This window comes from Danio rerio, chromosome 22, assembly GCF_049306965.1.
Source record: "Danio rerio strain Tuebingen ecotype United States chromosome 22, GRCz12tu, whole genome shotgun sequence".
Lineage (NCBI taxonomy): Eukaryota > Metazoa > Chordata > Actinopteri > Cypriniformes > Danionidae > Danio > Danio rerio.
The window spans coordinates 30,177,782-30,249,870 of NC_133197.1; the positions used below are offsets into that span (position 1 = coordinate 30,177,782).

Consider the following 72,089-nt stretch of genomic DNA (forward strand, 5'->3'; position numbering starts at 1 on the left):
GAGTTGGCCTGAGCTCAGCTGGACTCCTCTTCACTGCCTACTAAAATAATAACAAACATAATAAATGTTATTTATCCAGTACTTGGCATTTACTTAAATGCTTTTCATTAATGGAAAACCCTTGGAATGGCAAGCAATGAAAATTATTATTTTTTTTTTTAAGAGAACGAAAAATAAGTTCACTCTCAATGTACAGGGATTATCGAAACCCTGCTGCGCTGCTCTCATCATTTTGCAGGAAAAAGGTTTGATGGCCAACGCTGATTGGTGTTTCATGTGCTTTTTACTTCCAAAGAAAATAATTGCGCGTTCAGACGTGTGTATTAATTGGACGCATGACAGCAAAGAATTAAGTATTTAAGTATTAAATGGAAACATTTTCTAGCAGTTTGTGGGCTTTTTTTCCTGAGGACTAAAACAGTTTTGCAAAAAAAAAAAAAAATCACTAAGCCTGTCAGTGGAGTCATTTTGAAACATTTTTAACCTTGAGGAAAATAAATAGATACAAAAATAATAATTACATTTCCAGTGGTGTGAAAAAAATTGCCCTCCGTTTGTCACATTTTATTGTTTCAGATCATCAAACAAATTTAAATGTTATTCAAAGATGATATTCATTTGATGATATTCATTCATGATGTTTATTCATTTTCTTTTCGGCTTAGTCCCTTTTAGTCCCTTTTTTATTTTTTATTTTTTTAACATTTTTAAAACATATCTCTAGTTTATCACATTGCAGTTCAGTTTCACTAGCCACACTTAGTCCTGATTACTGTTCACACTTGTGCACATTCAAGAAATAACTTAAATAGTACCTGCCTGACCAAGTGAAATAGACCAAAAGATCCTCAAAATCTAGGCATCATATTTAGAACCAAAGAAATTCAAAAACAGAAGAGAAAGAAAAGAGCAATCTAGCATTCAGAATTCTGAGAATCATAAAATGTTAGAACTCTGAGGGGGGAAAATGCTAAATTCTCAAGATTCATTTATTCATGTGACAGATTAGAAATTGCCACTTGAGTGGCTTTGCTAAGTCCAATATAATACGTTGAAAACACTGACAGAGACATTTTTGAGTATTTGTTTTAAGTACTGTAAAAAAAACTTGCTTACACAAAAATGTTGAAAAGGTTTTGCTATTTTAAAAAGTTATTTTTTTATTTTATGGCAAAGTTGACATTTGCATGGAATAATCTCATAGCAACAAATCTCCCAGTCTGGAAAAGTTTTTAAAGCCATTTCTAAAGATTTGGGACTGCAGAGAACCACAGTGAGAGCCATCATCTACAAATGGCAAAACATGAAACAGTGGCCGGCCGAACAAACATTACCCCCAGAGTGCGAGTGTTCATGAGCACCATAAGAGAACGTTGCATAGAGAACGTTTCCCCTCAGACATTTTTAACTTGTGTGACATTTTTGATTTGTTCCTTATTTTGAGATTTACCCTAAGAATTCTTCTAATTAATATATTAAAAAAGTTGACTTTTTTTCTTCAGAATTGACGTTTGTTTTCCTCAGAATTTTGACATCTTCAGAATTAAGATTTTTCCCTAAATATTTATTTTTCCATCTCATAATTTTGACATTGTTTTTCAGAATTCAGATTTTCCCCATAGAATTTTAACTTTTTCTCAGACTTCAGAATTTTGTTCCTCAGAATGTTGATGCCACATTGCAATTCTGACTTTTTTTCCTTACAATATTCTAATAATTCTGCTTACTTTTTTTTTACAATTTTGCCTTTGTTCCTCAGAATTGTATGTTTATAATTATAATATATAATTTATAATATATTTATAATTCTGACATCGTTTCTCAAAACTCTGAATTATTTACCTCAGATTTTTGACATTTATCTTCAGAATTTAGCAACCCCCCCACCACCCCCCCCCCCCCCCCCCCCCAATTCCAGCTTAACATTTAATATTTCTCAGAATTCTGAATTTACATGGAATTCATCATGGAACAATACTATTAAGTTAACAGGAAATTTATCTCACAATTCACAATATTTTAGTTTCGCAACATAAGTGAAATAAATTCAGCTATTTGGTAATTTTATTACACAATCAACTGTTAACTAATAATATCATCTTTCAACATAAATCCTGTCATCCATTTAGTTAGAGTTGCTTCTGACTTGGACTGGAGTGAGGGTTGTGTGGATTTGTGATGGGAGCAGATGGGTGTTGTTGGGATGAGAACGGGATTTAAAGTGGCCGCTGCTTGATGCCTCTCTTTCTCTCGCTAATTCAAATGCAGTTTACTGAGAGATTATTTCTAAGGATACAGAGGGATTTTGTAAGGAAAATTACGAGATTATTGCTCTACCTGGAACAGGCCTCGACATTTTCTTTTGTGCTCTTGTAAAAGAAAAATGGCACAAGGTTCTTCTTTACATTTTGTTAATAGTAATAATAATAATAATATTAACAGTATTAATAAAATGTATGCTAAATAGATAGCTTTTTGACCACACTCTATCAAGGGTTTGATATTAGAACTTTTTTTCTCAACTTTACTTTTATTTTTTAGTATTTTTTAAACAATGTGTGTGTGTGTGGCTTTAAACTATTATTGTGGGATTTTAGGATAATTGTTGTCCTTTAAGGACTGATGGTAAAAATAGCCTGACTGAGCCAATGTCAGACCCCGCTGCTCCAACTTTACACTATATGGCTCTAGATTAGTTAATCTGGTCTAAACTCTTGAGATTACTGCCCAATTAAAGCCTCTGCAAAGACGGGATGGTCCAAACCCCCCTTAAACACTGTTTCCTTCCCAATAATCAGCTCTGATAAGTAGGATGTTGCTTCCAGGTTCAGTCCTTGAACTGAAAAACAAGGATCTAATAGCCAAACTACTTCAAAATGTATGCATTTGTTTGTTTGTTTATGTCATTTTCATCAAAAGTGTAAATATACAGTATCTATATACAATCAAAAAAGTTATTTATTTATTTATTTTTTTGCTTGTTCAAACTGCTTATTTAATATAAGCTGAATCAACACAATTCTTGAGATTTCATTGGGACAACTTAATTTTTTGTTCAATCCACATAAATTTGTTAAAAGTGTTAAATTAACTTTATTTGTGTTGCGACAACATAAACGAATTGTGTGGAACCCTACATTTTTTAAAGTATACATATATATATATATATATATACACACACACAATATATATATATATATATATATATATATATATATATATATATATATATATATATATATAGCCATGCAGTGGCGCAGTATGTAGTGCTGTTGCCTCACAGCAAGAAGGGAGCTGGTTCGAGCCTCGACTGTGTCAGTTGGCGTTTCTGTGTGAAGTTTGCATGTTCTCCCTGCGTTTGTGTGGGTTTCCTCCGGGTGCTCTGGTTCCCCCACAGATGCAGTACAGGTAAAAAGGGTAGGCTAAATTGTCCATAGTTTATAAGTGTGTATGTGAATGAGTGTGTGTGGATGTTTCCCAGAGATGGGTTGTGGTTGGAAGGGCATCCGATGCGTAAAAACGTGCTTGATAAGCTGGCAGTTCATTCCGCTGTGGCGACCCCAGATTAATGGGGGGACTAAGTTGAAAAAAAAAATGAATGAATGAATATATCAAATATATATATATATATATATATATATATATATATATATATATATATATATATATATATATATATATATATATATATAATTGATATTATAATAGTATATATATATATATATATATATATATATATATATATATATATATATATATATATATATATATATATATATATATATTAACATTTTTAAGTTACAATCATATTACTAATTGAATAATTCCTATATTTAAAACTAATTTTTGTGTAACTACTACTAAATCATTAAAAAGATTAAAATCGCTCATATTCCTTAGTAATATTAGAAGTAACAATAACAACAAAAATAGTAACAAAACAATAATAAATTAGTTATGAATATATTTGTTACTACTACCATAAATTTAAAACACAATTATAATACTATTATAATAAAACTAGTCACACTGCTTAGTAATAATGATAATAAACATGCTATTCATTAAAGTATGACGATGATGCTTATTATATCAAAGATGTTCAAAGTTTTTACAATAATTTTTTTAGTAATAATTTTATAAATATCAATTTGATAAAAATTGATTGATTGAATAAAAATTGATTTAGAAAAAAATCAGTATTCATTAACATTCATGTAACCAAATTTAATAATAATCTAATTACTAACATTAATATTTGTGATGCAATACCGTCAAAATTATTAAAAACCAGTCAGTCAGTTATCATTATTACTTGTGCTGCTATTACTACTATTATATCACTGTTATTATGTTATTATTCACATTCCTTTGTAATAATAGTAATAAAAAGTATTAGTAATAATTTATTATTATAATTATTTGAGCAGACTACTGGACAATTGAAGTTATTTAAAAATAGTCATTCTAATAATAATAATAATAATAAATACACTATTCGTTCTTTATGTAGTAATAAAAGTAACAAAAGCAACAATAAAAAAATTATTTAATATAAATATTTGTGCTACTATTGCAGTTATTAAAAATGTTCACATGGTTCAGTATTATTAATTGAGTTAATAATAAAGTTATTAATTCATGTGCGATAATGATGATGAAATGATGCTGCTGATAATAATAAGTCATTCATTCATTTATTCCTTCATATTCCTTCACGCTGCAACCCATTACTGGGAAATAATAACCTGGGATAATAATAATAATAATAATAATAAATATTATTATTATTATTATTATAAATGTTTATAATTATTATTTTTATTATTATTATTATTATTATTATTATTATTATTATATTTATTATTAATGATATTACAACTACACATTTATCAAAGTCCATCTAAATATTCTTCAGTAGTACAAACATAATAAAAATAAGTGAATTTGTTTTCATAAACTTTATTGTATTACATTTTATGCATGTGTCATAGTTGCTGCATATGAACTGTAAGTGGCTTTCTTCTAAATCATATCAAGTAGGCAGTAAATGTGAATGGAAGTGACTGTGAAGATTAAAGTCTTATCTGACTCTCTGGACAGCCGCCCAGATCGCAGCCGGGCGAACATCCAGCTACTTACCATTTCATCCAATAACTAACGTCTAACGATTAAACCTTTTCGAAATGTCACCGTCACTGTCTGCCGCTAACTTTGTCCCTTGCACTTGGAAGGCAGACAGAGTCAAAAACAAGGTTTTATTAATAGATTCCGAATTCAACGGGTCAAAGTGTCAGAGCCAAGGTTATTTGAGTAAACGAACACTAAAACTAAAAATATTGGTCAAACATTACTTTTGTTAACTGAAATGAAATTCAAATTCGCAATAAATAAGAAACTAAAACTAGATAAAAATAAGTCATTGATAAAAATTAACTGAAATGAAATAATAATTATCGTTTTCAGAATTTATGAAAATCTGATGAGTGGCTGTTTAGAGAATTACCTGTAGATGGCGCTTTTACAGACAAACACTCAACATAAGCTCATTCTGAAAATGTAGCCCCAGTGTATATACATTTCTGGAGATTGTGAATTACATAGCCAGAGCAACGTATGGCTGCATTTCATCTTTAAAACGAACGATAGAGGGCGCTATGAGGCTGTTTCTTTTCACATTTACCAGCTGACTGCTTACCTCTGTATAAACAGTTTTTCTGCTGTGACCAGTTTGTCCGGTAGCTCGACATGTACATTGGTGGACTTGAGATGCAGATCAAAGTTCACCGTGACAACGAGGATCGGACGGTTAGTCAGTCAGTCAGTCAACAGTGGCCTTTGGTGGGATTACTTGGGAACAGTAGGCGGGAATGACACTTGAGAACAAAATTAGAGATCTGAGAAAGCCTTCACAGCGACCTCTGGTGGAAACTGAAAAGAAACTGCAAAGAAAAAAAAAACTTAGCTCCTTAGATGTATTTTGCTCTCCCCAGAATTGTACATAGGTGTATGTAATCAGAATGAGCCTGGGTAGCAAATACTAGTTTTCACTGGACGTTTTCCTAACCTGAAATCTGCAAAACTAGATTTACTAAAACTTAAATAATAAAATTAAACAGAAATGTGTTTACAACGTTAAAACTAAAGTAAAACATTACTGAAACGAACTAAAATTAAACTGAAATGAACAGTAAATTTTATGATAATATTGAAACAAAAACTAATATTAAAATACTAAACTATACTAGCCCGCTCCAGCCTTTCCTTCTCTTTATATTCGTTCTAAGTTCACGGTGCCAACCAAGCAAACGTCAAGCCAAATGTTACCTAAACGCTTACACAACTTTCTGTTGTGAGAAGGAGACCTGCGACTGGTGGACAGGTCTGTTCCAGGAATTACTCCTCTGCTGGTCAGGATAACTGAGTTCAATCAAATAATGAAATGCAGTGAAAGCATTTATAGCGGAGGTAGTAAAAGAGAGAGGCGACACTACAGAAATGACAGATGTCAAGCAGGATTTGGTCTGTCACACTGACCGCTCGCTGTCCGTCAAACACCCTTTACCATCAAACACTGCGGATTTAAGCCTGAGTCTGTCAGGTCAGTGACGGGACCATCTGTCAGTCAACACGTTCCCAGTGCTGGAGAGAAATCTGTTCAACTGGCCATTAGCGTAAATATCTAATCAGCCAATCACCTGGCAGACACTCTGTGTTTAGACGTCTAAAAGTGGTAAAGGAGATCTGCTGTTGTTCAAATCAAGCAGAATGAAAAAGAAAGTGATTTAAGTAACTTTGAATGTGGTATGGTTGCTGGTTTCAGATGGGCTGCTTTTGGATCTACTAGCATTTTTTTGCACAGCCATCTATATAGGTACAAAAGGTTAAAAATAAAGCCATTCTCCCGGAGGAACTCATTTTACAACTCCCTCTAGAGTTGAACAGTTGAGCTTTTACCGTTTTTTGATCCATTTAGCCAATCTCCGGGTCTGGCTGGAGCACTTATAGCTTAGCTTGGCATAGATCAGGGGTCACCAATCTCAGTCCTGGAGGGCCGGTGTCCCTGCAGGGTTTAGCTCCAGCTTGCCTCAACACACCTGCCTGAACGTTTCAAGTATACCTAGCAAGACCTTGAATAGCTTGTTCAGGTGTGTTTGACTGGCATAGATCATTGAATTAGATCAATGATCTATGTCAAGTTAAAAAATGACCAAAGAGTTTTAAAAAGAGTATTTAAAGCTTGACTCTTCTTCTACCAGACTGGGAGAGTCCCTGAATGGATTAAAACAAATAGTAAAACTCAATTGTTTAACTCTCAGGGAAGCTGTAAAATTAGCCTTTTTTAGTTACTCAACTAAACACTCAATACAACCAAAATATATAGAACAGCGTTTCTGAACACACAATACATCTAAAATTTAAATTTTATAGACCTATAATTTACAAAAACCCAACAAAATTGGACAATAGAAGACTGGATAAAGGTTGCCTGCTTTATTGATTCTCAATTTCTGCTGCGCCATTCAGATGGAAGGGTCAAGATTGGTGTAAACAAGAAATCATGGCTTTGCCTTGTGCTAGTGGTTCAGCCTGATGATGATGTAATAGTATTATCTTAACAAACTTCAGCAGTTATATGCCAAAACCTACAGCACCTAAGCATTGTACACCATGTACATCCATTCATGACCACAGTTTACCAATCTTGTGACAGCAACTTACGGAATTATAGGACACCATGTCACATCATCACAAACTGATTTCTTGAATATGACAGTGAGTTCACCAAACTCAAATATGTTAAATAGACATGAGATCTCAAATCACTAAAGCACCTTTGGGATTTGCTGTAACATGAGACCTACTATTTATTTGCAACAAATCATGTTAATATGCACCAAGGTCTTTGAGGAATGATTCCAACAGCTTAATGAATTTCTGCTACAAATAATTAAGGCAGTTCTGAAGGCAAACCAGGTCCAACCTGGTTCTCGCATGGTGTACCTAATAAAGTACCTTTACTCTCAGAAATAAACGTATGCAAACTGTCACTACTACACTTTTAAGTATCTAATATGTAAAGCAGGGGTGTCCAAACTCGGTCCTGGATAGCCAGTGTGCTGAACCAGCTAATCAGGCTCTTACTTGACATACTAGAAACTTCCTGGCAGGTGTGTTGAAGCAAATTGGAGCTATACTCTTAAGGACACTGGCTCTAAATGACTGGGTTTGGACACCCCTGATGTAAGGGATAATGTTCAATGCGGAAGTTGTTCTCACAAAATATAGCATGGGAGGTTTGTCAGCAGGCCAATGTGAAGCTAAGCATTGTGCTTTCTTATAATAATAACTGACTACATTTAACTTATCTAGTTTATTGCATAGTTACTTGCCACATAAGTAAATAATCAGGCACAAAACATTGATCTGAGCTGTAATACTTAACTAACTTTTTAATTAAATGTAAAGCTTGTAGAAAGAAAAATGCCTAGATGCAGTCTACACTAACCTACTTGTGTTATTCTGTCACAAGGAACTGCAGACTGGCAGGTAAATATATTTGAATATGTTCAGATAAATAAGATAATTAAAAATACCCAGATGAGCCTGTTATCACTATTACCAGTTGTTATTTGAGAATAACATACCTTGAAATGTTGTGATTTACCTATCAGAATCACGTATTCCAGAGAGCCGTGTTATAAATCTCTTTAAGGTATCAATATAGCCCATTTTGGTTTCCTTTTGGGTGCTCCCGTTTCCCCCACAGTTCAAAGACATGTAGGTGAGTTGGGTAAGCTAAATTGTCTGTGTATGTTCTGGTCCTCCAGGTTGGGGGTTGAGCGCTGGGCTAACAACCCACCTCATAAAAACTAGATGTTACAAAACACCAATATATGGTGTGGCTAAATATCAACTTCGATATTAATGGCCCTGGGAGTAAGTAAGTATCTCTGTTTACTTTAAAACTTACTTTAAACAGACCTAGTATTCCAACTGCATTACAGCCATTAGAGTTTCTCCAATATAGGTTGAACCATTGATACCTTAGGAAACCTAATATTGGTTTGCCATGCCAGAGCCATCTGTTCATACTATCCCTGCCATGATGCAATACGTTCAAAACCCAATAACGAGGAAGTAACTGTCATCTGTATGATCACAGCACATGTAGACAAAGGAATGACCTAAATGACCCAAAGGAAAATGTCACTTGTAGTCAAACACAACCAAATCGTTTATTGCAGTTTCACATTAGATTAAGCACAACCATGAACAATGGTATCATTGGAAACCTCCCTGGATTGAAATCCCATTACACACAGTGGAGCTCCTCTCATAATTGAACTCATCAACGGATCAGACTGCAAATTACGGGATTCAAGCTATCCTGGAATTTGAACATCTCAAAATCCAGGCGGATCTTACAGGTGGGCAATGGTGGAGTATCACTGACTTCTCGACAAGCTTCCTCAGAAGAATTAACAAATAGGATTAGTGGGCAAGAAAAATCTTCCAAAGAGCCATCTGCTAAGCCGCATGGGGAGACGTCAGCTCAAAGCTACGTGATTGCAACCCTCTGTGACAAGGAAAGGATGAACTGACAATGCAAACCAATTAATTCAACTATATGCAACTTTTTGGGGGGCTGCAGGGAGGGATGCCTGAATTACAATTGTGGGTAACCAAAAATTGACTTTTAATTTTCTCTGAAGTTTGCCACGGGACAAGGAATCAATATGCCTGATTTACCTTTTAAATGCATTTGGTGGGGTTTGACACTATTGTTGTTGACTGGATACTTTTCTATAGATGCAGGTACGTATCTACTCTACTCTAGGACTTTATTCATAGATTTTTTTAACCCTGCAAATTTGTGAGCATGTGGTCTTTCTTCTTTATCAGATACTGGAACTCATGAGGATTACTTGGCAAATGGAAATACAATGCTTTTGGACACTAATGAAGTTTTGAATCACTTATTGTTGTTGGACAAAGGTAAAACTTTGAATTACATGTCTGCTGAAGGGAAAACAGCTCTATCTAGACATAAAAGGGACCTCCTGTTCCCCAATGGAGTTAAACTGTGCTCACATGAGACGGTGCAACAGGCAGTGCAGAATCATCTCAACTACTTTCACCTGCGAGGTAAGATCCAGACATTTCTTTTTACTCAAATTTTGAGAGATTCTGGGATAGTTGCCAAGAATCGTACAGTACGTTGGAGATGACTTCCATAGTGTAAACAAATGCTCTTTGAGATCATTATGCATGAAAAATGAGCTCATGCAGCTCCACTTTTCATCAATAATAATAAACTAAGCCAACTTGACCGATTCCATTAATGTCCAAGTAACCGCACTGGATTCAAAACGTCAGAAACACACTGTCTCTTTGTCTCGGTCTTGCATATAATCGTACAAAAATATTCAGAGACACTTTTCCACATCATGCTCTTTCTAAAGATCACATATTAGCCTGTGAAGTTAGATGCAATCAAAGTATTAAGCCCTACTGGAGACCACCGCTGAGAATAATGTCTCTCGCTGTTTGAGGTAATAAGACCCAGATGACCCTAGTGAATCTAATTACGACAACACGAAAACCAAGTGTTGCCATTTTATGTAAAGGTTATTCTTGCAGTGTGTCAAAGAAAAGTTGATTACATTTAGCCACGCACATTATTAGTTGGTGGTCTGATGCTTAACTGCATGTACTGCGGGGGTCCAAAAGTCTAAGACAACCTGTGAATGTTTATTAAGGATTTAAAAAATTTGGTGTCTCCATTGCGTAACAATTTGTCACCTTGGAATTATTTTGAGATATTAAGCTTCAAAGTTTTTGCATTCCATAGCAAACAGTATGTGTGTAACATTTTTTTTAATAAAAAGTCCTAAAATGTAAACAACTTATAAAAAACACCCCATAATGTAAATATGTTGTCATTTAATAAGAATATGTCAATAACTCAATTTTGACAAAAATGTCAGATAGAACCTTATAGTTCAAAGGTGACAAATACAAGGACAAATTTTAAAGTTTTCCCTTTGATTGCATGAAGAACTACTGTACAGCAAGATATTGAGTTCAATAACATCTTTAGAGTTTCATGGAAAAGCCGAAGTCAAATAAGTTGAGTAAATAATGGCACAATTTAGATTTTTGGGTGAACCAATTTTCTTTGATGCTGATAATGATCATTTGGCTGTCAGTACTTTCATGTATCATTCCAGTAGGAAAAGGCTAGAATTCCCCATTTCTTGTTCTTGCTCTCCTGAAGAACCCATTGCTACTAAATCACAGCAGACAGTGATCAGATCCTTGGCTCTGCCAGGAAAACTGGTGACCTCTGCCCTCATTCGCACTTGAGTTCTGGTATTTGTCATACAGAGTCAGCATGGCGGGCAGATGTAGGTGGAACATATCAAAATGTTTAGCCAGGGTTAACGTCCCCCATCTGTGCATTTAATTTTCCACTTGCAGGGTACATTAAGAAAATACGCAGATACCAAAATAGCAATTTTGGTTCACAATCTGAGAAATAAAAAAATTACGTTTGTCTGGAACAACTGACATGTGTGGCTAAAGGATAAGAGGGATGTTTCCATTATGCTAGGTATTGCTGTTTCTTTACTTAATTTAAAAATAAAAAAATAAATAATTTATGTCTTTTAAATTAAAGGAGTTTCCTTTAAGGAGCAATTTCAGTTTCCACTACAACAGAGTTCATAGCTGGTGTTTTGGCAGATTTTTGCTTCTCTATTGTTTATAGTTTCTCTCACAAGATCTTTTCCAAAACCTAGCAAACTGCTTGAATAGTTGCTGTCTAAACTGGCTGCAGTAATATAAATAAAATTAAAACTATACTAGTGTTTACTAGTGTTCCTAAGATACAATTCACAGTTGCAACATATAGGCTCATTCTGAAAACGTAGCCCTATATACATTTCTGGAGATCATGAATTATGTAGCCAGACATACGTATGGCTGCATTTCATCTTTAAAATGAATACTATGGGACGGTATAACGCTGTTCCTTTTCATGCTTACCAGCTAAATGCTTACCTCCATATGGACGGATTTTCTACTGTTACCAGTTTGTCTAGTAGCTCGCCATGTTTGTCGGTGAACTTAAGACGCAGAGAAGAGATGAATACAATGACATAGTTCAAGTCCGGCAAAGAACCATTCTAGAAAGCGGGTAAGACGAAATCAGAAGCCAAAAATTTATAAACACGTAAACAAGAGGGTGAGAATGTGGTAAAATCTGAAAATGTGGTAAAACTCAGGCGAGGGCTTTTCTTTTTTTGGATTGCTTTGTTAAACTGTTGGTTGGATTTAGGGAAGTGGGTGGGCGCGTCAATCTGTGCTTTTGAAAACACTATCGGTTAGGTATAGGAAGGAGAGGGGTGGGTTAGTCAAATGGTCAGTCAGTCGACAGTGGCCTCTGGTGGATTAATGCATGAACAGTTGGCGCAAATGGCACTCGAGAGAGAAATTTGACATCTCAAAAAGCATACACAGCAGCCTCTGGTGGATTCGCAAAAACAAAAGCTGCAAAAAAACACCTGCTGGGATGTATTTGCGCTCTCCAGAAATATATTTAGCAGTACATTTTCATAATGAGCCTGGGCATGTCCAGTTAGTCCAATCAGCATGTTGCTAAAGGTAATTGGTGATTCACTAATACAAATGACATGAACTTCATCAACGTATTGTATGCAATCTGTTTCTGTTTTTACCTATGTGTACCTACAGTATGTGTGTAAGTTTACATTGCATGAGTAGGCCTATAAGTAGATATTTATGCATTTGTGTACCTCAGTGTGCCAGGAGACAATTTGGGAGGCTTATAAAATCTTCTGGGATCGCTTACCTGAGAAAGAAGAGTACCAGATCTGGATGAAAAAATGTCAAAATGGTAGCATTAGCGTGTTTGACATCGGCCGAAGCTTTAGTCAGTCAGCTGAGCACCTTGCTTTGATTTCAAGTGTAAGTATTCTTACTACTTCAAAGATTACTAAAATTGTTATATTCACCTAAAAAAAGAAACAAACTTACTCTTATTGTATTTTGCAGAGGGTAGCATCATCCACAATAACATCAACAAGGTAAGAATTTTGCACAATGCTGATAAACTGTTGGGGGATGGGGGGTTATCCGAGTAATAAAGTTCCAAAAGAGATTGGTGGGGGGTTGGGTGAATTGGATGGAATTGTGGGAGTTTTCCAGAATAATTAACAAAACAGGATGGTGGCGGGAGATGGGTGTAAAATACGGGAGACTCCCAGGAAAAACAGGAGTGTTGGCAGGTATGGGGTAGGGCAAGCTTTAAACTGATTTGAATTTCTTCACACACAAGTTCATGTTCACGAGTTCAATTTCTCACACAAAGCACCCACAACAAATAAGAACCTGCATCACTGTTTATAAAGTAAATGTGTAACCACATAATTCCTATATTTGTCTTATGGTAGTGCGCCCACCAGCCCATGGCAACCTGAATGCAGGTAGGGATTATGGGCTAAATAAAGTAGTACTGCTTTGCAGCCTATATGTAAATTAATCTGCAAATCACTGGTGTGGAGCTAATGCTAACACTTTATAAATTATCTAAAACATCAATTCTTTCTTGAGCCCAATGGCTAACTCTTAGCTCACACTAGTACTTTGTAGACAAACCACCCATTAATAGTAAAAACTGGATACAGATTTTAATAATACTTTTAGTCCCTCTTAGAGCTAGTCCTTTTTCTACAGTTTTAAATACTTAGCACGCTTTATGTTTCTATTTTTTTCCTGAAGAGCAAATTTATATTTTGTTGGTTTAGGGTATGTTCTTGTGCTTCAAACGCATTTATAATTATCTTTTCCTTCACAGGCATCAGACGACGACTACTTCGCCAACACTAGCAAAAGCTGAACAAGGTCAGTGTAGTTTACTACATTGTTTGAAACAATATACTTCTTAAACAGTGGATCTGAGTTCACATTCCCTGTGTTTATACATTTTTAGCTAATGTCCAGGAAATTTTATGTTGACTTGATTTTGCGGTCTTTTGATTTAAGTTATGCTCTGATTCAATATTTATTGGTGCAGTCATATCAACACAGATCTAGTGCTTTCTGGCTCAAGATATACACTGCTCTCAGAATAGACTTTAATCCTTGTTAGGTACTCTGTGGCTTGTAATAAAGTAGAGGTGTCAAGATCCTCAGACAAAGTTACATCATTTAATCAAGTGTAATTAATTATTTGTGCATGGTCTTAGTCACAACAGTAGATTATACAGAGTTTGGCCCTTACATCACGAGAATAATTAAGGAAACCCAATTAAATGATGCAATTTACATTAAAAAATAATGATAATGAAGTACACTTTTTTCTTTTTTTTGCTTTCATCTAGTTGGTATTTTGATTCCTGAGGCAGTGCCAGGTTCACAAGTTGTCACACCGCAGACCTTTGCAGATGATATCGTAATCACAACTTTGCCTACAAGGCTTCAAGTGACACCTGGAATTACCCCAAAGCCTGATCTTGTCACAGCCTTTAAGGACACAGTAAAACCTATTTCTGAAACTGAACCTGAGGTCATATTGGGTACTACTTCTGAGAGTCCTGTTAAAGCATTGGATACCATTACCATTAAACATGAAGAGGTTGTTGTAGTCTCAGAATCTAAATTATTGATTACTGAGAGGACTTCGGAGGACTCTACTTCAAGGAAATATGATTATGAGTTTCCCACGACCTTTAAGGACTCGTTAGTAATAAACACTCCTATAGTACTAACAACTGAATTTTCTGAACAAATGTATTCAGAAATAGGACAAGGTTTTTCTGATGGTACAGTTAAAACAGTAGCTGTTACTATTCAAAAGGAACTTGACATTGTCTCAAAATCTACATTATTAACCACTGACAGAACTCCAGAAGTTTCTACTTCAAAAAAATCTGAGCATGATAATCCCACTAACTTTGTAGATTCATTGGGAATAAGCACCAATACTCCTAGAGTGACCACAAGTGAACTCAAAGAAGATCTTCATTCAGAATTAGAACAGGTGGCTGGGCAGGATGTTATTCACAGTCCTGTTAAAACAACACATGTTACAATTAAGCATGAAGTGTTGGACACAAATACTACATTAATGACAACTGACAGAACTCCATATTCTACTTCAGCAAAATATGAACGTGTTATACCAACATCCTTTGAGGACTCACTAGTCACAAGTTCATCTACTGAACAGGATATGACCAATGTTCCTATTAAGACGGCATATGCCACAATTTCACATGGAGAGTCTGAAATTGTCACAGAGTCGACAATAACAACCACTAACAGAAATCTTGAAGATTCTTCTTTAGCAAAATATGATTATGGGATTCCTCAAGGAATTGATACTTCTTCGGGAGTAATTAATGAATCTTCTACAAAAGAACATAATTCAGTATCTAAATTGAATATTGGTCAGACTACTACTGAAGGTCCCCAAACAACTGATGCAGTTCAGTATGTAGAATCTGACATTGTGTCAGAGGAAACGTTGAAATCCACTGGCAGAACTGCAGTTAGCTCAAACTCTACAAAAATTGAGGCCGATCTTTCCACAACTCCTGAGGACCTGACAGGAGTAAGTACCAACACTCCTGAAATAGTCACTAGAGATTCCATTACAATACTTATCCCAGAAACCGAGGGCATTACTAAAAATCCTGTTAAATCTGCACCTATTACCATTCAGCATGTGGATGTTGATGATGTTTTAGCAGCTACAGTGATGTCCACTCATAAACCTCCCAAAGTCTCACCTACAGAAATATCCCCCGATCAGAATCTCTTACCAGAGGAATCAAAGCTGCCAACTCTTACAAAACTAGCAGAAGTTTTGTCTGCCACAGAAGAGTTGCCAAAGGATCAGACAGACAAGGATGTTGCTAAAATTGTATATGTGTCTACTGTGCCAGAACTGGTGTCACCAACTATTCCCGCATATACGTCAACTGACACTACTAAGGAAAACCTACATGTGTTAACAGGGGGGGCAGTTGTTACATCACTTGATAAAGATGAGGAAGAACATACACCATACACAAAAGAGAGCAAAATTACACAGGTGACAACAGGAGCAGAATTACCAGGTACCATAACAGAGAGTACTCATGGAATGTGGAGGGAAACCCAAGAGCCAATAAATGTCACACCTGATGCTGAAGACAATCATTTGGGCAAAGAAGGGTACATAATAACAGAGATCCCAGAAGTTGCTGAAGTACCAGCTGGAGTGACACCCAAAATGATTGTGGAAACTACAACAGCCACTGAATCTGTGTTTACTGTGAAAGACACATCTATAATTGTAGACAAAACTGGCATTGTGAAACCTGTCGTGACTACGACAGAGGCAGCTGAACTTACTGAGGTTGGATTCGAAGATTTAGGCACAGACAAAGTAACAATTCTTGAAAACACACTTGAAGATTCTGTAGGACTAACAAATGAACCTTTTGCTGTATCATGGGGTGTAACTGAAGCCACTATTTTAGAGGAATCATATGTGGAAAGTACTGAAAGTATTTCAGGTAAAGAGAAGTCCACTGAAACTATTAAGATCACAGGTGAAGCCACAACTGATGACATTGGTACTTCTGAAACTGACATTGTAGTGCCTGTAACCGATCGCATAGAAGATAATGTAAATGTATCACCTAAAAATGATGATGCTAAGGAAACAAACATTTTTGAAGACACAACACCAGATCTTAGTGTTACTAATTCTGAAAAAGACATACTGACAACTACCATACATAAAGACATGCATGAAGTTACAGAACCATTAAATATTCCAGAGGTCACACATAAGGTTGTGATAGAGATCACAGATGATGTACGTGAGACCAGAGGAGATTCCTTACCCGAGACACCAGAAGTCACAACAGAGACACCTAAGGTTGCAACAGAAGCTGATGTCAAAACAACAACAAATGTTATATCTAAAGCACCTGAAGTTATACTGAAGACAACTGTAACCAAGTCAGATACACCTGATGTCACAACTCAGACACCTTTGTTAAAGCTTGAAGATACAGAGAGGGTTGAAATAGTACCTGAAACTCCTGACATACAAGTGGTTCAAACAGAACACTCAGAAAATGATATCCCAACTCCTGTCTTGAAAGTGGAGGATTTCACAGTTGCGCTGAATGACTTGACAACTCCTATTCAAAAGACTTCTTCAACCACATTACAACAAGACATTTCTAATGATATTTTAGAAGAAAACAATGTGGTGAGCACATTCCGTTTCTAGTTATAAATTAATTATAAAAATTATTTATTATGATTTCTTCTAAAACATTTTCTATTTTTTTTCCTGTATATACTGTAGATGGGAAATGAAATTGATGATATTGTGGTTCGACCAGTACGCCCTGTCGGCGATCATATTTTGGAGCTAAGTATTAAGCTAAGAGGGGAAAGCTATGACGATGCTCTGAGGGATCCATCAAGTAACTACTATCAACATCTGTCTACACTTTTTGTTGAAAAGGTGAGTTGCATCTACGCATTAAGCTATTTTAATGATTGGAATCTGGGGGTCACGGTGGCGCATTGGGTAGCACAATCACCTCACAGCAAAAAGGTTGCTTGTTTGAGCCTTGGCAAGGTCTGTTGGCGTTTGAGTCTGTGTGGAGTTAGCATGTTCTCTCTGTGTTCGCGTGGGTTTTTTCCGGGTGCTCCAGTTTCCCCCACAAGTTCAAACACATGCAGTGTAGGTGAATTGGGTAAGCTAAAATTGACCATAGTGTATGTGTGTGAATGAGTGTGTATGGGTGTTTCCCAGTGGCGGATTGCAGCTGGAAGGGCATCCACTGCGTAAAACATATGCTGGTGGTTTATTCCGCTGTGGCGACCCCAGATTAATAAAGGCAAAAAGAAAATGAATGAATGAATTAATGCCTGGAATCTATAATATCATGGCCATCAGGGTATATATTGTATTCTGTATTGTACTTTTATATCATATTTTTTTATTTTGTTGTAGATTGAAGAAGTTTTCGAAAGGCTTCCAGGTTTCAAGAAAATATATGTTCTTGAATTCAGGTATGATAAAACAAAACTTTAAATAACACATTCTGGTTATAAATAAAGCAAACAATATACATTTATTTCCTTACATCTGTCTTTTTTCTTAATATATTCCAGGCCACAGAAGGACATTGAAGGGTAAGCATTCTACATTTCATTTAAATCAACATTAAATCACAATAAATCACATCTCCAGATGATAAAAACAGATATAAATGTAATTTGGGCTATCACTACTAATATCTTTGCAATGTTTCACCCAGACCTGATACATCCATTTCTTCACCCTGCCATATCACACAGCTGCGTGATCCATGTCTCCTCCAAAACATCTAATGAGAAATTCGTCTGTCTGAATTTTCCACCCACCATATGTAGTGTTTTATAGAGCGTTGCTCTAAAATCAATTTCACACTGTTGTCTTGGTAGGGTCATGTGCATGCAGCCTCGTTAGCTTTGCAAAATCAATCGACTGAATAGATAGTCATACTCATTCAGGTGTAACATCAAATGTGTGTGTGTCAGTTGGCTATTTTGCTTGGCTAGTCACCACCTTACAGTAAGTGGGATTAGCTGCTGTGCTAAATGCATGCCAAGCATGATGGGATTAATGCTAAATATTCTGATCTCAAGTGTCATCAGTGCAAGGACTCTTTTAGGTTTATCAACAAGGCCTTGTTTAAATCAAAGAGGCTTGTTGAAGCATATGAGAATAGAGAGGTTGTCACCTAAAGCCATATAAAGCCAATTAGCATTTCTAGAGTTTCAAGAAATTGAATCCTGGTGGAGATTTTAACTTTCATAAGGAGAAAATGGATCTGGTCATAAAGTCACCAGGTTTTCTGACCCTCGTAGGAAAAGAAAATATGTAGCGAAAAAAATCTAGGTCAGTTCTCACTCCCAGTTCTTTTTTATTTCCCCCAGTAACCTGCAGCTGGCTGCTGACTATTCTGTGGCACGTTTGGCTGCTGACTTGATAATAGCCTGGAATTTTATTTTAGCCATCATGCTATGACAAAGCAATAGCTTAACCTTCTATAAACCTGGATAAAGTTTTGTGTTGGCTAGGATGTTCTATTTAATGGTTGAAGAGAGATTTTTAAGCTAGTTAAACCAGCTATCTGATGAGCTCCACCAGTTTTAATATTTGCAATTGGACATTGTACAACTGATTTAAATTTAACAAACGTAATTGAACAACTATAAAGCTCTACTATACATTTAATGAATAATAAGTCTAGAGGCAAGTTTATGGCCAGTTTGATAATGCATATTTACATTTAAATTTACAGCTAAAAATTTAGCAGACACTTTTATTCATTGCAACTTACATGACATTACCCATGAACACCCATGACATTACCCATAGCAGTGAGCTGCCTGGGGAGCAGTTGGGGATTCTGTGCCTTGCTCATGGGACCCACCTCAGCCACCATTGAGGGTGGAAGAGAGTGCTGGTTATTCACTCATCCCACCTTCAATCCCTGCCTGTGCCAGGACATGCTACCTTTGTATCACAAGTTCAACTCTCTAACTATTAGGCCATGACTGCCTGTACACTATGTTGTTTTTTTGACCACAGGTGTTTTCTTTTTATTCCTCAGAGGTCTGGCAGTGGTGGTGCACTATGCTGTTGTTCTTGAGGGTGATGGGTCAGGAGTAAGTAATGAGACCATGGATTACATAAACCTGCATTCCAACATGGTTGAGAACTCCTTCACAGATCCTGAGGAGCTGCCCACTGTGGTCTACACCATCACTGACTTCCGAAACTACATCTCCGAAGCCCTTCACAAGGATAACTTTATCAGAAACGCTACTCTGAATGTGGACATTGATTCTTTGCAACTTGAAAATGGTAAGACATTTTCTAAGAAACAGAGGCACATTTAATGCTTTTTTTAACCAGATCTGGTTCTGAAGCTGGAGCCAGTGCTTGGCTGGATGGTTGCACAAGAATTGACCCATATTTCCACTAAAAGAGATTGGAACCAAATTGAACCAGCTCAGTGCTCCAGATTTGGCACCAGAAACTGGTGGCTGAGAAACTGGCTGAAAAGCAGTATTAAGTGAAGTTTATTTATAAACTAATTTCAAGAGGACCATGTGCTTATGATTTATAATGGTTTGTCCCCCCACACGATTCACCAATCAGATGATTCCTAAATCACTATTAATAACCAGAGTTTCTTACTTCAGTTATCTTCGCTTTGAAGAATTTGAAGAACCTTTATAGGGCAGCACGACATCCCAGAGGTTAGCACTGTTGCTAAAAAAAATAACCTAATTTTCAACTCCCCTGGAGTTAAACAATGACCATTTTTTTTATTAATTCAGCCTAATTTAAGGTGGGTAGAGCTGGTTATTGTTCAAAAAACGTTGATACCGGTACCGATACATTAAAGGTGCTGGTTTCAATATTTTTCCTATTCAAAGCTTGAGTCTTCTGTAGTTACACTGTACACTAACACTGTACCAACCAAAAAAATTGCACCTACTGCAGCCATGGTACATCAGAATAAAACTAAAGTTACTAGCCATACTGGCCTAGAAACTTTTCAATTTGCGTAATCTTATACATGATGTAACCACAGAAGATTAAAGCAATGGAGAGCAAATTTATCAAAACTCTTTAGTCATTTTTGAGAGACATGCTAGTGGTTTAGTCTGATTCAAATATTTATGCTAAACTATGAAAAAAGGCTGCAATACAGTGGTGCAGTAGGTAGTGCAGTCATCTCACAGCAAGAAGGTCACTGGTTCGAGCCTCAGCTGGGTCAGTTGGCATTTCTGTGTGGAGTTTGCATGTGCTCTTTGCATTCGCGTGGGTTTCCTCTGGGTGTTCCGGTTTCCCCCACAGTCCAAAGACATGCGGTACAGGTGAATTGGGTAGGCTAAATTGCCTGTAGTGTATGAGCGTGTATGGACGTTTCCCAGGGATGGGTTGCGGCTGGAAAGGCATCTGCTGTGTAAAAATGTGCTGGATAAGTTGGCAGTTCATTCCACTGTGGTGACTCAAGATTAATAAATGGACTAAGCCGAAAAGAAAATGAATGAATAAATGAATAAATGAATGAATGAATGAATGAATGAATGAATGAATGAATGAAAAAAAAATGCTCCCGCTGAACCTGGAGATTTTCTGAATGTATATAAAAATGGTAAAACTCAAATTTATCTCCACAAGGGAGTTGTAAAATGACCCTATTCTCAAAACAATTTTTTTTTCTTTTTTTAAAGGTTTATTATAGAAACATACAAGTTTGAGTGCTGATTTCTTTATACACAGTCAGGTTTTAATTTTTGTCCTGTCACAGTGGTCAATTTCAAACTGTAGCTGAATAAACCCAAAATGCCTGTTGCCTGTTGTCAATAGTAGGATATACTTTTACATTGCTTGGCTGTATGTGGTTTTAACAAAGCAAAGAGCCTCTATTTTCCTTATCTCTGGTTTTGGCAAACTGATCTTGTAGTCTTCATTGAAGAGATGAGAGTATGGATATGAACTATGCATGAGAAGTTTTTGGTATAATTTGATATGATCTTGTTCTGTTTTGGCTTCACAGTGGAGACATTGCTGCCTTCCAAACCAACCAGCAGACCGTTTGACTCCAGTGACATGATGGTGAGTCAATGGTCATTGGCAGGACCACCCAGTAAGTGGGTAACTATGACTGTCCAGTCCAGGTTCCCTTTCCAAAGCTGCATGTTAGGCTTATTATTGTTTTTTTTTTCACTTCAGTGCAGTGAAACTGCTTTGAATGTGAATGTAAATCCTTCCAAAGCTGTTAAATGATAAATGTGTCAGGGTTGGTGAGGGGAAATGGGGAAAAAGGAGCGAGGACTCAAGTGCAGGAATAATGGGAATTTATTAAATAAAAAATAAAATAAAATGCAAAATAAACTACCCCGAGGGGGAAAACATTAACAAAACAAATACATACACATACAAACAGGACTGGGCAGACTGGCAAGGATGAGGACTGGAAACACAACAGGACTAGACTTCAAACGACAAAATGTGATGACGAACTGACACAGGACAGCAAAAGTGAGGGGTATATAAACTGTAGAAAATTAACACACAAACAGGTGAACACAATTAACTAATAATGGGTTAACAAGGAGGGTGGGAAAAGACTATAGACGGGAGAGCGCATGACACAGAGAGACAATACAAGCCATGCGCTCACATAACACAACAAGAACATGCAGCCAATGAGAGAACTCATTAACCGCATGTTCATGACAACAAACACAACACTGAAGCACACGACAAAAGCACGTGACCACAATGTAAACACCGAGCCACGTGCTTTGACAAGAGACGCAAGACACGAGCACACGATAGATAAACACCTTACCGTGCGTTCACACATAAGCAACGCACATGCTTCATCTCAGCGCCAACCAAAACTGAAACCAACTAGACGGAGGCGCCGAGAATAAAGCAGCGCGCTGCTGACAGAACAAACACAAACACTAGTACAAGAGCGCGCGCGTCTGAGGGACGCAGAGCGTGCGCGGCCACATCAAGTGGCAGCGCGCACACTCTGCGTACACCCACGACGGCGCGCGCGCGCACACAGAGAAAGACACAGGACCAGACATGGAGTAGTGTCAGAGCTCTGCCACCAAAACAAGAATTTACAAGACCAAAGTGGCAGAACCCTGACACTAGCCCCCCCCAAAAGGGACGCCACCTGGCGTCCCTAAAGGGAACATCCAACAAGGTACAAGACAGACAAGAAACACTACAAGACAACAAAACAGGCAACATCAACAGACACAAGACAAGGAGGTGAACTGGCAAGACGACATGAAGGGGGGGAGGGAGGGAAGCCAAGCCAGACCCAAAACGACAAACAAGGGAGGGATGGGAGGGCAAGACAAGGGAGGATCAGTCCAGGGTGGGACCGGAGGAACTGTCCAGGGTGGGTCCAGCAGGTCGGGAGCCCTAGCAGGGAACCAGGGTGGAGCCGGAGGGTCCGTCCAGGGTGGAGGAAAGGAACACCAGGGAGGAGCAGGAGGGACGACCCAGGGAGGGTCTATGAGGGGAAACAAGACCAGAGGTCTGTGGGGGGCCGGCAGGGCAAGGAGCCGGGCTGGGACCGGCAGGGCTAGACGTCTGGTAGGTGCCGGCAGGGAAAGGAGCCGGGCTGGGGCCGGCAGGGCTAGACGTCTGGGTGGTGCCGGCAGGGAAAGACGTCTGGTAGGTTCCGGCAGGGCAAGGAGCCGGGCTGGGGCCGGCAGGGCAAGGAGCCGGGCTGGGGCCGGCAGGGCAAGGAGCCGGGCTGGGGCCGGCAGGGCTAGACGTCTGGTAGGTGCCGGCAGGGAAAGACGTCTGGTAGGTGCCGGCAGGGCAAGGTGCCGGGCTGGAGCCGGCTGGGCAAGACGTCTGGGTGGTGCCGGCAGGGCAAGGAGCCGGGCTGAAGCCGGCAAGGCAAGACGTCTGGGTGGCGCCGGCAGGGCAAGGAGCCGGACTGGGACCGGCACTGAGCTACGCTCAGGGGCTGGAGCCGACACTGGAGGGCGCTCAGGGGCTGGAGCCGACACTGGAGGGCGCTCAGGGGCTGGAGCCGACACTGGAGGGCGCTCAGGGGCTGGAGCCGACACTGGAGGGCGCTCAGGGGCTGGAGCCGACACTGGAGGGCGCTCAGGGGCTGGAGCCGACACTGGAGGGCGCTCAGGGGCTGGAGCCGACACTGGAGGGCGCTCAGGGGCTGGAGCCGACACTGGAGGGCGCTCAGGGGCTGGAGCCGACACTGGAGGGCGCTCAGGGGCTGGAGCCGACACTGGAGGGCGCTCAGGGGCTGGAGCCGACACTGGAGGGCGCTCAGGGGCTGGAGCCGACACTGGAGGGCGCTCAGGGGCTGGAGCCGACACTGGAGGGCGCTCAGGGGCTGGAGCCGACACTGGAGGGCGCTCAGGGGCAGGAGCCGACACTGGAGGGCGCTCAGGGGCAGGAGCCGACACTGGAGGGCGCTCAGGGGCAGGAGCCGACACTGGAGGGCGCTCAGGGGCAGGAGCCGACACTGGAGGGCGCTCAGGGGCAGGAGCCGACACTGGAGGGCGCTCAGGGGCAGGAGCCGACACTGGAGGGCGCTCAGGGGCAGGAGCAACCCTCGCAGAAGAGGCCTTTCTCTTCCGCCTCCGCTTTTGGGTGCGGGTTAACCCTTGGGGGCTGGACATGGACCAGGAGATGGTGCTGGTGGTGGTGGTGAGAGGGGCCCATTCCCCCTCCAGGATCTCCCTCTCCATCCTCAGACAGGAATAGTCCACCACCTCCCAAAACGTCCATGTCCTGATATCACCCAGCTCCTCCCAATCGAATGGCTCATCCAATCCAGCCAGAAAGATGTGGATGAGGGTGGTCTCACTGAACCCAAGCCCCCGGACTGCCTCAAGAAGATCTTCGGCGTAGATGCCAAAGGGGCGATGGTTCTGCCTGTGAGACAGTCCTCTGGCTGGGGGTTGGTCGATGGGTCCTTCTTGCTGGGAGCAAGCTGGGCGCAGAAATAGTCCCATTTCCGCTGAGTCCTCTTTCAGGTCAGTTCGTACTGTCAGGGTTGGTGATGGGAAATGGGGAAAAAGGAGTGAGGACTCAAATGCAGGGAAATGGGATTTTATAATAATAAAAATAAAATAAAATGCAAAATAAACTACCCCGAGGGGGAAAACATTAACAAAACAAATACATACACATACAAACAGGACTGGGCAGACTGGCAAGGATGAGGACTGGAAACACAACAGGACTAGACTTCAAACGACAAAATGTGATGACGAACTGACACAGGACAGCAAAAGTGAGGGGTATATAAACTGTAGAAAATTAACACACAAACAGGTGAACACAATTAACTAATAATGGGTTAACAAGGAGGGTGGGAAAAGACTATAGACGGGAGAGCGCATGACACAGAGAGACAATACAAGCCATGCGCTCACATAACACAACAAGAACATGCAGCCAATGAGAGAACTCATTAACCGCATGTTCATGACAACAAACACAACACTGAAGCACACGACAAAAGCACGTGACCACAATGTAAACACCGAGCCACGTGCTTTGACAAGAGACGCAAGACACGAGCACACGATAGATAAACACCTTACCGTGCGCTCACACATAAGCAACGCACATGCTTCATCTCAGCGCCAACCAAAACTGAAACCAACTAGACGGAGGCGCCGAGAATAAAGCAGCGCGCTGCTGACAGAACAAACACAAACACTAGTACAAGAGCGCGCGCGTCTGAGGGACGCAGAGCGTGCGCGGCCACATCAAGTGGCAGCGCGCACACTCTGCGTACACCCACGACGGCGCGCGCGCGCACACAGAGAAAGACACAGGACCAGACATGGAGTAGTGTCAGAGCTCTGCCACCAAAACAAGAATTTACAAGACCAAAGTGGCAGAACCCTGACAAAATGAGTCACTCTAATTGCAATCACATGTAGGTTTTTGTTATTACATGATAAGAAAGATTACCTTGCACATAAAATGGGTTTTCATGGCATGTCTTTAAAACAGATTACAGCCCAGCTATGGGATAATACAGCAGGTCTGTAAAACTATTCAAGTCAATTTTCCAGCTCAAGTGTTCTCTAGACACAAGTAAGCTTGCTATTTTATGAAACTTGTTTAGCTCAGGCACTATGAAATATTGAAAAGAATCTGTTTTTAATCTCAGTGTGACATAGATTTTATTGCAGAGGCTGAGCAGCTTTCCTCACAGTCTGTAGTTTAATTAGAAAGACACATTGGATCCCAAATATGGCAATAATCTCAGAATTTACTTTTAGTTTTTCTCTTATATTTGACAAAGGGCACTTTTTTCAATACCCTTATTAAGTAGATTTACTGTTTTGTTTTGGCTGGTGTGCTGTGTTCATGTCTGGATCTGGCAACATGTGTTCTGTCTCTCTTTGATAAATGAATGCATGCCTCTAATGACACACGTTAGTCACTCACAGTTGATTTGAAATATAGTTGTAATCAAATGTACATGTATCTACACATATACACCAAGTTTTAACTAGTGGGGTGTGCAAAACTAGTTATTTCGGTTATTTTACAGACAGTCAAGCCATTTGTCCTTTACTAAATGGACCTAATTCAAGAAATATGAGCAGAACTAATTCCTGGGTATGTAAATTATTGGAGTGAATTGAATGTGGCAGTTTATGTAAGAATGGTTTTACAAATGATTTACACAAAATTTAGTCATGCTCATGTTTCATAAATGAGCTCAATGTGCACAACTGACAGTGATCTACTTTCAGTAGCACCTCACTCATTACTTGCATGAAAATAAAATGGTGTGAATAACTCATGGGTGTAAACCAGTTGTTAAATATACAACATGACATATTCCAAATCTGCTTTAAAGTTAAATGTTAATTTATGGTGTATGGAAAACTTAAAAACTGGTCAAATATCATCATTATCCATCGACCAATCTTGGAACAGATTCTCAGTACTATGTCAAGATCATGTGCATGTGTGCTTTTTCCCTATTGACATTTTCTTTGGAAAAAATATGTTTCCAGTGTACTTTAGTGAGAAATTTAAGGAAAATTTGTTACACTTCCAAGTGCACTTTTTCAATCGTCCCACTTTTTTTAATGGTCAGATGGTGGGAAACATAATTTTAGTTGTCTACATACATTCAGTGGACATTGGCCTTAATAAGGAAAGATTTGGCCCAAGGCTTTTGTTAGTAACATTTATGTAGATCTACCTTACTGTTTTTCACTTCAGTGGTACTAATCATAACCATTCAAACATTAAATCCTAGGACAACGTTCTTGCTTCCGAGAAACCACCAGATGTTCCTGGGCAAGAATTATCCAACAATGACATCTTCATTACAAATTATGACATCTTTGATCCTGATCCATGGACAGGTGGACAAAGTGAAGACAGAAATGCAAATGATGTAATCATCTTTGAGGAAAGTCCCACTCAGTCTCCTGTTGAAGTGTCTTTGAAGAACTTGGACATTGAAGTTACTTCAAAATCTGAAACTTCAAGCAGTGCCCCTGTTCCTGGTACATGCAATGATTATTGTGCTGTAAATTATTCCACTGTAAACTAGTAATATGTTTTTAAAGTATTGTGTTCTTTTTTCAGATGAAGCTGTTATTGAAGAGGAGGGATTTTTACAGACTGCAACTACAGTCAGTCCTATTATAGACACAATAACTGAATTTACTTTACCTACAGAATCACCTCACAAGGTAGAAGAGACACCAGTTTCTCCTGTAGAACCTCCTGAGGTTGAGGAAACTACCCTGGGTGATTTAACAGACCTTGGCTCAGGCTCAGGATTCTCTGGAGATCACATAGGCCCTGACATCTGGCCATGGTCATCAGAAACATCACAAGAAGTCTTGAAGGAAGATACCAATGATGAGATACACCAACTTCAGGAAAATCAGGAATCTATAATAAAACAGCTTGAGCCTTTACATCAAGATGTGACTCCTGAGGAGCCATTCTTGGATAGGGTTCTTGTGACCCAAGACATTCGTACCAATCCTCATTACACAACAACTGACCAGGCCCCTGTATTTTGGACAATGGAGACTTTGACTGTTGAGCTTTCAATGCAGACTCAAGTAGCCCCTGAACATTATGATGACTATTTTCCAGATGCATCAATCACTATGGCTACACTTGTAACCAATCAACCATTGTTACATGTTCACAATCCATTAGAAACAAAAGATCTGGATGCATCACAAAGTCCAGGAACAATAAGTTCAACTGCTGATAAGGACTATACAGAACGACTTGTTACACCCACTGTGATCCAACCAAGTGAAACAGTAGCTGTGGATAAGCATACTACAACAGACAACAAACAGAATCTGGAAACTATGGGTACATTATCTGCAACACTGGGCTCCACAATGAAGTCCACTGAAATCTCTTCAACTACCCAATTACCTGTGATCATCAACAATAATACAGTTTCAGTGGAAGGTCCTGCCAATTCTTCAGAAGCTGTTCAGCATTCTGTAAATGAAGGAATCACAGAGTTACCTGCTTTGGTCTGGCCAGATATTGAAGGATCAGATGAAGAATTCAAAGTTTTAGATGAGGACATGGAACTCGTCAAGTTTGTGCCTACAAAAAGCCCAGTGACTGAACTCTTAGAAGAAGATTTAGTTGGTGATGAAATATTGGTTGCAACAACAACAACAACAACAACTCTATCCTCAACAACAGTAGCGACTGTGGTAACAAGTTTAGGTCATTCAGCCTCCCTGACTCCTGAAAAGGACTCACCTTTCACTTGGATATCACATTCATCAATAGATGAGGATGAACCTGTGCAAGAGTCAACCACAGAACCTCTACCCACCCAATCACCCACTGCTTCTGTTCTTCCAAAGACAACTACACAGACATTGATGCACACATACATAGCAGCTGTTGCAGGGGAGCCTGTTTTATCAGATAACATGGATAATAAGGACTCAACCACAATGTCCACCCTTTTAGATGTTTCAAAACATTTAAAGACCCTTAGTTCCACCTCTGTACAATCATTTTCAGAACCAACATTTACACCTACTGTCCACATAATTAAGCATGGAGAAACTTCAGATGACTCAGTACAAGATGTAGTTGAGACTGGAGAAGTTTTAGATGACTCTGTACAAGATGTACTTGAGCATGAAGACATTTCATATGGCTCTGTACAAGATGTAGTTGTATCTGGAGAAACTTCAAATGACTCAGTACAAGATGTAGTTGAGACTGGAGAAGTTTTAGATGATTCTGTACAAGATGTACTTGAGCATGAGGACATTTTATCTGGCCCAGTTCAAGATGTAGTTGTGTCTGGAGAAACTGCAGAAGACTCAGTACAAGATTTAGTTGAGACTAGAGAAGTTTTAGATGATTCTGTACAAGATGTACTTGAGCATGAGGACATTTTATCTGGCCCAGTTCAAGATGTAGTTGTGTCTGGAGAAACTGCAGATGACTCAGTACAAGATTTAGTTGAGACTGGAGAAGTTTTAGATGATTCCGTACAAGATGTACTTGAGCATGAAGTAATTTCATTTGGCCCAGTACAAGATGTAGTTGTATCTGGAAAAACTTCAAATGACTCAGTACAAGATGTAGTTGAGAGTGCAAAAGATTCAGATGCCCCAATACAAGATGTATTTGAGCATAAAGACATTTCAGTTGACTCTGTACAAGATGTAGTTGTGTCTGGAGAAACTGCAGATGACTCTATTCAAGATTTATTTAAGCATGAAGGCACTTCGTTCGACACAGTACAAGATGAGGTTGAGTCTAGAGAAACTTCAGATGACTCAGTACAAAATGTAGTTGAGCATGAAGACTCTTCAGATGACGCAGTTCAAGATGTAGTCGAGTCTGGAGACACTTCAGATGACTCTGTACAAGATATATTTGAGTCTGCAGAAACTTCAGATGACTCTGTACAAGATGTAGCTGAGACTGGAAAAGAATCAGATGACTTAGTACAAGATATATTTGAGAATAAAGACATTTCAGTTGACTCAGTACAAGATGTAGTTGTATCTGGAGAGACTTCAGATGACTCTATTCAAGGTTTACTTGAGCATGAAGGCACTTCAGTCGACATAGTACAAGATGAGGTTGAGTTTAAAGAAAATTCAGATGACTCAGTACTAAATGTAGTCAAGCATGAAGATACTTCAGATGACTCAATACAAGATGTAGTCGAGACAGGAGAAGTTTCAGATAGCTCAGTACAAGATGTAGCTGAGTCTGGAGAAACTTTAGATGACTCTGTTCAAGATTTTGTTAAAACTGGAGAAATTTCCATTGACTCAGTACACAATTTATTTGAGCCTGAAAAAAACGTAGATGACTCTGTACAAGATGTAGTTGAGACTGGAGAAGTTTCTGTTGATTCAGTACAAGATGTAATTGAGCTTGGAGACACTTTAGATGACTCTGCACAAGGAATAGTTGAACCTGAAGAAATGGCAGACAACTTTATAAAGGAAAGCACTGTAAAGCCAAGACCTGACATCAAAGGGCTTATTCTACCAACAGAGACAGTGAACTATGAAAGTGCCACTATGAAAGTTCCTGCTCCAGTTAACCCCAGCATAACAGAATTTAAGGTTTCATTTGACATCTTCCCTTTCGACGACCCAACTGATGATGAAGATAATGGCAGTGGGTTTGCTCATGGAACTGACTTAGCAAGTTTAGCCTTGCCTGCCAGTCCTGGAAGGGCATTAATAGTGTTTTTTAGCCTTAGGGTCACCAACATGAAGTTTTCCGAAGATCTCTTCAACAAGAGCTCTACTGAATACAAGGCACTTGAGCAGCGATTTCTGGAACTGGTAAGATATATTTGTCAGGCTCAATTGGTGATCCGCTCTTTGGCATTTAGACATGGACATAGCCAATTAACTAGGGATTAAAAGTTATTAGTTAATTACCTTGCTCTAATTTATGCAAAGCAACGTGTCAGTAAGAAAGCCTTGAGTCATTAATGACAACTGTTTTAAACATGTTCTTAGGTGGTAAAGACCTTATAGAGCCCAAAGGCATGTTATTGAATGTTTGGAACTGATAGCCTTTGTAACCATTCTGGGTTTTTTTTTTCTTTTTCAAGGAAATCATCAACGATAACAAATTTGACGCTTTGTGAAATAGTCTATTGGGTTTAAGTTTTCATAATCCACATTCTAAACATACACAAAGCAGTACAGCAGTTTAGATTTGTTGATGTTTGTTGTTGAACATTAAGAGGGTTTGTTAGGGGCTTTACTAGGCATACTATCCGTTAACTTAATTAGCATAGCTGTCTTTATGAACAGTAACTAATGAGATAATTGATGCAATTAGGACCTTCTTGACATCTATTACCGTAACTAGGTATGTGTGATCCTGCTTTGTATTTTCACTTTGTAATTATTCTTCTCAATGTTTGACTTTTGTAGCTTGTACCGTATCTACAGTCCAACCTCAGCAATTTCCAGAATTTAGAGATTTTGAACTTCAGGAATGGTAGCATTGTGGTGAACAGCAGGATGAAGTTTGCCAAGCCAGTTCCCCATGGTGTGACAACAGCAGTGTACCTAATCTTGGAGGACTTCTGCAACACTGCCTACCAAACTATGAATCTTGCAATAGACAAGTATTCATTGGATGTCGAATCAGGTAATTTTTGTTATTACTTATGGCTAAAAATATTTGAAAATGTTTTATGCTGATTTAAAGTCATTTATTCATCCAAAAATGTATACCAGGTTAAAGATAATCACACAAAAATTGTTTTTTTGCATTTATCCTATGTTCAGTCTTCGAGACGCAAAGTTTATGAAAGTTTAGTGAAGTTTATTTATAAACTAATTTTGAGAGGATCACTAGGATTACAATGTTGAAGTCATACAGCTCCAGATAACTCAAAACCACAAGTCTCCATCTTCAAAAGTCTTTGTAGCCATCTTGATAATAAAAACATTGCAGGCGCCTCAAAGGAACCATGCCTCTGCTTTCATTTAATTAGAGAATAAAGAGTGTTCTGCACAGATTTGACATTTTTCAACTACAAGCACACGGCACGCAAGGGCAAAAACACGAGGCTCAGCAGGCGATAAACGCGAGGTGCACAGGGCACATAAGCAGTGCACAAAACACTAGCGGCTGTTAGTCAACCATTCAAAAAAGGCACCCCTCATCGCATAAAGTTTGGTGTGATCGGCCCCTCGATCAGCAGTATATCCCTCTGTAGCAATACCCAATATGTCATTAGCCATAAATAAGCAGGGGAGTTCTCGAACCTACCTGAGCTCAAAAATCCCCTCTTGCCCGGCAAATGGGAGTGAGCCCCGGCCTCGAGGATCCTATTAGCTCAGGGAAGCTCATATCTCTTGCCCTGCCTCAGAGTTCTACTGATTGGCCCGATTTGCAAAACAATGACCTATATATGGGATTAAATTCTGTCCACACAACAGTGTTTTGGTGGCTTTATAATCTACAAACAATTTTTGTTTTAGTTTGTTTATAGGCAGACATGAGTACTTGACAACCAAAACACAAATTGACCCTATGATCTTTACAAAGTAACTCACACTGGATATCCAAATGGTAGATTTCCAGCATTTCTGAGTGATATTAAGGTTTTTTTTTCTTCGCTAGAGGACACAGGGTTAGAGCTTTCCAGTTTGGCTTAGGAAAACCTTAGGCCCAGTTAGGATGAGTGATAGGCGATTGATTCTGTACTGCAGACAGATTAGAGGTGATTTATTCTAGTGAGACGTGCAGCGCTCAACGCATCAGACCAGTGACTCATGTTTGTTTGTGTCCCTGTGTGCACGCATGTAAATTCTGTCTGAGCTCCTTTGTCTACATGACATCTCTAATGACCAAATTCTGTTGCTGTTGAATCAGAAAGATTCCTTTGTTTTGAATGCATATTTTGAAATGCTTTACCAGATCTAATGCGGAAATGGTTACGCTTCTTAAATGACATTGTAGTTTTAGTGTCATTGCATTTCATAATCCTGGATCATATATCTGGATCTGATAAATAAATGTGTATACATATATATATATATATATATATATATATATATATATATATATATATATATATATATATGACTTCAGTACACCTCTTTTGCTATGACCATAATTTTAAAATAAATAATTGTTAATTATTATTATTAAATTAATATTTATATATAAAATATCATGTGGTGTGACTATATTAAAATATACTAAACTATATATATTATATTAAATTATATTATATTTTATATAAATTAATAATTTGAAAACACTTTTGGTCAGCATAATCGTTACTGAAGATCACGTAATTCAATTTTGATGAAAATCAGACAAACAGCCTAGGACAAGATCATTCAAATAGGTTTTGCGAAATGGTCAAAATATCGAAAACATTTTCATGACAGAAAATGACATCATAAAGTGCCTTTGAATCGGACTGAAAGGAATCTTATGCTCTGGTTAATGTAGAGACCGTCCTCTATCATTGTGCCAAATTCTACAACTTTCCCACATACAGTTATATGGGCTGCCATAAAAAAATCCGGTGGATTAAACGGAAGAATAATAATGAGAACGCTAACAAAAACAATATAAATAGCTCTGTATTTTTCCTTCTAATTCATGATTTACTGATTTAAGTTTATAAGAAAAAAATTTACTTGATTTAAAATACAATAAAGAAAAAAATAATTAGAATTGTTTTCCATAATTTTTTTTTGCATTTTTTATTCATATACATTGATACTTTTAATGAGTATTTGTTTTACATTTAATTTGAGTTTTTCATTTTATTTGTTGTATAGTAATTTTTAATATTTTGGGTTTTATTGCATTTTTTAATTTTAATTTCTACGTTTTGTAATTTAGGTTAGTAATTTTATTTTCTAATTTTGCGTTGTCATTTTATTTATATTAATTTTCTTTACATTAACTTTATTTATTTACAAGAAATTTGTATTTTTGTATTTTTTTTATTTTCTTAAAAAAACATTATTTATTTTCCGTTTTAGTTTCAGTTTTAATTTTGGTTAACAATTATAACTTTTGCCAAATTTAAACGTCTCATCTCATTTCATCTTTGCTAATCCTGCTGACATACCAATTTTACGATGATAAATCCATAATACACTCGTCTTTCTTTTTACCATTAGGTGACCAGGCAGATCCTTGTAAGTTCCAGGCATGTAACGAGTTCTCCAAGTGTTTGGTGAACCGCTGGTCAGGTGAGGCCGAGTGTGTTTGTAACGCTGGTTATTTCAGCGTTGACGGACTGCCATGCCAGAGCATCTGCGACATCCAAGAAGACTTCTGCCTAAATGACGGGAAATGTGACATAATACCTGGCAAGGGCGCCATCTGCAGGTGAGTGCTTTAAAAACAACTGTTGACAAACATTCACTGGCCACTTTATTGGGCACACCTTACTAGTAAAGGGTTGGACACTCTTTTGCCTTCAGAACTGCCTTAATCCTTCATGGCATAGATTGAACAAGGTACTGAAAATATTCCTTGTAGACTTTTGTCCATATTGACATGGACATCACGCAGTTGCTGATGCATCACGAATCAGCATGAGTTGCATCACGCAGTTGCTGTAGATTTGTCTGCTACTGTAGCCCATCTGCCTTAAAAGATTTTTGTTGTGTGTTCAGAGATGCTCTTCTGCATACCTCGGTTGTAACGAGTGGTTATTTGAGTTACTGTCGCGTTTCTATCAGCTCGAACCAGTCTGGCCATTCTCCTCTGACCTCTGGCATCAACAACAAGGCATTTGTGCCAACAGAACTGCAGCTCACTGGATATTTTCTCTTTTTCTGACAATTCTCTGTAAACCTTGGAGATGGTTGTGTGTGTTTAAATCCCACTAGATCAGCAGTTTCTGAAATACTCCGACCAGCCTGTCTGGCACCAACAACCATGCTACATTCAAAGTCCCTTAAATCACCTTTCTTCCCCATTCTGATGCTCAGGTTGAACTGCAGCAGATCGTCTTGACCAAATTTACATGCCTAAGTGCATTGAGTTGCTGCCATGAGATTGGCTAATTAGAAACTTTTGTTAGACAGGTGTACCTAATAAAGTGACCAAAGAGTGTATACAATATGGGTGACACATTGCTGAAAACGACTTAAGTTACTTTAGATTTTTTTTTTTGTTGTTGGCATTTTTATGAGCTAATACATTTTTCTTGTTTGAAAAAGCTAAGTTTAAACTATGTCACGAAATATCATCATATTTGGATTGTTTAAAGAAGATTGTGGTGCTTTTCAAAAGATAATATACATTTTATGTCCCCAGAATGTGTCTGAAGTTTCTGCTCAAAATACCTCATAATGTATTACAGGTTGTCAAATTTGCCCGTAATTGGGAGTAAGCAAAACATGCTTTTGGACCTGTCGCTTTAAATGCAAATGAGCTTTATTATTGTACAATATAAACTATAAATTCCATTTAATACCATACACTATAAATATTCTTTTCTAAAAATAAAAAGTAGCTGGTTTTTAATTGTGATTCGAACAGCCAATTTCAGCAAATCATATGGAAAAATGAGGCTTCAGAAATCATAAATAGCTATGCTTTCATCCAAAAATGAGAATTAACTTTATGCGCAAAACTAGATTATTGCATAAAAGATGTGCAAATAAAGCAGCGTTTCCATCCAACGAATCAAAGTGAACAAAATCGTCACTTCCTGATTATCTGGTGCCTAATATCATCCGTAAAGAAGGAATTTGCTGCGATAAGAGAAGCTGCGTGAATCTTTTCTTCATTTAATAAATGACTTGTGCCTCAGAAGGCAATCCTGACACGCAGTGAACATGCGGTGGAGTTTGAAGGCATGAGACGTGGAACACAGACATTGATTTTGGAGGTCATTAATAATATAATAACACTAATACTGAAATGGTTATAATGTGTTAGAGAGACCAAAACAACATTTCAAATGTTGTACAACGTGCTCAGCCTGCTGGTTTGTCCATTCACATACATTTTTATTATCACATGATCTCTCAAAACAAAATCACATAACCTTTTTTTAATGCGCATACTGGATTTTGTTTGGTAAAAGTGTTTCCATTGCAGTTTTTGCACATTTTCTTATTGGAAAAAAGTTTATTCTACTCAGTCATGCGCATATGTTTTTTATTTTGGAATACCGCATAAAAAAGTGCTTAATGTAAAAACAAGATGCGCAGAAATTATGAAAATGTGCATGAAAATTTTTTGACGTTATTGTAAAAACCAATGGACCAACAACATTGTAAAATAACTAAACTTTGGTCATGCTAAAATCCCTCAGCCAAAGTCTGTCATCAAAGTGGTTCAGTAATATTACCTTCAGAACTATTTTGAATGGGAGTTCATTGTGTTAGGTCTCAATTCATCTGAGGTGCAAGTAATGTATTAAATAAGGAGAAAAGCCCACAGTGGCCTCTTCTACCACAGTAAATTCTGTGGAAGTGACGATTATTTTGTTTTCTTTGACTCTTTTGAATCCAGTTTTGGGCACAAGTTTATTTAGCATCTTTGAATGGAAACATAGTTAGCGAGTTTCCTCCTTGAATTTCTCGACACATGCTCTAAAGCCTTAGCACAGAGTGTAACATGACTGCTTCCAACTTTTTCACAGCTAAAAACAAGTCTATTTTTAAAATCAATGTGTGAAAAACAGTTAAAAATGGGTTTTGTGACACTTTAAAGCTACAGTAGGGCCAGAAAGCCAGACTTCACTCACTCCACTGTGATTCCAGGTGTCGCGTTGGTGAAAACTGGTGGTATCGAGGAGAACACTGTGAGGAATATGTGTCAGAGCCGCTGGTGGTCGGCATTGCCATTGCGTCCGTTGCTGGATTTCTCCTGGTGGCGTCGGGTGTCATCTTTTTCCTGGCCCGAACTCTGAGAGACCAGTATGACACAGATGATTCAGAAGACCCTTTACGGTACAAACTGTGCTTACAACAAACACACATTCAAATAAATCTTAACGTCGTATGTTCTGGAGGAACAAGCAGAGCTTCCTGGCAGATTAGTGCAAATGCTTTAATTCACTTTTTAGGAGCATAAATTTCAATCGTTCTGTCAGTGTTGTGAATAAGTGCTATAAAATTACGCCATGTGAGTTTGTACTGAGGCTTTAAATTAAAAAAAAGAAGAAGAAAGTGTTGCAGGTCTCGACATGTTTAATAGCTGTCAAAAGATGACAATTGCTTTCCTCACCTGTTGAAAAGTAACTATATAATCTTATGACTGTGTTTCAGAGCACTTTATTTTGATGTCTCCATTTACACCTTGTATTAAAAGGACTGATTGTTCGTATTTTCAAGCATTAATCACTTTTTATTGTCAATGTGTGAACTGCTTGTAACAAAACAAGGTTTTCTTGAAAAGAAGCAAAAGGGCGTCACATACAGTATCTATTTTGCTCTATTTTTTATTTTTTTGTTATAAAGATTAAAATGTGCATTAGATTTACATACCCTGAGCAAAAAAAAAAAAAAAACTACACTAATAATTATTTAAAAGTCAATGAACAATTATTAATTTATTAATTGTTTATAACAACAGCGCTAACACTACATGACATAGGTCTTGTCGCCTAACAAAGTTTTAGAATCAACAAATAATAATTTTTAGGTGATCATTTGGTATTAAGTGGCTTAAATGAAAGGCAAAGGCCTCTAGATTACACTTATTTTGCCAAAATAAAATCTGATCATGTCTTGACTTTTAATTATTTAATTGGGACAGTAGGTCTGACTTTGCTTAGACAAAAGTTCAATAATGTTCATGCTCAATAATGTTCATGTCTGGTGACTGGGCTGGCTAATCCTGGAGCACCTTGACCTTCTTTGCTTTCAGAAACTTTGATGTGAAGGTTTAAGTATGAGGAGCGCTATACTGCCTAAGAAATTGCCCTCTCCTGTGCTTTGTAATTTAACGGGCAGCACAAATGTCTTGATACCCCAAGTTGTTGATGTTGCCATCCACTCTTCAGATCTCTTGCACACCCCCATACGGGGTATAGGTGTCTTGATTCCCCGAGTTGTTCATGTTGCCATCCCCTCTTCAGATCTCTCGCACACCCCCATACTGAATGTAACCACAAACCATGATTTTTCCTTCACCAAACTTCACTGATTTCTGTGAGAATCTTGGGACCATGCGGGTTCCAATAGGTCGTCTGCAGTATTTGTGATGATTGGGATGCAATTCAACAGATGATTTATAGGAAAAATCGTCTGTCTGCCACCTTTCCAAATGGTCAACTAGAAGTGAAGTTATTATTTTTCAAGTTATTACTTTTGTCAGGTAGTGTAGAACAGAAAATGAGATGTAAGAGTTACAAATATATTTAAACACAAAATTATTAAGTAAACTCAAATTCATATTTATTTATTGTTTGTTTGTTTGTCTGGTTTGAAATAATGCTTAAATAATAATATTAAGTTATCATCTAATAATTTTAATCATTATAAAAAAAATCATATCACTGAAAAATAATCAGAGCACCGAATCACTAATTTGAATGCATGTTAATATCAGGTAAAATCAATGGCTATAAATAACTGCAACTACATGCCAACTACACTAAAAATGACATTTGTTGTTTGTTCAAACTACTTATTTACAGTAAATTTAGGTGAAACATAATTGTTGTTTTTTATTGGACAACTTAATTGTTTTATGTTTAATCCACTTAAATTAGTAAATAAGTAAATTCTTTTATGTTTTCTCAACACAAATTGTATCCATAGTCAATTGATAATATTAATTGACATCTACCACCAAAAACACTCATAATCAGCAAATTTTTTCTTGACCATGAATATAATCTAATGAACACTTGTTGACAGGTTGTTGCCCAGTTTCTTACAGTCACCAGACCTGCTGTGAGAAACCATCAAATGAAGTGTGACTGACCCCAACACAGAGCCTTGGAGAATACATATGCTATATTTTATGGCACACACGTGTGTGTTTGTTTTTATGGCTTTGTTGTACAAGCGAGCCAGAACACACAATCTGTTCTCGCTGGTCGTTATGAAACAAACGCTCTCAGGCAAGTCATGTGCAGGTTGGATCAATTATCTTTTAGCGAACAAGTTGTTCGTTTCGTCCTGAACACCCATTGTGCATCTGTGCATCAATACAGTGATATCAGCTTTTTATATCCGTTGGCTCTAGAAAATATTAGTTTCCCAGAGAAAGATCTGGACACTTATTCCACTCTGGATAACAGCTAAGCATGCCTAGATTAGATACAATATCAAATAAATTATTATTTATTCTATGGACAATTTTGTGTTTGTCAATTTTTTGTACATTTTACTCAAGCCAAAAACTACTTTTAGACCAGTTGATTTGGGTCATAAGGAGAGCTAAAATATAACCTAAAGAGTTATTATTATTATTTATTATTATTTTTATTGTTATTATAATTGTTATTATGACCATTTATATATTTAAATTTATTTAAAATCAACAAAACAATGTCAACAATAGTTTATTGTTCATAACAAAATGAAAGTCAAAATGAGTGTTTTATTGATTCACACATTGTGAATTGTTTACTGGTTCATCATAATTGAAAATAACGTAGTAATAATAATAATAATAATAATAATAATAATAATAATAATAATAATAATAATATTTGCTGCTGGAAGGGCATACGCTGCAAAAAAACATGCTAGATAAGTTGGCGGTTCATTCCGCTGTGACGACCGCGGATTAATAAAGGGACTAAGCCGAAAAGAAAATGAATTAATGAATTAATGAATAATAATAACAATAATGATTTATTGTTTATAACCCGGTGACGTGGTGGCGCAGAAGGTAGTGCTGTTGCCTCACAGTAAGATGGTAACTGGTTCAAGCCTCAACTGGGTCATTTCGCGTTTTTGTGTGGAGTTTGCCTGTTCTCCCTGCATTTGCGAAGGTTTCTTCTGGGTCTTCCGGTTTCTCCCACAAAGACATGCGGTACAGGTGAATTGGGTAAGCTAAATTGTCCGTATAGTGTATGAGTGTGAATGAGTGTTTATGAATGTTTCCCAGAGATGAGTTGCAGGTGGAAGGACATCAACTGCGTAAAACATATACTGGATAAGTTGGCGGTTCATTCTGCTGTGGCGACCCCAGATTAATAAAGGGACAAATCCGAAAGGAAAAAGAACAAATTATTATTATTATTATTGATATTATTATTATTCTCACCATGTATGTTTTTTAAATAATTTAAAAACAACATCAACAATAATTTATTGTTCATAACCCAAAATTACAATGAAAATTATTTTTCATTTATTGAGTATTCATTCTGAAATAAAATAAAATAAACTGTCTGGTTGTTTACTGGGTCATCATAACTGAAAATAACTTTTTAAAATGAATTAATATTATTTATTGTTTATAACCCAAAACCATGTTTTGTTAGCTAATTTATTCATTTGCTCATACCTTATTTTATTAATTTAATTTATTTTGAACAATAATTTATTGTTCATAGCCCAAAATAATAGTTAAATTGATAGTTTTATTAATTCGCACATTCTGTAAAATAAAATAAAAAAATATTTACTTGACTATTTACTGGATTATCATAATTGAAACAACAACAACAACAACAACAACAACAACAACAACAACAACAACAACAACAACAACAACAATAATAGTAATAATAATAATAATAATAATAATGATAATAATGAATAATTAATTGTACCCAAAATCATTTATTTGTTACCTGGTTTGTTAATTTATTTATTCTTTAATTTTGTAATCTAATTAATATTCTTGACTCTAGTATAATAATAATAATAATAATAATAATAATAATAATAATAATAATAATAATAATGTTATTATTGATTAATAATTATTTGAGTGATGGTTGATCAGTTAGTTCATCATAACTCAACATGATAGCAATAATAAGAATAATACTTTGTTTATTTACTTATTTAGACCAATTGAAGTATCTTTTGCTTCTACCATTTAGATTTCGAACACAATGAGAGCTAAAAAATTAACCTAAAGAGTTATTATTTCTTCTTTTTATTATTTTATTGTTATTAGAACTATTATCACCTTTTATTTATTTTAATTAATTAATTTAAAAACAACAAAACAATATCAACAATAATTTATTATTCATAACCCAAAATGATTGATAGTGTTTTATTGATTCGCACATTCTAAAATAATATAAAATTTAATTTCAAATTTAATTTCTTGATTGTTTACTGGCTCATCATATTTGAAAATGACTTAATAATAATAATAATAATAATAATAATAATAATAATTATTATTATTATTATGATTATTTATAGTTTATAACCCGAAATAATTATTTTTTTAGCAGATTTGTTCATTCGTTCCTTCGTTTATTAATTTAATTTATATTCTTTATTGTATAATAATCAATAATCAATAATAATAATAATAAAAAAAAATAATAATAATAATGTCAATATTATTTATTACTGATTATTTGATTGATCATCATCATAATTCAAAATGATAGCAATAAAAACAATAATACTTTGCTTTGTTTATTTGCTTATTTAAAGTAATTAAACTATCTTTATATTATTATATATATTATTACTTTATGTTATATCTCTATATCTATTCACCTGTAAACACACACACACAGATTCGCGGGGGCGCACAGGGAGATGCTGTCAGGCGTGAGGCTTGACGTAACGTCTCTGCAGAGGATCAATGAGTGATCCTGATCAACAGAACACTGGGACAGAAGAGCACTGAGCCGCTCTCACTCGCTTCAGATAATCCACTCACTTTTTCCACAGCTTCACAATCTAACCCTGACAGATATAAATAGAAAGCATCTCCTTTACCAGCATTCACTTATTTTCTTATACACCTGGAGATTTGCTTACTTAACTGCAGGTTTAAAGAAATAACATTTAAATTTTGTCATATTTACTCTTAGTTGTTATAAACCTCTTTGAGTTCCTTTTCACACTAATGAGATTTAATAAAAAAAAAAAAAAAATTTAAAAGAAAATTAGCGATGAATAAAGGATTATTTTTGCGAAGTTATTTGCCCAAGACTAAATAAATACTAGAAAACAACTTAAAAATGTCTATGATATACAAACTGAATTTATTTACCACACCTGCCTATTTGTATATATCCATAGGTATTTAGTTAATAAACTAACCATAGATACCTTAAAGCTGGTTTTATGTATTTATTTAGTGTTGTGCAAAGAACTGCACAAAAATAATATTTTATTCATCAATAATATGTTCTTGTCGATTAAAACCTTGCTTGTGTTTGAATCTGGTTAAGTACAGTTCTACAAAAAAGAAGAAAACTGTGTAAAATCAAGGTAAATGTGATTACAGTGCATTTTTCTCTTACACTGGCTTTTAAAAACACTAATGGTTGGGTTTAGGTAAGGTTTTTTTTCATTGGTTCGCTAGGTACTGAAAAACTTGGCCCTCTCATGGACCTGAATTAAAAGAACTTGTATCTGAAACAACAAAGCAGACCCTAAGTCAGTGGTCCCCAACCTTTTTACAACTGTGGACTGGTCAACGGTTGACAATTTTACTGCAGACTGGTGGGGCGTTGTTCAACCATCAATCATTTTCTCAAAGAATGACAAGTTGACAAAACATTGCTGCAGCTCTGATACAAGTTTTGTACAAAATTACAAAGCACTGCAGTTTTTGAGTTTTCTATGTTTGTCTGAGATAGTTAGTTGACCGAAATATGTTCCATACAAGCTGAAGCTGATTGATCAGTTCTTGTCACATAATTTGAGGTGCGTTCGCGGCAATCATTTAACTGCAAAAATCTGCGCACCTCAATCGGAAATAATAAACCTGCGCAAACTCAAGTTTAAAAAGATGCAATATGCAAACAGCCCCTAAAGGATGTCATCATTAACGATCTCCGGCAGTTGATCTTCTTGGACAAACTTAGTGGAGCCTCCTAATTTATAGACAAATCTATTCTTTGGCAGTTTGTAGTCCTTCACTGGGCCTTTCCCCATTAGCAAAGATACTTTCCAAAGACATCTGTTTCTCACTCGTTTTGCAGCTTGTCGGTTAAAATTGGGTGCTCAAGTGACCTAGATGTAAGAGTGAGAATAGTCATTTTTCAGAATAAATGAATTTTCAAAATAAAAGACCGTTCAGACTCAGATAATGAATAAAACGGAAATAATTAATGATTTCTTGTGCAGCTCGGTAAAAGTTGTTGAGGACCACTGCCCTAAGTAACTCATTTCAGATTCGCAAAAATGTAAACAGCACCCTCTAGTGGATTTGTCATCTAAGACATTTGCAACAGACACGTATTTCCAATGAGACTAGGCTGTGTGCCTTTTCTTCCTTTCAGCAAGAAAAATCAATTACAATAAGTTCTTGAAGCTGGTGTCTAATCTGACTTGTATATTTTTTTATACAGATATGCAGAGAACTTGCCATCTCTAGAAAGAGCCACCAAGTACAACCCGATGTTTGAAAGTGAAGTGACTGCAGGCCATAATCAGTATTATCGGCGTTACCCAGAAGCTCCGGCATTCAGCACGGGCAGCACCGAGATCTCCACTGACTTCAGCAGCGAAGAGATTCGTCACATCTATCAGAACAGTGAACTTACTAAAGAGGTGAGGACACATTTGTTCTTATTGTTTAGTTGTCAAATTATCTCTCGCATGTTAATAGCACAGCTTTTGAAAGTTGCATTGAATGTTTTGTGAAATAGAATTTTTACTCAAAAAATAATTTTTATTATAATTACTATTTCATAATTAATGTAACTATTCTATGTCTATTTTCATATGAATTTGTACAATAAAAAAAGAATAAAAACAAGGCTAAGCGTGAGGTTTCACAGCTACTGTAAATCTATGAAAGGTGCAATCAGCTACCTCCAAATACCTATTAATTAGACCACAAATGAATGTTAGAGTAAAAATAGATACAATTGCCGACAACTTTTCAGCTTAAATAATCTTTCAAAATTGCAGTAATACAGCCAACAAAGCCAATAAAAGCACTAAGCTTTTATTAATTGTTACTACAATAGTCAAAATTGGCAGTGGATCAAAATATTTATTATGACATTTCTAACATCATAAACACCAATAAAAATGAATTCATTCATTCATTCATTTTCTGTTTGGCTTAGTGCCTTTATTATTCTGGGGTTGCCACAGCGAACGAACCGCCAACTTATCCAGCACGTTTTTACACAGCGGATACCCTTCCAGCCGCAACCCATCTCTGGGAAATATCCATACACACTCATTCACACTCATAACAATTTGGCCTACCCAATTCATCTGTTCCCCATGTCTTTTGGACTGTGGGGAAACCGGAGCACCCGGAGGAAACACACGTGAATGCAGGGAGAACATGCAAACTCCACACAGAAATGGCATGCTATGTGTTCTATTATAATGTTATAAAATAATATAAAAATAAACTTTTATGAAAAGTTTTGACCCACTTCAAATGTTGTCTATATTTCACACAATAGTTATTTAATATGAATTTGTAAAATGAGATTAGTAGAAAAAAATATGTTGGAATTTTTTTAACAGTTAATATTTTTTCCAGAAATGTAACTACTTCACACAACACAGGTTCATTCTGGAAATGTAGCCCTATATACTGTACATTTCTGGAGATTGTGAATTATGTAGCTAGAAGTACGTATGCTGGATTTTCGTCTTTAAAACAAATGCTACGGGGACGCTGTTTCTTTTTTGCGTTTACCAGCTGACCGCTTACCTCCTCATGGACAGCTCTCCTGCTGTTACCAGTTTGACCAGTAGCCCGCCATCTACGTTGGCAAAGTTGACCACGACGACAGGGTTTGAGTCCAGGGGCCTTATGTATCAACGCTGCGTACGCACAAAAACTTTTGACGGCAGGTTTTACACTCAGAATCGCTCATGTTTGGATTTACTACTGATGAAATGAATGTGAGAATGTGCGTTGTTCCACGCCAACTTCATGCCTGGCGTAGGTGCATTTCTTATGTGTGTTTGTTTTATTTCCATTGGCGACTCCTAGAAGCAATTGTGTTAATTGCACACTACAAAGTATTTTTGAGCCGTGCAATGGCAGCTGACAGCTGTATGGGACGAGATCATCCGCATGTCTAGCAGGTATATAAGGTTTCCATACCATACAGTTGACCAGCCAAACATTAAAGCGCAACTTGCAGCAATTGTCGGTTTTCCCAATGTAATCGGAGCTATCAACTGTACGCACATTGCTATGAAGGCGCCATTTGAAGATGAATTTGCGTATGTGAATCAGAAACATTTCCATTCAATAAATATGCATATAATATGTGATGCTCAAATGCGCTTAACATAATACACACACTTATTAATGATTCCTACTTGCGTTCCTCGTGATGGAAGAGTAGACAAAATCTGATATGTAGTGGTGGAAAAAGAAGAATGAGTTCATCAGACGCTGGATTCAAACCGCGTTCTTGAATGACAGTGTCAGAACATGTTGCCATGTGTGTTACGAGCTACGCCACTCACACTGCTGCTGTCCTCCCTCTTTAGCTTTGTTGTCTCTGCCTATCAAACGGGCGGAAATCACTCAACTACCTCATTTCAACGACAAACTTGCAAATAACACAGTTTTTCTCCAGTCTACCTCCAATAGGAGCACCTCCAATTCACATTCTGTTCAAAGTTTCTATATTTTCTTGCTTTTGCCATCGCTTTTTTGTTGGGTTTTGCCCAAGTAGAGTCATTAGCATTTTCATATGGGGGAGGACGCAGGGAGGGGTTTTGAGCTCGTGCATGTGCGCTCAGTTTCACGTTCATTTCGGATGTACAAAGAGAATATGCGTGGGATTATGCGTAGTGTTTCATACATCTGAATTTTTTTACTGCGTACGCACATTTACAGCTTTGTGCGTACGCAATGTTTTAGTATGAATTTCAACGGAAGTCTTTGTACATGAGGCCCCAGGTCAATTGGTGCTTTTTAAAACACTATTGATTGGGTTTAGAGTAGGAGGAGGGTGGGTCAGTCCATAAGTCAGTCAGTCAGTCAGTTTACTGCGGCCTCTGGTAAAGTTATGCGAGAACAGCAGGCCCGAATTGCACTCGCGGGAGATATTTAAGATTTCAAAAAGCATATACAGCGGCCTCTGGTGGATTCACGAAAACAAAAACAGCAAAACATTTACATCCTGGGATGTATTTGGTGCTCTCCAGAAATGTATATCGCGGTTCATTTTCAGAATGAGGCTGGGTTGACTTCACAAGCGTTTCGATAGCATTTCATATGAATTCATACAACTCAAGTTGTACACAATTAAAATTTTTGTGGAATAAAAATGAAAAATTACAAAGGTTCTTGTCTAAACTTAGTTTTTATACTAATACAAGCAAGTCCCCAATTTGCCAAATAAACACAAATCACATGCAATTAAATTTAACTAATGTTGAATTTTTAAGAAAATAAGCAGGTGCTATGGTACACAGTGTGCGTACAGCAGTACATCTGTGTGTTTATGAGAGTGGTCTGCTACATTACTTAATGTTTTAATAGCGCTCTCACCACATGTTTACATATATTCCTCAAAAACATTCCTAAAAACACTCCATGTCCTTCAACTGAAGCACCGTTCCCTGCAGCAATGAAACTGTCACAGCGTGCGTGACTGATATACATTCACAATGGAGAATATTCTGGCAGCACTGAACAATGGATATTTGTCAAGCATGTCCTTTTTGGAAAACAATACTTGATAGGTAGATAAATCATAATTCTTATGCAACGTTCAGAACCAAATGCGCTAAGCAGTTTACTTTCTAAGCATGAAACCTCTGGAGTTTTGATGTGACGGAAGCAACAGCAGAAGCTTAAACTTTTTGGTGTGAATGAAAACCAATTGCTGCATCAAAAAAAGGTGTCTGTAATTGAAGCTCACCTTTGCTCTGGATTTAGAGTTGGTCTAGACGTCTAGAGGTAAAAGAAGGGTCGGGGTGAAGAGGTTGGCTCTTTGTTATGTAACTGTCTATCTTCTTCCTCTCCTTCCCTTTCACCTTCCTGCTTTCACAACAGGAAATCCAGGACCGTATTCGTATTATAGAGCTTTACGCCAAGGACCGCCAGTTTGCAGATTTTGTCCGACAGCACCAAGTGTAAGTGTTTAAACCACCAAAAAACAAATCTATCTATCTATATGTCTGACTTTCCGTCCATTTATCCATCTATCCATCCATCCTTTCTTCCATCCATCCATCCATTCATTAATTTATCCATCCTATCTATCTATCTATCTATCTATCTATCTATCTATCTATCTATCTGTCTGTCTGTCTGTCTGTCTGTCTGTCTGTCTGTCTGTCTGTCTGTCTGTCTGTCTGTCTGTCTGTCTGTCTGTCTGTCTGTCTGTCTGTCTGTCTGTCTGTCTGCCTGCCTGCCTGCCTGCCTGCCTGCCTGCCTGCCTGTCTGTCTGTCTGTCCGTCCGTCTGCCTATCTATGTAAATGCATGATAACAGACCCAACGCACAACATTAGAATGTTCTGGTTTCCATATAACTTCCCACATAAATAATTTGGACAGTATTTGTTGACATACTTCTGATTGTCTCACAGAAAACTATTTTGACTTGTTCTTCAGTCTGTAAAAATAATCAAAACATGCTTTCATAGCTCTCTGTGAAAGTCTATAGTGAAATACATTCATGCGAGGATAAACAATTTACACTTTGAATAACAGACAAAAATTCTTTCAGAATGTCTTTCTTTATAGACTGCCATTGTAAGTCATTACTGTAAACACCATTCTGTTTGTTTTACTTCAAAAAACGACTGCATATCACAGATGCTGCGGACAGAGCTTAACTCATTTTGAACCTCGAATATTTCTTTAACATGCGCTGTGGCAGCCAGTAAGAGGCCCGAGCCAAATAACAGACTGCAAAACCACCAAATGCATCACTTACTGGAAAGCGAACTTCCCTTGTCCGTCAGTAAAGCATGACCTCAGCAGCACATAAAAGTAAATCAATAAAATCTATAGAACGGGGGTCGCCAACCTTACACACACGTGCCAGTGCTGGAGGGGTAACCATTGGCACGCAAGCAAAAACAACAAGAGAGATTCATGTTATGTGCACTTATTTTATTTAGTTGTTTATTTTAGAAATGGGTAATTCGCTTCTAGATGCCAAACAAGCTCCTGCAGTACTAGTTCAGCCTGCTTTATTCATTAAGAGCTTGATGTGAAGCCAAACACAAGTGTGATGGAATGAAGGACTGCTGCTCTCTCTTTCTTCATGCGACTTGATAATAGAATAGTTTTCTTTGTTTTATCTATCTATCTATCTATCTATCTATCTATCTATCTATCTATCTATCTATCTATCTATCTATCTATCTATCTATCTATCTATCTATCTATCTATCTATCTATCTATCCAGTGTTTGTCTGTCTATTCATCTACCAATCGTTATATCTTTCTGTGTATTTAAAGTAATAGAAAATATTTATTTATCTGTGTATTCCACCTCCTACAAAAACACCTGAAACAGCAGATTAAGATTTTTTTTCAATTGTAAGCATGTATTTTGGTGTCTTGTTTGTCCTATATTTATGTCTAAAAGATTGCCAACACTCACCGTATTCCATTTTGCTTTTAAATACTTATTTGTGACACATCACAGAAAAAAATGACAAAAGTTATATTTTAAAATATTCAAATATGTCAAAATTTATGAAGGCAGTTTAAGGACTCAAACTAGTGCAAATGCTCTCATCCAAAGACATCATTTTACACCAAATTGAAAAATGCCTTTGAATAATGTAAATGTAAATAGCAGAGAATTATTTCTTTTGCATTTGAAATATGTCTTTTCGAGACAGTCCATTTCTGGACATGAATTGAACTCTTTGTGCAATGTTAGTTAATACATCTTTAAAAGGGCTCAATGTTCTGAGCTACAATGCCATGGCAAGACAAATCCAGACAGCAGGCCGGCTCGTGGGTGTTCTACCTGTGCCAGGTGCCGTATAGAGTTCCAGACAGGTGGAGAGTACCAGACTGAAAAATTAACGCTGGTTAACTGTCATACCAGCTGCAGGCACAGGGCAGATCGCTCACTGTAGTTTGGAGAAAGGCCACACACACACACTCAGGCCAAAATCTAGTGAGTAGACGATATAGGAGGCATTATGGAAAACCTCCCAATGCGAGGCCCATTTCAAGCGATAAACTTTATTTACTGTAGTGTCCAAAAAACATTGAAAGTGGTTAAATTACATAAACAGTGCTATTTCACACATGTTGTTATGTTGGCATGTTCTTTGCTTAGCAACATACCCTATTAGCATGTATTGTACTAACCTTTTTAAAAAAATGCCCCTTATAGACATTCAAACACTAGAAAAACATAAAAAAAGAGGTAAAGGTACCATTTCACTCAGTATTTGTGTATGCTTTTTTTATTTCTAACCTAGTTCTAAGCATGTTGGTAGCTTTGCAACATATTAGCCTTTCCTTAATGCGTATAGTTTTAAATTGCCCCATATAAACAGTGAACTATTTCATTTAAAATATATAAATATAATCTTTTTTTCTGACTCTGACTTCTGATTTAGTTTTTTTATTTTTAGTGTTGCTTTATTAGCATCTCATGTGTTCTTTAGAAAAGTATTAAATTTCCCCTATTTCTATTAAATTATAAACTAATTTACCTAGTATTTAAATGATATAACATGTTAAAGATAAATAAAATAAACACTATTTTACACAAAAGCTGTGTATTATGTCTATTTGTAAGCTAACATTGTTGTTTCTTAGCAACATACTCTTTTTGTGTCTCCTGTGAGCTTTACTTGTGAAACACTCAAAATATGTCCACATAAGGATCCATTTACCAATTATAAAAATATGTAAATAAAATAAAGTGCTTTATGGTTTGCATATGCTATGTACCCCGTAGGCACAGGACGGCAACATGATGTCAGATTGGCATTGTACCCCAATGTTGTGAGGACGTTGAATTTTGTTTGTTAAGGAAAATAGGGTTTACGTCCGAACTTAACGTCCAGTTAACTTTAATGTCCAATGTTCAACCAAATATCAACATCTAACGATGTTACAGCTACGCGTTGTTAGGACATTCTATCTATCTATCTATGTATCTATCTATGTATCTATCTATGTATCTATCTATCTATCTATCTATCTATCTATCTATCTATCTATCTATCTATCTATCTATCTATCTATCTATCTATCTATCTATCTATCTATCTATCTATCTATCTATCTATCTATCTATCTATCTATCTATCTATCTATCTATCTATCTATCTAGACATTACCACTATGACGTTTATAAGATGTTGGATTTTGGTTGCCATATCTGACGAATAAATGTCAGTATTTAATATCAATATGCCGTTGGTTTAAGATATTGGTTCAACGTTGGATTTTGGTTATTTTCCTACACAACCTAAAATCAACCAAATATCAACATCTAATGATGTTACAGCTTGACTTTGTGTGGACGTTAACACTATGACGTTTATCAGATGTTGGATTTTGGTTGCCTTACCTCACGAATAAATGTCAGTAATTGAATTTAATGTTGGTTTGTAATGTTGGTTTAAGATGTTGGCTTAACGTTGGATTTTGGTCACTTTCCAAAACAACCTAAAATCAACCAAATATCAATGTCATTTTACGTCGTTAACGGACATTAATATAACATCCTTAGACGCTGGCTAGACATTTAATTTTGGTCACTTGACGTCACGATCTAAATCTAACCTAATATTAATGTCTTATGATGTTGTGTACCTGCTGGGTATATACATACATACATATATACATACTTCATTAGTTAGTTACAGGCTGTTAGCTTAGCAACATTTTATTAATGTCTCCATCAAAATGTCTATTGAATTTGTCTGAAAATTTAATTCATTTACTTAATACTCACATAAAAAAATACTATAGTAATTTAGAGTATATACTGTAGTGTTTTAGATCCATACTACAGCAAAGTGTATACAGAATATATTACAGTATTTGCAACTCTTACAACAATACCTGTAGTGAACCAATATACTGTGAAAAATACTGAAGTATGCTTTGATTTTTACTTAAGTAAACTGTAGTGTATTGTAATATAGTTTATATGTAATTGTAAAGAATTTAGTACAGTATTGTGTAACTTGTTTATATTATTATACTTGTAGTATTACCACAGCAACTATAGAATTACCTCATACTTTTCTATAGTATTGTTCAAAAACACTATAGCATTTACTTACTTTTTCATGTAGGTATGATGCCCATTTCGGCATTAGACTTTAGTTTGGAATAGAGCTCGATAATCGAGATGAAATGCAAGTGTACGTATATATACATGTAAAACAGATCATATAATACACGTCTAAAAACAAACTAAGAACATTATTTGGTTCTTAGATGCAAACTTGGCAGAAAATCTGCAGTTTGGAGCTTGAAGTCATCATTCAAGACAATAATATTTGACGTCCTGATTGATTCAGTGTCACATTAAACAAACTCTTTTACCTCAAGCTAGAAAAACTTTCTGTGTAACAAATACATTTTATTACTTTGTGTTCGTTTTTAGGGCGCTTGACGCTAGACGAGAGAGCTCTTCCAATTAAACAAGGTTGCAAACCCAAGGTATTTGAAATTGTTCTATTTTGCAACTTTGACATTATAATAATATTTATTGCGCCAGTAATTTTATTTTTTTCTCTCCCCGCAGACACTTGCCTTTTTTTCTTAAATGAAAGAAGCGATCTTCTGCCATGTTGGACTTTGCAGAGTATAGTTTTTGAGCAATGAAAAGGAACTAAGAATCTTTTCACTTATGAATATGTACACAACCATCACAATGATGGATCGTCAGACTTTGATCTAATTTAGAAAAACAATGTATCTGTAATTATGTTTACTGTTTTTACCAATGTCATGTTTTACTACTGCGTTGTCAAGGCCATATTCATAAACATATGTTAGTGACACACATTCATATCATCTGACCACAGCAGATCACACAAGCATATGTCTGGGCATCATGTTGGTTCCTCTCTCTTTTTTTAATGGAAAGCCTGTATTTCTTTCTTGTGGTTTTTCATTTGTCAGTGCCTTCACTTTGAGTGTTACTCTTCAATTTTATTTGCAATGTGGGACATATTTTATTGTGTCCCGAAACACGGACTGACTGAAGAGAGAACATTTCGCAATAGCTCTAGTATTTTAATGAACACAAAGAAGAGTAGTTACATAATTATGTTTGCGTCTGGAAATTGTGCGTTTATTTTGTTCTATTTTTGTGCTTTTTTGACTAAAGATGCTAAATTGATTTTCAATGTTTCTTTTAGGACTGTGTTTTGTGTTTAGTGACTCTCCTGCAATAGTTAATTTTTTCTACTTTTGTAAAACACTTGCCACACACACAAGTGTATTAAATGTGTTTAAACTAAATGTGAGCATCCATTATCACGACAGATTTCTGTATATTTTTAATATTATTACTTTCCACAATGGTGGTCACAGCACTTCTATTTTTCGAATAAAGAATAGTCCACAGTTTTCTGCCTTTAAAGCTTTTTTTTGTTGTAAATGAGTAACTTTTGTGCAATTAAGGTGCAACTGTGTACAGAATACATGGATTAGAACTCTTCGTTTGCAGTGAAGATTCTAGGGTTTAATGAGCTTTCATTAAGCAGTTTGTTTAAACGCTTCTTTTCATTTTCTTTGAAAAGCCTATTTAGATTTTCAGTCTGATTAACCCCTGCACTATGTTCAGGTACTTAAGATGATATTTGTGTCTCTGGCCAGACGCTTAACTGCTGCTAGGTGTCTGCCAAAGGCTTACTCAATGACAAGTTGCCTTATATACACTGGCTTGCACTGAATAGTGTGGCTATTCACCAAAGTTATTTAACTGATGCTTTTATCCAGTGCGATAACTTCCAAATCCTCTTGTGAAGCAGTCTTTACCGTGGGCGGAATAAACACAGACTGGTTAATAATATTAGCCAACTCAAAAATCTTTTGTCTGCAAACTGATCATAATCTATTTACTGAGGACTAAGGTGCTGTTTACGTTAGTGTTTTTGTTTTATTTTGGCGTTTTAGTATAAAAATGCTCCTCATGCAGATATTTCAGACAAACGAACCACATGCACATTATGGCCCGTTTCCACTGACTGGTACAGTACGGTACGTTACGGGTCAGTACGGGACATCTTTATAAGGCTTGCGTTTACACTGCCTAAAAGGTACAAAGGGTACCCTTTTGGTGGGCATTGTGTATGACAAAGTTTTAGTTGAAGTCATTCTGTCTTGAAGAAATTTCAAAGTAAAACTGTACGGGTCGTTCACATGTCATACGAGAAACACTTCACACAAAACAGATGCTTTTCAGATATAAATACTTGTGTATAAATGTTTATTACTAACCTTTTTATGAACATGATTTGATAATAACTGCAGATCAATGATGCAAAATAGCGTACTGTAACGACTGCAATTATATTAAATAAATAAATAAATAAATGCAACATATATGAGCACATACAGCCCCTTACAGTCGCTGATATGTTACATAAAAACTACACACAACATACATATAGTCCTTATTTGGCTTCAAAAACAACACAGAATTCGGCCCACAGTCAGTGCAAACCTCTCACATGTGTAATCTTCACCAGCACATGCAACCTCTGAAAGAGTGTAATTATGTCATTCTGAGTTCATAATGGTTCAAAAGGTGGTGATAAACATGGCAGTTTGTTCATAATTCAGGTTGCTGAAACAATTTGCTCCTGTGTTTTGTTAAACTTCACCTTTGTTTTTCCGCGCTTCACTTTCGCGTTTGTCCTTTTCTTTTTAGATAGGCTTGGATGCCGGAAGCACTTTATTAATCACACGCACGTTATTATCATCAGCTGAAAATGTTCCTCATTTTATATATAGACATGATCGCGAGCTCCCTGGAGATAACAAAACTGCTTGCGCTTTTAGAAAGCCTCGTAAAACAAAAACAGGATGCAGCAGATTTTGCTCTTCTTGGCTTTGTGGCTGTACATCAAGACAACAACAAGGTTTGTTTGAGCTCGGGTCATCCATGGCTCGTTATTATATGCATATAGTATTACGATGTAATGTCTCTGCTGAGTATTTAAAACATGACGGTTGTTTTTTTTTTTATTCTCCTGCTTCTACGAGTGACATTTCACTGCACTGTAAACCATTAGTGTTCAGGTGCCCATCTCTGCCTTATGGCACCCTTTAGGCATGCTCTTAGGAACCTTTTGACAGTGGAAACGGCCATAAAAGTGTACCAAACCGAACCGTACCGTACCACTCAGTGGAAATGAGCCATTACATAGCCTAAAATTCATGACGCGAGACCATTCATGCTCAATAGTCATGTGCATATTTTTCCAGCATATGTATTAACAGTCTACCAATTGAGTGTGTAATATAAAAGGGGCTGAATCAGGAAATGACATGCAGTAGTCTAGAAAACCAATCAGAGAGAGATTATATATAGCCACATCTCCCTTTTTCACATCTCCCACATCTCCATTTTGTTTGAGTCTGTCCAATGACTGTAAAAAACATAGATGACGCGACAGCCCCTTTCCCATTGAGTGCCTTGAGGGTAAAACGCCTGCTTGACACGCACAAACTGTCGCAAAAGACAGCTGAAATTGGAGCCTGGGCATGCGCAGAAGGACTGTCTGATGGAACCAGAGGAGGAGCCGCGGAATCGAGCTTCCAACCAAACGCTTGATGTAAAATCAACCACGCCCCCCGAACTTCTCACTTGACCGCCGGTATCTGCACTATAACAGCGGCTCGCTGATCTAAATATAAGCACTAACATTTAAAAACACACAATAATATATGGTTTAAAAACGGTGTGATGTAAGCTGTTACACTTTAATAAAAGCACATGTTGGACTGCAGAAATAAACAATCTTTTATACACTCTAGACTGAGTTAGACTAATATGAGCACAAATAATATATTCTCTTATAACAGGATTGTTGGTATTTGTAATCTTCATAGGGGTAAAAATAACACTTGTAAAATGTAAACAATAACATACAAACAACACATACATTTTTAAAAAAGGCTTTTTATGTATAATTAGCAATCAACAGAACTTAAAATATAGCCTACACACCATAGATAAAAAAAAAAAAAATAATAATTTTGAAAAATACTTGAGAGAAACTAGGCTCAGTTGGGAATGACCATTTCTCCACTGGCCAAACATCCTCTGCAGAGCTGCAGTCTAGGCACAGGAGGCTGGAGAACACTGGACGTCCATCGCGGAGAAATTGCAGGTGTAAGACGGTCACCAACGGGTGTTCAGGCTGGCCCACGGGATCAAGTAGTGTGGATGCCATGCATAACCAACCAACAAACAAACATTTGGACTTTAAAAATGAAAACGCAATAATGTAAATGGCACCCAATGCATACTAAACAATGACTCAATGGCTGAAATTCTCTAGAAAGTCTCTAGGTCTGTGTACTCTTTCTTTTTTTTCCTGTTAGACAATTTTCATGTTGCTTAAATAAATACATACTATACTGTAAAATAAATCCGTAATTTTATGGTTTATTTAAAAAACCCATAAAATAATGACCATTAAATTACGGAAATTTACTGTAAAATAACAGAGGTTGAATTACAGAAATTTACCAGAAATTTAAATTTAAGGACATTTGTGTAATTTAATGTTCTTTATTTTACAGTAAATTTCTGTTATTTAATGACTGTTATTTAACACTTTTTTTTTTCCGGCACCCAAGCTGCTGGAAACAAACCATAAACTTACAGTGTATGAATGAGTTTGTTTGTTTGTTTGTTTGTTTGTTTGAGGCCCTTAGTAGCAAGAAAAATCGATGTGCAGCTTTTGGTCATAATTTGCTAAGTAGACCAGACATTTTGGTTCTTTACTTGGGTACATTGTGTAGTTTATTAACCCTCCTGCAGAGTGATACTGTAAAAAGTAAATAGTCTACTTAGCTTTTGTCTTGAGCAGAGGTGTCAAACCTGAGGTTCTCTAATGTATTTATTATGTAATTTGAAGCGTTAATTGGATTGGAAACCACTGGACTGCATTCATTGCAGGAGCTTGAGAAACATACAGTAGGTCCTTGTTAAAGGGTACAGAGGAGAGGGAAAAGTACAGTACATCAAGTTTCCTCAGTTTCCTCCAGAAAGTATAGATGTTGTAGTTGTATTGTGCAAAAACAAACAGTATCTTGCCTGAAATGATGATGCATGCTAAAGACAACCTGGTTTGGAGTGCCGTCTCTCCAAGCCAAGGTTATGCAATTCTGGTTTGACAGTGACTGTGGAAAAAGTAAAGTGATTTCTAAATTTCCCTTGGAAACTCCCATTATTACTGTTCCTGATCCTAAGATGGACTGGAAAGTCAAGGTCAAAGAGTGGGCAAGATTTCCCCAGGCATCTCTTGATCTCCCATTTTCTGTTTTCTTATGGTGTCTAACCTTTTCTTCTTCCCTCTTTTTGCTGACTTTGGTCCAGAAGACACTCGGCAAGTAGCATCAACAAAACTTCTTGTACCAGTCCAGGGTGTGTAAGGTAACTCTGCCATGGAACAAGTGACTTAACCTTTGGATTCATAATGCCTGTGATGCTCAATTCCAACAGACAAAGAGAAAGAGGGAATCTCCCACTTCTTGAGAGGAGAGCCACTGTGATGTGGAAATGGTGAGGCAGCTTCCTTGGGATATCTATTGAGCCAACTCTCTTCCCTCATCCGTCATGAAAACCTTAAGTAACTCAGCTGTTGCGTGATTCTGGAAAAATGGCAGGCCTCATGTCGCTAATCTGAGCCCTCACTCAGTCGACAGTTGCCTCCAGCGAATGAAATGTAAGAAATGTTGCCTGGACCTCCAAAACCACAACACGTTTACAGTCAGCCCCCATCCAAGAACCGACTCCCCCTGTGAACCATTACAGCAGAGCCATGGAAACGCATACACAACACAAGCCGGGAGTGGCTGAGAAGTGGCGGCGTTTCAAGCAACGCACCTCTAAAAGTGGATAGTGACATCAAGTCGGTGTGTGGGAAAGAGGGATGTTCACTGCACCGACTGGATGGGTGAATCAGTCATTTTTGTAGCGTGTAAATGTCATGAGGTGTAAGGCGAAGCTGACTCATCACACTTTTAGAGCTAGGATTAGCGACCACATTCCCTCAGCTGTTTATTTGTAAAATTGGAGATGTTTTGGCTTCTCGTTTGCAGATTGATGTGCATTGTGCACATGTCTGAATCTCGCAGAAGTTAAGGTTGGGAATGCTGAGTTTGCACAGCTGAGGATACAAAGAAATCCTTGAGGCAAGAGTTGCTTTTTGGGGCCAGCAATCAAAACCTGGCTGCATTTGTGATTGATCCGTAGTCACTTTGCACATGTGTGGACAGATGTGTTTGCAGTGCGCATCCTGTGCGTTGATTAGCCCCGACAGACGTGCTTTAGCATTCCTCATGCATGTGGAGATGGATGTGTGATGGATGAAGCTTGGTGGGAGTCTCTGGAAAATTTGGGAAACCCTGCTCGGATTGGTGACAGCATAAAGCAGTGAAAGATGATTTTTAATGTACAGGTGAATGATGTATCTTTCTAGCATCTTCTCCATTCTGTTTTCCTCTGCTCCCATGCACTGCTGAGACTACAACCCATCTGTTAAGCTGTTTAAGCCATCATTGCAATTCATATGGGGCGGAGAGATTTTTTGGAGCAATGTTTTGAAGGTGGATTTGTGCAAAGATGTTTTTACTGAAATTGTGATTGGAAAAAGTGTTTCATATCGCTGGCACACCCAGCGGCCATCTTGATATCAAATGGAATCAAATTGACATCAAGTATGATGTTAAAAAAAAGCCAAAAATGCAAATCAACTTGATGTCTATTTGATGTGCACAAATTGATGGCCTTTTGACCACCAAAATAACAATGCAAAATAAATTCTAAAAAAAGTTAATTTATCTTAAAGCTTCAATTACAACTGACAAATTTACACTGGAATTTATATCCCTACAATGCACGTAAAGTAAATGACGTCAATATAATTTACATCAAAATGACAGTGACTTGACATCTAAGATTGACATCAAAAATGTATTATAGTCACTACATTTTTATGTGTTTTTTTTCAACTGGCATCAAATCAATTTACATTTGTGTTTTTTTAATGTAATTTTTACATCAAGGTATGGTGGCCGAGAGAGCTTACCTTGCTAAAATTTAAGAAAACACATGCAATTCCAAAAAAACACCAGCAAATTAACAATTTACGAAAACGCACTACATTTTCTTACAGCGCAAACAATTTACGAAAGCGCACTGCATTTTCTCACAGCACAAACAATTTACGAAAACGCACAGCATTTTCTCACAGTGCAAACAATTTACAAAAATGCACAGCATTTTCTTACAGTGCAAACAATTTATGAAAATGCACTGCATTTTCTCACCGCACAAACAATTTCCGAAAACGCTCTGCATTTTCTCACAGCACTAATTTATAAAAATGCACTGCATTTTCTCACAACGCAAATAATTCATGAAAACGCACTGCATTTTCTTACAGCGCAATTTACGAAAATGCACTGCATTTTCTCACAACACTTGCATAATGAACAGAACACAGCGGAAATGTTGTAGGTGATATTTGAAAGGTGGGTTTTTTGTTTGTTTATTTTAACTTGCTGATTCTCTTGGTTTTTGCAACTTAATTGCCTAAATAACCATAACTTAAATAGCTGGGACTGTCATGTTTTAGTGTGATTTGAAACATTTTTGATGTGTTCCATGCTATTTAAAAGTGTTGTGACAAAATGCAGCACATTTTTGTAAACTGTTGCATTGTGAGAAATGGCAGAACGTTTTCTAAATTTGTTTGTTTTTCAAGAGTTCACACTTATAAGAACCTCGAGCCAGGGCTCCCTCCTATTTGCAGGGTGAGAGGGGAAATTGAGCTCAGGTAGAACTCCAGAACTCCCCTGCTGTAGTAGCTAATGAACAGATAGCGATTGCCCTTAAGAGATAACTACTTACTAGGAGCATGTCTATGGTGCGATTTGGATTAGTCAATTACCTTACGTTGCATGATTTTAGACGGTGGGAGGAAACCTGGGAACCTGGGGTAAACCCACATGAGTGCGGTAAGAACATGTAAACTCCACAGAGAAATGTCGACTGGCTTCGTAAGGACTAGAACCAGTGACGTTCTTAATGTAAGGCAACATGGCTAACCACTAGGCCACCGTGCCACCTATCTAGGAAAGGAGGGGTGGAAGGGGGGATTCTTCAAATCTAAGATATTATATGGAATATATGACTGTTAGGTGGAACTTGGGGTATTTTAGTGGTTTAGGAATCGTCTGATTGGTGAATCATAAAGTGGATAATGTGAGACCAGCCACAAGCAATAATAAGCACGTGATCCTCTCAAAATTAGTTTATAAATAAACTTCACCTTGAGAAAATGCATTACGTTTTTAAAAATGTGTTTGTGTTGTGAGGATTTGCACCCTGTAAGCTGTCAGATGGATGAAGATCTTTTCTCAATTTGTTCGTGTTTTTTGTAATTGCATATGTTTTCTCAAATTGCAGCCATTAAGCTTTCTTGGCCACCGCATCAAGGTGCTCACTGGGCATACAAAGTATATTTCACCCAAAACAAAGTTTGCTGTTTTAGTTTTTTTTTGTTTCTCAGCTCAATACAAAACTTAACCCACAACTTTCCCAAATGGCACTGAGCGTTTTCACAACAGTCTGAAGCACAAGCATTCAAAGTTTAAAGTTAGAATCTACAGATAAAATAATGTATCTCTTTGAAGAACAACATATCATGCTCATAAGAGTTGGTACTGTTGCATGTGTGTATTTGGCAGGATGCTTGAGCTTGAGCTATAGATACAGTTTGTTTCCACTAACCTATTGTTATGCACATTTGGAAACATTGAAGCAAGTAATTTATCATATAAGAAAGAATGCCCACAGTGGCTTCTGCAGCAAAAAACTCCATTTTTCTTTTTGATATTTGGCGTCAGGTTATCAGGAAGGGATCATTTTGTTCTCAAGTAAAGATTTTGTTCTCTTTGCCTCATTAAATTGAAATGGTCATTTATTCTTAAATTGATTTTTTTTTCAGTATTCCAGATTTATGTTAAAATCTAATCAGCACTTTTATATGGAAACATAGCTAATGTTGCCAGGACTGTTTCCAGATACTGTAAGGTAATAATGTTGTAAATAATGCTCAGTTTCTTGCAGACGCTTCATAAGGCCTCAATTTATCATTAAAAGCCAAGCATTTTATTTTCTTTTTCCCTGTTAGCTTTTTTGACTCTTGAAAGTGCTCATAGCCATTTATTTGCATCTCAGGAACCACATAGAAGTAGGGATGAACAAAAACAAAAGGATGTTAACTTATCACCAATTATGAATGTGATGTATATTTTTAAATTCATCAACTAAAATTTAACTGAATTTGCATTAGATTAATTTGCAATACTCCCCGTGTTCATGTGGGTTTTCTTTGGGTACTCAGTTTTCCCCCATAGCCCAAAGTCATGCAGTACAGGGGAATTGGGTACGCTAAAATCGTTGGTAGTGTATGAGTGTGTATGGATGTTTCCCAGAGATGGGTTGCAGCTGGAAGGAAATGCGCTGCGTAAAACGTGCTGGATAAGTTAGCGGTTCATTCCGATGTGGTGACCCCTAATAAAGGGACTAAGCCGAAAAGAAAATGAATGGATGAATAATTTGCAATATGCATTAAACCATTCCTGCCACTTGGGGGCTCTGCATTTACACATTTAGCTTGTGAGTAACATTTAAGGCTCTCACAGCCAGACAGAATAATCAGTTGCACTAATTTTCACATGCTGGGCACTCGGCACACTTAAACGCGAACCAAACCACTGAAACCTCAGTCAACATTTGCCCATAAGATGATAGCTGGGTGCTTGATTGTTTGTTTGTCTGTGTTTAAGAGCAGTTTCTCCACTCAGACTGTTTTGGGAAGCAGATGCTTTCATCCAGGTGTTTTCATTGTATGGAAGCAATTACTTCCAAGCACAGTTGCCTAGTACTTGGCATGCAAGAAACAGAGATGTAGATAGATAGATAGATAGATAGATAGATAGATAGATAGATAGATAGATAGATAGATAGATAGATAGATAGATAGATAGATAGATAGATAGATAGATAGATAGATAGATAGATAGACAGATAGATAGACAGATATATAGATAGATTTAGAAGTTAATATTCTGTGCAAGAAACTAAACATGATTTACATTAACTTTCGTCCATTTAACTTTAATGCTTACCATATCCTACTGCATATTATGACGCTACACTCACTGGCCACTTTATTAGGTACACCTTACTAGTAGCGAGTTGGACCCCCTTTTGCCTTCAGAACAGTCCTAGTTCTTCGTGGCATAGATTTAAGAAAATACTGGAATTATTTCTCAGAGATTTTGGTCTATATCAACATGATAGGATCACACAGTTGCTGCAGATTTGTCAGCTGCACTTCCATGATGCGAATCTCCCATTCCACCACATCCCAAAGGTGCTCTACTAGATTGGGGTCTGGTGACTGTCATTCAAGTACAGTGAACTCATGTCATGTTCAAAAAGCCGGTCTGAGATGATTCACACTTTTTGACATGTTGCGTTATCCTGGTGGAAGTAGCCTTTCCAACAGGCGTGCTCAACCCTGTTCCTGGAGATCTACCTTCCTGTAGAGTTTAGCTCCAACCCTGATCAAACGTAACTAAACCAACTGAAGGAGCACTTGCTAAATAAAGTTAGGTGTGTTTGAACAAGGTTGCAGGTGAGCTTTGCTGGAAGGTAGATCTCTAGGAACAAGGTTGAGCTTGATATACAAGATGGGTACACTGTGGTAATAAAGGGATGGACTTGGTCAGCAACAATACTTTGGTAGGCTGTGTTGTTGACATATTGCTCAACTGGTACTAATGAGCCCAAAGTGTGCCAAGAAATTATTCCCCAGACCATTACACCAACACCATGAACCGTTGATATAAAGCAGGATGGATCCATTATTTCATGTTGTTGATGCCAAATTCTGACCCTACCATCCAAAAGTCGCAGCTAAAATGGAGACTCATGTCTACATGCCTAAATGCATCGAGTTGCTGCCATATGATTGACTGATTAAAATTTTGCATTAACTAGCAGTTGAACCGGTGTACCTAATAAATTTCCGGTTAGTGTATATGCTCATTTAGGTTGGCCAATGCAATGGAAAACTTTAATTAGTTGACCAACCCTATTCAACACCATGTGACTGAAGCCCCCTGTGAAGCTCACTGTAGTTTTTGCCTTAGAATTTTACACATATTTAACTTTTTCGAAACCACTTTTTTTTTGTCCAAGTCTGACAAGTCATTGAAAGTTTCATTTAAAATAAACATACCTAAAAAAGATACAGTAAGTGTCCAACAATGAAGACAAATTAGTCTCACAATATTTGCATACTATTAAAAGCTGTTTTTTTATGCCACACCATGCGACACATTTAAGGTACAGCTCAATAATTTTTTTTTAAAAGTATATGAAAATATTTTTAAAATGAGTGACCCCTTCAACATCAGACTTCTTCAAAAATGGCAGTTTATGAAACAAGTATATTGCCTTTTTATCCACTACCCATATGGTGTTTGGACAGGAGAACAGACAGATGGAAGAATGACCATATGCAGGGAAGTCCAGAAAAATGTCTAGCCAAAAAAGCAAGAAAAAGAAAAAGACGGAAACGCATGAAAGAATGTACGTATTTTCGGTGTGTGATATTAAGCAGAATTACAGTGTCGAAGCAGAGAGTGAGACACAGAGCCAGACAGCAGCACGTGGCTGGACTATTTCTCTCCTTCCCCTCTCACGTGCCCGTGAAGAATTGATGCTATGAGCCAGATTATTGGCCGAACGGATCCAGCAAGCAAATGATATACAGACTTCCCTCCTCAAAGCCTTGGACTGGCTCAAGTGTTGTGTGTGCGAGATATAAAAGTCTTTGATTTGGACTGTGACTGAACAACAATGTGTCTGTTTTCATCATTCATGCAAATATATGCACATGTGTGGACACGGCCAATGTGAATATGTTGGGATTGTTGTGTGAGCGTGCGAACCTGCTGTTGACATGTTGCGCTTCATCTGTCAAGTAACAGTGGAGAGATTTGATTGATGAAGTGTTGATAAAAGAACATCTCAAACCTGCTGAAAGATGCTGTTTCGATGCCAATATCTTTCCCGTCTCCTTCTGACCAACACCACATCACTACCAATTTACCAAGTAGAAAGCAAATGATGGAATACATTCGTCAACAAGGAAAAACTTACACAATCGCTGAGCCGAAAAACACCCATTGGGTTTTCTTGTGTTGCCGCCACACAATACACAACCAGGGGTTGAGCAGAGAAAAAGAGTATGAATGCATCGCTCAAAAAGAAGGATGTTTTGAAGACCCGTCGGGACGTTTCCTGTCAGTGTCAATTGTTTCCGAAGGGTCTGCAGAACCTCCTCGGAGAAGTTTTAAAAAACAACACATCAGGGTCAAATGACTGTATAATTGTAACGTTGTTGAATGAAGATAAGTGACAGAGATTTACCCATTTTTTTATTGTCGGAAAATAGGCTTAGTCACAGTAGAATGTTGATATAAATACAGCAGAGCCCAAGGTAATGGGAAAATAATGTGCGCGCAGCTACAGTAAGCTAGAGCAGATCGGCTGAGCGGCCTTGAAGTTTTTTAACGGACAAATCGCACAAAGTCACACCAGCGATCAGTCTGCGGTAACGGTGGAGGCTGGGAGCCAAGCGGGAACACTTTTATCCATGCTGGTACTCATTAGATAGCCAGAACGATTAGTGTTAAGTTTAGAAGGAACTCACTGACAGATGTACACATGGTTGCTAAATGTGCAACTGTTAAAAAGCCTAAAATAAAGTACAGTGGGGCAATGACTTAGCAATGACTTGAATGCTCTTTTATGATGAGTGATTTTTACATTTCTAAATGAATGTTCTTGTTTTATTAAATGTGGAATGCTCTAACTGGCTACTTTTTAGTACCTAGTTGAGCCCCTTGGTGGCTGGAAAAATGAAAAGCCACATCAGCCGTATTACATAGCCATATCTCTGCAACCCAAGACCGGTTACTCACTGAAGCTAAGCAGGGCTTGAGCCTGGTAAGTACCTGGATGGGAAAACCAGGTTGCTGTTGGAAGTGGTGTTAGTGAGGCCAGCAGTGGACGCTTAACCTGAAATCTGTGAGCCCTAATGCCCCAGTATAGTTTAGGGGACACTATACTGTCAGTGAGCGCTGTCTTTCGGATGACACATTAAACTAAGGACCTGACTTTCTATGGTCATTAAAAATTCCATGGCACTCCTCATAAAGAGTAGGGGTGTAACCCGGTTTCCTGGCCAAATGTCCTTCATCGGCCATTATCTATCATGGCTTGCCAATCAACTCTATAAACTAAATTGGCTCTATCACTGCCTATCCACTCCCCTATAGCTGGTGTGTGGTGAGTGCACTGGCGCTGTTGGCTGCACACTGGTGGTGGTGTGGAGAGACCCCCCCCCCATGATTGTGAAGTACTTTGGGTATATGACCATACACGATAAACGCGCTAGATAAATACACATAACATTACATTACTTCCAAGGAACGTATGTGAAACTGAGATTTGGCATTTGGGAATTTTTGCCAAAACGGGAAACTTTAAAAAAATGTTTTCTGCCTGTTCATTAACATGACAGTGCCATTTTTGGGACTAAAATTGACCCGATTCCAATTCTATCCCTTAGCCCCTTCCCCTTATCTTGCTTGTTCACGTGAAGGGGTAGGGGTGTCCCAATTCTCTTTAGCTTGAAGGGACAGGGCTAAGGGGAAGGCCTCGAAACAGAGATTTTTCAGGCCCACACTCAAAATCAAGAGTTAAGAAAATTTCCCAAAATACACCATCAACAACGGCAGCATGGCTGCACACATAAGTCAGAATAATTTTATTTTTTGTCATTATTACGATTTTATTTTACAACAAACAAGCACATGTTTTAATACATTCATTACCATGTTCGTGTTTTACAGCAAAAAATAAATAAATATAATAATAATAATAAAATAAAATATTCCTGTACAGCAGTACCACAACAGTCTGACACTTGATGACAATGGGCTCTATGCACGGCGGCGCGTGATGCATTTCCGGTCAAATTTGAGACCCCGAGCCAACTTCCGCCAATTGTACAGTACAGTGCTACAACAGGAGTGCTACTGATAAAAACAAGTATTGTTTTGGACAGTTGTCTTAATGTTTTATGCCATTATAGCCCACTTATATATGTTTATGTCAGCTACATAAATATGACATCTTAACGATTAAAAGTGTCATTTCAAAGACGTGAGAACAGTACTTATAGCTACCACTGCTGTGTTCAGCAACGCAAAGCGTCAGAAATTGAACTCTTACCTTAGTTTCCACATGTTTCCAAACGACAAAGTTGTGCAGAAGAGGTGGGTTGTTGATATTAAACTTGAGAATTTTACAGAAACAGAAAAAGACAAGAGTGTAGCTGACATTTTCAGTCTAGCAAACTGATCGAGGCTCGAGTGCCAACCGGATGCAGACATTTAAAGAAAGGAGCTTTTATGGCAAATAATAGTTTGTTTTCATTGACTTTGAAGTAAAAAAAACTGAACATTAATATACATAAACATTTCTTAAGCTACTTTCTAAGTGCAATTTTTAAATTCAGAATAAAGACCTTTATTTTATTCACTGTACATATAAAATATAATTCACTGTATATAATTTGAAATAAAAATTGTCAAAAAAAGTAACGTTTTGAAAAAATATTTTATTCAGATGAACAGAAACAATAACATTGAATCAGTTGTTTTCTTGAATCAGGTGCTTCTTCTGTAACTTGTGCATAGAGAGGTATTTGGGCTGATACGTATTAAATAAATAAATAAATCACCCATCTGTTTCATGGAACTTAACACATAATTGATCCATTCCAAACAATTGTTCATGTGACAACACACATTACACATTTCAGAGTAATGGGCTGTCTGGAAAAGCAAAGCAACCAAATGTTCGCATATCCCACTCTCAGCCACACAAGAGCAGGAGCTATTAACCAGCAGACGATGGCATGGATTTTCTGACAGATGTCCGCTCCAGGATGGAGAAGTAACACACAAAATTTTCTAGCTCTGAATCTCCTAATGTTACCTAGAAAACAGAAACAAGAATATTAATAGGTTTTTAAAGAGAGTCATTAAAGGCAGTTCACTCAAAACTGAAGATTCTATTTCCTCATCCTTCACTTGTTCCAAACCTGTTTGAGTTTGTTTCTGATGTTTAACACAAACAAAAATACTTTGAAGAAAGCTAGAAACTTGCAACCACTGATATTCAAAGTAGTTCTTTTTCCTACTATGGAAGTCAATGGTTACAGGTTTTCAGCTTTCTTCAAAATATCTTCTTTTGAAAGGCATCTGCAGCAATATCATCAGATTAAACTACACTGTTAATCATTATTTTAAATCATTTAAAAGTATCTCCCTTTAGTCACACTTTAAAATAAGGTTTCACTAGTTAATGTATTGGCTCACTATTAAAAGAACTATTTAATATTTAATAGTTAGCACTGTTAAACTAATTTACTAATGAATAAAAATCCAAAGTCATGCTTCTTAACATTAGCTATTACATTGTGAGTTAACAAGCACAATGAATAAGCATTTGTTCATTAATGTAAAAAACTAATAAATATTGCAATAGACAAATTGTTGATGTGAAATTAACTAATGACACCTTATTGTTTTGGGTCACCCTCCCATTTAATTACAATGTTATAGACTAAATAGAAAACATGTCATCTACACTGTTACACTGCATCTGTCATCACTGTTTCAGCAATAAATCTCAGCAATGACACAGTGCTATTTGTCTGTTGTGGATGGAACAGCATTGTATTATTTTATTCCTAATATATCTTGCTCAATTATCATGCTTACAAGCTTAGACAGCATCTGTGTTTCTGTAATTATCCGAACTGAACATCGGTGGTCACTTTAGAACTGTAAAAATATGAATGGGACAGAACTTCACATGTATGCTGTCCTACTCTCAGCTGGTGAGGAGATTCTGATTTCTTCATAGATCGATCGGTAGTAATGAGCTCTCACTGAGATCTTATTCCTGCCCTGTTTTTACCTGACACTTTGAGACAGAATTACGTACACATATGATCATTTTTACTAACTTGGTAAAGTTGCAGATAGACAGATCGTAAGAATAGTATTGACGTTAGACTACAGGCTAGCAGAACTTACCTTCATAATTGCACAGGTAGGAAGATGCATAAAACTTGAAACCTTTCTCAAGTTTGCTCTGCGGTGTTGAAGTGCATATCCGGACAATCATTTGCACATCGTTGACCATAATTAACTCGCAAAGAGCGAGTTAATATTGACGACTCTGCCATAATACTGTTTACCTCCGCTTAAAATCACCCGGACCGGAAGCTGGACCACGGCCTTAGACAAAACGCGGAAGTAATGTGTGCATATAGCCCATAGTCTAGTGTCTGGGAATGAGCTTTTTATGGTGTCTGTTATAATGTTAAAGTTGTTTACTTGTGTTTACATAGATGAATATGGCCACTTTGTAAATGCACAGTACAGTTACGAGCTTATTGCCTGGCCATTATTCGACAAGATCCAGGATCTTGTAATTGGCATCAAACTTAAACATTGATCCTGTGAATTCCTTTTCTATTGACATATACCTCCTTATTTACAGTCGGAGCAATGATGCGAACATAAGTGCCATCAATGGCTCCAACAACTCCAGGGAAGCCCGCAATCCTTATAAAAGTCTCTTGGTTCTGCTGTACAGTTTGGAGGTCACTTTTTGTAGTCATTGAACTGCCTTATTATGTTTGATGGTGTTAGTGCTGCTATAATGTTGTTTATGACTTTGCTGATGTGGATTGTGATAGTCCTAAGGGCAAACCCACAGTATGTTATCCGAACCGTGTCGTGGCCCGTTTCCTGGATTGTTTGAGAAGTGCCAGTGCTCTGAATCGGGCTCAGGCACGGTTCAGTTGGCCGGCCCTGGCCCGGTAGGAAGAGGTGTGCCAGAGTGTGGTTTACTTGGGCTCAGCCCAAGACTGAAGAGCTCGAAACTGAAAATGAGACGTGACTTTAAAGGGACTGTTTCATATGGATTAATTAATTATTCTTACTGTTCATTGAACGCAAACTGTTGTAGATTATCAAAGACCCAAACCCCTCACTGCACGACAGCTGCACCTTCACCAAACCTCCTAATTCCTGCAGCATGAGGACTTTATGATTATTTATCAGCGTCTGTGATTGAGATCAGTGATTGATCTGTTCGGCTAAATGTTTGACTGTGTATCACTGCATGTCAAATGACTAAAATGATATAGCTAAAAAAATCTCCTATGTGCTGAGCGAGAGCGCTTCTTACTGAACAGTGCATCATCGATGACTAAAGTGTGCTCAGGCATGCATGCAATGTGAGTACGGGCTGTCAGGGAAGACGGAAGGGGGGACAAGCATGTTTCGGCCCGGTTCAAGGCAACTGTACATAGTGTGAATACGCTCTAAGTCATCGCTGGTGCACTGCTGCTTCTTTCCAGTCACCAAAAAACACAGAGTCATTATTACCTTCATTTCTGCATGTTTCGTGGAGTGTGAGAAGTTATTGGATTTCTGACTAGATTAGTTACAAAAAGAATACCTTCATGATCAAATGTTTTAGCAACTCACTGTCATCATATAATTGCAACACATTTTCTTGTTCTTGAAAGATGTGTGGTCTCGTATTTTTAACTAGGTTAAGATACATGCCAAATCACACTTTAAGTCTAGAAAAAATAAATAAAATGAAGTCATTCTTAAAAATTCTACACTGAGCCACTTTATACATACGGCCCCTGAACTCCTTATAGCCATTTAGAAATACCCAGAGGAGAAAATGCAGGAATGGTCTTTGTCAAGTGCATCATATGTATGAGTAGGCATTGACAACAAAATATTCTGGACTCATTTGAATTACGCATAAAGCTATGGCAGAGTAAGACCTAGTATTTCTATTATAGACTGTTGCAGTCTTGAGTCTGATGTGACTGACAGAGTTGTGACATAAATAAACCGCTATTGGCTCTTTTTGGAAAATGGGGAGGAGCTACTCTATTCAGGCCTGTCTTCCTTTTAAAGTTATGATTATGTGAAAGGATGAATAAAAAATGCACAATTCAAAGCACTTCACTCAAAAAAAAAGAAAACTTGGCATAAATCACATCTGTAACCACGTGAGGGATGACTTACGAGTTAAATTGTGATTCTTAAGGTCTCCTGTTTAAACCCTCAAACTTCAAGCATTAACAATTGCAAATGAGTATTTTTTTATTTATTAGTAAAACTCCATTACCAGTAATTGTTACTCCAGATATCTTTCTGGAAGCTTGAAGAATCTAAATGCCAGGATGTCCAACTTTAAAATGGCTGAAACTGATCTCATTTCATTTGTCGTGGTCTCTTTTCTGACTGCAAGAAATATTTTGCAATAAAGCTTCTGCCTCAGAGGGACAGAAATCAAAGTGTTAAACTGCCAAACTCGCTCACATAATGACACCGCCAAACGGCTCCAATTGCAACCCTCAGCTTGCAAGTATATAAGAGCTTTGCTTGGGAAAACAAACCCGTTCACACACACCCCTGGACTGAATGTGGTGATCATTCTGCCAAAGCAGGTGAATGTGTTTGAGACCAATTAGACGTGAATGCTAGAGTTTCCCATCAGTGGGGGCAGGAGGAAATTACGGGATGGGAAAGCAAGTAAGTGGATTGACCAAAACAACACAGGGTAAAAACAAGAGAAACGCTGAGACAAAGGGAAACTGATTCATTCTGTGGCTTTAAATTTTTGAAATCGCAACACATTTACAGTAATTGTGATGGTGACATTGCTTTGACACAGATTTGAGACAGATGGGAAGATGACTAATGCAAAACATAATCATACAATTTCACAATGATTTTTAGGTGACACCCAAAAAAAAAATGTCATCCAGTGTTACAGATTTTTTATATCAAAACAAAAGAATCCTTCAGCCCGATCTCACAAGGAAACATACCTATTTTACATATTATCAAAAAAAGTGTCTAATTCATGTAAATTCATACATTTTATTCAAATGAAAACGTATGATTTTTGTGCCTCAAAACCCCATCTCTAGTATGGAGTACTAGTAAATCATACTCATACAGAGTAGAGTAAATCGTACTAAAATGTATTTAGACATTTAGTAGGTTATTTTCTCATGACATCATTGATGACATGCGAAATTCAGATGGAGGGCAGGAAGTGGTTCTTTTACATAGATCTATAATTGTTTAAATCGACCAAAATAAGAAATGCAGGATAGCTTTTATAGACTTTAAAAAGTTTTAGCTCATAAAGGGGAGAAAGTTTAAGTAACTGGCTGAAAAAAATGAAGAGAAAAAAAAAAGAAAAGGCGGCATAAACATTCATTCAATACATCCGTGTACAACCTTTTGGAACGCAGTAATTCGTTTGACAGCACTAAAAAGATTACATACAGCCCTAGCTATGTGTATAAACATGCTAATGTATTATCTAAAAATCATATTCAAACACCACCACACCTATTCAAAATCCAGGAGAGTAGAAATAACGTACCCTGCCATGTAATCACTGCAATTAAATATCTGTCTTGCTTTGCAATAATTTATGTCTTTACTTGTGTTTCGGCAGAATAAATAACCGTAACATGAACATTGAGATGTGCAGTAGCAGTAAATGTTTGTTCATGGTAAGTTCACCGACAGAAAAAAGAAATGCAACCTTTGTGACAAAATTAGATGGTTATTATTGTGGAGCACTTTTCCCCCTTACAAAAGTAAATAAATAAATAATAATAAAAATAAATAATGTAATTATGCGTTATGTATGCTTTCATGCTTTCAAAAAATTAAGAGAAAAAAAAAAAGAAAAGGCGGCATAAACATTCATTCAATACATCCGTGTACAACCTTTTGGAACGCAATAATTCGTTTGACAGCACTAAAAAGATTATATTTTGTGATGTGATGCAATTGAATAACTTGTTTATTACTACAGTTTGTCGTACCACGGCAACAATTTTATTACCACAACAGTTTAATTCAAGTAATTAACTATAATATTTTAATAAACACTATAGTGTTTACTATAGGATTTTTTTCATGTAACGTAATAACATATCTACCACATCGATAAAAACATGTAAAAACAAAGTAAAAAACTCAGCCCTCTTCATTATATAAGGATCATGCCCAACATATGTGTTTATTTTCTATTTATACTTCCTTTGAAATATGGTATAAATAGCTAAAATAGACTTTCCTCTGTGTCTCCCAGATGCTTTGCATACAAGAAGCAATACATACAAGAAGTGCTAGTTAAACAAAGTAACTTGTTTGTGGTCAGAATATTTAGCGCTAGTGTAAGAGTGCTAGAGTTTTTTTTTTTTTTTTGAGAGAGAGAGGGAGAAATGAAGTGAGTAAGAAAAGTGTTTCTACAGGTGTTTTGTCAAGCCTACTCACCTGTGTGAATTACACTTTATAAATGCATTGTTAGTGTTAGCTATTGTGTTAAGAGATTCAGGAGTGTGTTTTCTACAGGAGGTTTATTCAGCCCACTCCCCTGCTTGAGGAACACTGAAAATGTATATGGAGTTAACTAGTTAACAAAGGTTTGACAGTGGTACCACATCTCACTTTGTCTGCTTAACCAATCACCTACTCCCTAAAAAAAACGTATTTAAGGTCCATGCTGGTAAATTTATAGTATTATGGGGTGGTGTTTGATGAGGTGAGGAAAAGAAGAGGGGTTTTGGTTTTATTCATCTGGCTTCAGGTGCTCTTGTGAAGTTCTAGGTCTATAGGCTAAACGAGGGATAATTTTTCATATTAAAAAAACATTTGTGTTGCTGTGGATCCCTGTGTGTGTAATAAGCCTATTACCAAAGACCATAGAATACACAAGACATGCCACTCGTATACTTTTGAATGGGTAAAAGTGTAACTGTCAATATGATGATTAAAGCCCCGCCTTCTAGTACAGGAGACAATCAGCGATTGCAATAGAATGACAATCTCTGGAGGAGGGTCTCGGACCAGACGTGAGTTTCTGCAGATTTTGTGTGATACGAACATTTAAATAAGGAACTAAATAGACAGTTGTTGTTTAATATTATTGATTA

At 37.3% G+C, this 72,089-nt stretch overlaps 1 protein-coding gene across 3 annotated transcripts; it reads left to right on the forward strand.

The window, feature by feature from the left end:
• Nucleotides 1–9,318: 9,318 nt before the first annotated feature.
• impg2b (interphotoreceptor matrix proteoglycan 2b) lies at nucleotides 9,319–52,260 on the forward strand. Of its 3 annotated transcripts, XM_021473520.3 has the most exons (21): nucleotides 9,319–9,819; nucleotides 9,907–10,149; nucleotides 12,827–12,993; nucleotides 13,081–13,112; nucleotides 13,479–13,511; nucleotides 13,883–13,929; nucleotides 14,409–17,296; nucleotides 17,396–17,557; nucleotides 18,053–18,111; nucleotides 18,214–18,234; nucleotides 19,701–19,954; nucleotides 21,663–21,721; nucleotides 26,904–27,156; nucleotides 27,239–30,468; nucleotides 31,072–31,291; nucleotides 33,796–34,006; nucleotides 36,400–36,588; nucleotides 43,098–43,299; nucleotides 46,739–46,818; nucleotides 51,290–51,345; nucleotides 51,431–52,260. In XM_021473520.3, the coding sequence occupies exons 1-20, from the start codon at nucleotides 9,741–9,743 to the stop codon at nucleotides 51,324–51,326; spliced, it is 8,466 nt and encodes a 2,821-aa protein (XP_021329195.2). In that variant the 5' UTR covers nucleotides 9,319–9,740; the 3' UTR covers nucleotides 51,327–51,345; nucleotides 51,431–52,260. The 3 variants fall into 3 exon arrangements, with proteins under 3 accessions (XP_021329195.2, XP_068075113.2, XP_021329196.2); XM_021473521.3 differs by lacking the exon at nucleotides 13,479–13,511 and having other exon boundaries at nucleotides 9,428–9,819; XM_068219012.2 differs by lacking the exons at nucleotides 51,290–51,345; nucleotides 51,431–52,260 and having other exon boundaries at nucleotides 46,739–46,822.
• The last annotated feature ends 19,829 nt before the right edge of the window (nucleotides 52,261–72,089 follow it).

What these genes read in the sequence shown, in the direction of transcription:
- impg2b (XM_021473520.3), top strand. Translation starts at nt 9,741, where the DNA reads ATGCCTGATTTACCTTTTAAATGCATTTGGTGGGGTTTGACACTATTG. An exon ending in ATACTTTTCTATAGATGCAG is followed by an intron (nt 9,820 to 9,906) that starts GTACGTATCTAC and finishes CTTCTTTATCAG; the next exon opens with ATACTGGAACTCATGAGGAT. An exon ending in TTTTAGAAGAAAACAATGTG is followed by an intron (nt 17,297 to 17,395) that starts GTGAGCACATTC and finishes TATATACTGTAG; the next exon opens with ATGGGAAATGAAATTGATGA.